The sequence below is a fragment of the Triticum aestivum genome, chromosome 7B (assembly GCF_018294505.1).
Source record: "Triticum aestivum cultivar Chinese Spring chromosome 7B, IWGSC CS RefSeq v2.1, whole genome shotgun sequence".
NCBI classification, from domain to species: Eukaryota; Viridiplantae; Streptophyta; class Magnoliopsida; order Poales; family Poaceae; genus Triticum; species Triticum aestivum.
This window is the reverse complement of record NC_057813.1, coordinates 576,506,194-576,578,282: the sequence shown is the minus strand read 5'-3', so window position 1 is coordinate 576,578,282 and position 72,089 is coordinate 576,506,194. Positions and strand designations below refer to the sequence as shown.

General features: G+C 44.4%; 1 protein-coding gene across 1 annotated transcript; it reads left to right on the top strand.

The window, feature by feature from the left end:
• Positions 1-20,505: 20,505 nt before the first annotated feature.
• On the top strand, positions 20,506-23,732 carry LOC123160051 (basic leucine zipper 19). The gene is made up of 3 exons (XM_044577874.1): positions 20,506-20,730; positions 21,000-21,783; positions 23,301-23,732. Exons 1-2 carry the CDS (start codon positions 20,534-20,536, stop codon positions 21,775-21,777), a joined length of 975 nt encoding a protein of 324 aa, XP_044433809.1. The 5' UTR covers positions 20,506-20,533; the 3' UTR covers positions 21,778-21,783; positions 23,301-23,732.
• The last annotated feature ends 48,357 nt before the right edge of the window (positions 23,733-72,089 follow it).

Genomic DNA, 72,089 nt, shown 5'->3' with positions numbered 1-72,089 from the left:
ACTGCTGTCTCAATTGTACGTCTGGTTGGAGCGGCTGCGTATTTAAACTCGAGGACACATAGTCCCGGACACCCAGTTGCTGAGTACGCAGCTCAGGACAGCAAGTCCTCACCGTATTCTCCTTGAACTAAGGTCACACAAACCTTGTCCAATCACTCGTGGTAAGTCTTCAGGCGACTTCCAAACCTTCACAGACTTGGTCACTCGGCGATCCACAATTCCTCTTGGATGCTCTAGACCATAACGCCTAACCATCTGGAAGAAGCACAGTCTTCAAAGGTGACAAGCGTCAGATCCATGCAGGATCAATCTCTTCAGTGATGCTCAATCACTTTGGGGTTTGTAGGTGTTTGGGTTTGGGATTTTCCTCACTTGATGATTTTCGCTCAAAGTCCTCGGAGGATGGGTTGCTCTCAAATGACAAGTGTCAGTTTCTCTCGGAGTAGCCAACCAACTAGTGGTTGTAGGGGGCGGCTATTTATAGCCTAGGGAGCAGCCCGACATGATAAGACATAAATGCCCTTGTCTGATATGACCGTTAGGTGGATAAGATATTTTGGGACAGCTGGCGCGTAGCACAGCAACGGTCAGAAATTTGACTATCAAATTCCTCAGGGCTATCATGATCCTCACTGTGTAGGCAATCCGCACTGGCGAATTCCTAAATCCTCAGTCAGAACAAATTCCTTAGCGACGAGAAGAACTTCGTCTCTGTCACTGAAGAAATTGACTGAACTGTATGAGATTTCCAAAAGCTTCACTCGAAGGGTTTGGTAGGTGTAGGATTTTGAGTTGAGCATCACTTGGAAATTTTTCCTTAGTATTTCCTCGACCCCTTTAACAGTACGGTGTTTCCTATGAGTCAAGAAAGAGAAAAACAAAACTATGAAAATGAAAGTCTTCAAGCTTCATATTCCTCGCATGAATATCAAGTCTTCATGGTAACACCAATTTCTTCACATTCAAAGTCTTCATGAAAGTCTTTAGAAATACCAAAATCTTTAGTCGAAGATATTCATTTTTAGGGGTCGACTTTCCCTATAAATATCAAACTCCTCATAGACTTATAGACCTGTCTACACTCACAAACGCATTAGTCCCTTAACCTATAAGTATTCAATACACCAAAATCACTAAGGGGCACTAGATGCACTTACATGGATGTACAAATCACATGATTGGTGACAAGAACCTACTAATGGATGCTCCCTTATCACCGTCACATCTGAAGCATATCATCTTCGCTGACAAAGGCAAAAGTCAGGTATTGGGTCTAGGTAAGGTTGCGATCTCAAAGGATCAACACATGGACAAAGTCATGCTTGTCGAGTCCTTAGGATACAACCTCATGTCTGTCTCAATGCTTTGTGATCTCGATATGGTTGTTGTCTTTGGAAGATATCATTGTGTTGTGATCATGGAAGCTGACCATTCCAAAGTGTTCGAAGGCTTTAGGAGAGGAGATCTGTATATTGTCGATTTCTCTACAGGAGCACAACCAGCCGTGTGCTTACTGGCAAAAGCTTCAGAAGGCTGGCTATGGCATCGACGACTTGGTCATGCTGGCATGAGGAATTTGCACACGCTCTGCAAAGAAGAAGCATGTCATTGGCATTGAGAATGTCAAATTCCTCAAGGATCACTTATGCGGAGCTTGTGACGCTGGAAAGATGACAAAGGCCAAGCATCCCGCGAAGACTATCATGACCACTACACGTCCATTCGAATTGCTTCACGTGGATCTCTTTGGTCCTAATCATTATTCTGCTGTTTCAAATGATGCATCTCTACATGGCTTTGTTATTATTGATGACTATTCTCGTTACACATGGGTACACATTGTTACTTTCAAACATGAAGTGCAGGAAATTTTCAAACGATTTTCCTCGAGGGCTTCAACCAACTTTGATGTGAAGATCAAGCACATCAGAACTGACAATGGGACTGAGTTCAAGAATACCGGTCTTGATGACTATCTTGATGAACTTGGTATTACTCATGAGTTATCTGCTCCTTATACTCCTCAGCAGAATGGCGTTGTGGAGCACAAGAACAGAACCCTCGCTGAAATGGCTTGCACTATGCTTGATGAATACAAGACGCCTCGTCGTTTCTGGATTGAGGCAATTGATACTGCGTGCCACGTCATCAATCGGGTATATCTTCACAAATTCTTCAAGAAGACTGCCTATGAACTCCTCACTGACAAGAAACCCAATGTGAGTTATCTCAAAGTCTTCGGTGCTAAATGTTGGAATAGAGATCCTCATCACAATTCTAAATTTGCACCGAAAGCACATGAAGGTTTTATGCTTGGTTACGAAAAGGACTCGCACACCTACAGAGTCTTCAACAACGTTCTTCACAAGGTTGTTGAAACTGTAGGTGTGCGGTTTGATGAAACTAATGGCTCGCAAAGAGAGCACCTACCTTCTGTGATAGATGAACCAGCACCTGAGGATTCTATCAAGTTCAAGGCTACTGAGGATGTTATTCCTACCGAAGAATCTACTGAAAAATTCATTCCAGAACGTGAAGAAAATCGAGCTGGTGCACCTGATGAAAATGCTGAAGAAAATGGTGTTGGAGAAAATGCTGATCAAATTCCTCAACGGCAACCAGTTCATCCTCGCGTTGCAAAAGAAGTGCAAGTTGAAAAGATCATCGATGACATTCGAGCGCCAGGTCCTCTCACACGCTCAAAAGCTTCACATTTATCTAACTTTTGTGGGCACTATGCTTTTGTCTCTATCACAGAGCCTACTAAGGTAGATGAAGCATTTCTGGAGCCTGAGTGGATTCAGGCCATGCAAGAAGAATTACATCAGTTCGAGCTCAACAATGTCTGGGAACTGGTCAAACGTCCAGATCCTCACAAGCAAAATATCATTGGCACAAAGTGGATCTACCGCAACAAGCAAGATGAAAATGGCCTTGTGGTGAGGAATAAGGCACAACTTGTAGCTCAAGGCTACACACAGGTTGAAGGAATTGATTTCGATGAAACTTTTGCACCTGTTGCCAGACTTGAGGCTATTCGCATATTACTTGCTTATGCTAACCATCATAATATCACTTTATATCAAATGGATGTGAAAAGTGCATTCCTCAATGGTAAGCTTGAGGAAGAAGTATATGTTGCTCAACCCCCAGGTTTTGAAGATCCAAAGAATCCTGACAAAGTCTTCAGACTCAACAAGTCCCTCTATGGCTTCAAGCAGGCCCCTCGGGCGTGGTATGATACTTTGAAGGAATTCTTCGTGAAGAATGGCTTCACACCCGGTTAACTCGACCCTACTCTCTTTACTAAATCTTATGATGGTGAACTGTTTGTGTGCCAAATATACGTTGATGATATTATCTTTGGCTGTACTGACCAACGCTATAGTGATGAATTTGCCTATATGATGAGTGAAGAATATCAAATGTCTATGATGGCAGAGTTGAAATTGTTCTTAGGTCTTCAAATTCTTCAACAACACAATGGCATATTCATATCTCAGGAGAAATACCTCAAGGATGTTCTGAGGAAATTCGGCATGCAAGATTGCAAAGGCGTCAAAATTCCTATGCCCACAAATGGCCATCTATGCACTGATGAAAATGGTATTGACTTCGATCACAAGGTATACCGCTCCATGATTGGTTCTTTATTGTACTTATGTGCATCTAGGCCAGATATAATGCTTAGTGTTTGCATGTGTGCCCAATTTCAAGTTGCACTGAAGGAATCACACCATGAGGCTGTGAAGCATATTCTTCGATATCTAGCTCACACACCAACACTAGGATTATGGTACCCCTAGGCTCCACTTTTGATCTCATTGGATATTCTGACTCTGACTATGCTGGTGATCATGTGGACCGCAAGTCAACATCTAGTACTTGTCATTTTCTCGGACTATCTTTGGTCTGTTGGTCCTCGAAGAAACAGAACTGCGTATCACTGTCTACTGCAGAGGCTGAGTACATTGCTGCTGGTTCTTGCTGTGCTCAACTGCTACGGATGAAGCAAACCCTCAAGGACTATGGTGTCAACGTGAAGAATGTGCCTCTCCTTTGTGACAATGAGAGTGCAATCAAGATTGCTCACAACCCAGTTCAGCACTCGAAGACAAAGCACATTCAGATTCTTCATCATTTTCTTTGTGATCATGTGTTGAAGGGCGACATCTCCATCAAGCACGTGAAAACTAAAGAACAGCTAGCCGATATCTTCACAAAGCCCTTGGATGAGAAGAGATTTAGCAAGTTGCGGTGTGAGCTAAATATCCTAGAATCTTCGAATGTTCTTTGAAAATGACACACATCTTGACACTTATGCAAAATTGATGACTTAGATGTGCAACACATGAAGAAACATTTTTCTTCAATCAATGAAGAATAACACTCTAAGTGTGAAGAAATTAATGAAGAATTTGATTCTCAGAACCCTACGACAATTGTACGCGGTGTCTGAAATCATCATTCTTATACGGTGGGTCACACCACCACCAAAGTTGAACATCTTCATTTTTAAATTCCTCAGTTTTTGAAATTCTTCAGTTTTTCAAATTCTTCAACTTTGCAAAATCTTCACTTTTTCTGTCGTTTTTCTTCATTGGCTATATATATATGGGTTTATGTCCTGTACAACATTCACTTATGGCTATTTCTTCAAGTTGCATTTTCAGCTAACTGAATGTGATCGGACCCTTCCCCTCTATGCTATACTCAACCCAATCTATTCACAAATTCTTCATGTGAGTTCTATTTGAAACTCGTTCAAAATCTTCACTGTATCCTTGTCAGCTGAAGAAATTGCGAACGGAACTTAAAAACTTATCTTATCCAAATTTTCGATTTTACCGCTCAAACCGTCCCGTATCCCACGATAAACTTATCTATTCACCCACGATCTAACACGACCTCCACTTCTCAGTACGTGGGTGACACATGTCAAGCGAATGAGAAGGGTCAGGGGCACGTTTGTCCTAAATCTTCGGGCGAACAGTTTTTCACTACTACTATAAATAACCCCTCACCCCTTCCTCACTTCCTTTACTCTGCTCGACCGCTCTCTCTCTCGCTCGAGCTTCTCAAACCCTAGCGCCGCCGCTACTCCATCATCGCCGGTGAGGAAGAGCTTCACTGCCTCAACCTCGTCGCCGTCGTACTCGCGCCGGCCGCGGAAATCTTCACTCCGCCGCCACCGTAGCCGTCTTCCTCCGCCGAGTTAGGGCATGGAAGATCTACACCGACGAACTTCACTGTTCTACTTCACGGTTCGTCGTGTTCTTCATCCAGGGTAATTAAAAGTTACTTTTACTACCCTCTTCTGATTCGAACTTTCACAACAAAATCTTCAAAGGTGTTTTATTCTTCAAGTCCTCACACACAAAACACCTCACTAGTCATCTGTTCTTGATTCGTTTCTCTAAGCATCATTTTTCTTCAAGATTCCTCAATTGTGTGGATCCTCGATCTATACAACTCTGGAACCTAAGACAAAGAACGCTTAGTGAAATTCTTCAAGGCTCATCTGGTCAAATTCCTCAAACTTGTTCTTTTTGAAAAAACCTTCTGAGAACGCATATGACCTCTCCAAATTCCTCGTAACTATACTCTGTTCACAGGTACTCATGTCCGCTGCTGAATCACTAGGTTCTCATCAACTTAACTCATTTGCAGCATTCCTCGAAGAAAAGTTGCACACTTCTTCAGAGAATTTGATTGTTCAAATTCCTCATCTGAAGAATATGGCTGACGGTAAGAAGCCGCAGAAAGGAGGAAAGAAGCCTGAGGTCATGACTACTTTTGAAATCCCTGAGGACCTCTATGCTGACTATTGCACACCTGATGAGGCCGAGTTCGGAAAAGCAAGCAAAACTCAGCGCAAGGTGAGCATACAAAGGATTGAAAGGAGATGGGCAAGATAATGGAGGGAGTACAGATATGTCACTCCAAAGTATATGAAGAAATTCGCACTAAATCCTCCATGCCCAAGAGCTCCATTGGCACCTGGCCAAGAAGCTGACCCCACGAGCATCAAGCATGGTGAGGATTTTCCTGAAGAATGGGCCAAACGCCAAGCTAAATTGGCGAGACAAGCCAAAGAAGCAGTGAGGAAATTCAATGAAGACTCTGCTGCTGCTACTGCCACTGAGGCCTCTGTCAAGCCTCGAAAATCAATGGCAAAGAAGCCCGCTCACAAGCCAAGTGCTTCACCAACTATAACCTCACGGCCAAGTTCCTCAGCAATGCCCTCACGGCCAGAATCTTCAAAGCCCTCACGACCAGATTCTTCAAAGCCCTCACGACCAGTCCCTCATGCTGCTCCTGCTCCTCCAAAATCCTCAGCTCCTCCCCCAAAGTCCTCAGCTGCTCCGGCAAAGTCCTCAACACCTGTACATCTGGCCATGTGCCAAAGGACAACAAGCATCTCTATTGCCTCTGGTGCCTCAACAAGTTCCTCAGCTGCACCAAAATCTTCATCAGGCCCCACTCTGTTGAAGACTAAGGCAACGACTGGTCGAGGTCCTCGGCCAAGTCCGAAGAAGAAACAGGTTGCCTTCCAAGTGCCATCTGACGATGAAGCTGATGATGATGAACTTGCAAAAATCATCAGAGACCGACAAGAAAGGGCCGCTAGAGCCAAAGGCACAAATGTGCCACTGCTTTTGGATCCAAGGGAGATCCTTGATTACATTGATCTCTGGCACAAGGATCCAAATACTCCTATGCCTGATTTCTATTCGACTCCTGGTCAAAGTCACATGCTGACCCATTTCATCACTGAAGAGAAATGGAAATTTGAGAAGGCCAGGAAGATCAAGAAGGCTCAATTCAGAAAGGAGAAGTTCCTGAAGAAAAACCTTGTCAATATGACAACTGATAAACTCCTCAAGATCCAAGCTGAAATCAAAGCCCTCAGCAATGATTTCCATGCTTATTATGCTGATTGGCAAGGAGCCAAAGTCAGGTTTGTGAAACTGACTAAGAAGTTCACCAATGTTGCAGCCCCATCGCAACAAGAAATTCCTCAAGCTGAAGCATCTGCTCAGCCAACTGAAGAACATGCCAGCACCGCTGATGACATTCAGGCTGCTAATGAAAATGCTAGTTCCAGGGCTGATGACTCCATTCCAGCTGCTGAAGAAATTGCCAGGGCATCCACTAGTGGTGCACCTGAAGAAACTGAAGAAGTCAGGGCTACTGCATCAGTTGTGCCTGAAGAAAATCAACCAGATTCCTCAGCTCCTCCTGCGCCTACACCAACTCCTACCCTTCCATCTACATCAGATGTGAGGAAGACCAAGGCTACAGAGCAAGCTGCAGTGAAGAAAAGGAGAGCATCAACTGCTTCAGAATCTTCAGCTCCGAAGAAGATGAATCCTATGACCAGCTCACTTGAAAATCCAATTGATGCTGTTCCGATTCCACCATGCCATCAAAGGACCTTGTTTCTTTTGGTGAAGAATATGTGATCCCCAGTGGATCTGATGAAGAAAATCATTCTGCTGCTTCATCAGAGCAGATTGATGAAGAAATTGAAGTGGATGCAATCCCTTCAACGACTGTTTCTTCCTCACCAATGCCTCAGTTCATAGCTGAAGAGGCTGGCGTTGAAGAAAATGAAGATGAAGACATGGACATTGGTTGCGCAACGCCCGTGATGAATGATGACTTTTGGGAAAGTCAGCACCCCAATTCTCCACTCTTCACTCCAATTCAACAAATACATCATTCCCCTGCACCAACCGTTCAAATGGGCTCTGAAGAAACTCATCCCACCTCGTCTGTGCATGAAGACATTCCAGCCGCTAGTGCTGAAGAAACTGTTGTTGCTGATCCTTTGAACACGCAGATTGTCACTGAAGAGGAACCAGAAATTCCTTAGCCTGAAGAACCTGAGATTGCGATTCCTGAGATTGTGATGCAACTCACTGACACTCCGGTGCCAAAGCCAACGAATCCATTCTCAAAGAAGCAAAAGTTCAAGGCTGAAGATTTCTTCAGCGAGCATGTATTCTTCACAGATTACAACCCCTATGATTCTGCTCGCATAAGGAAGAGGCGTTTCTGGACTACTAGTCAAGCCAATTTCTATTCCTCAGTACTGTTCAACAAAGACAAAGTCTTCGATCATGAACATATTCCTCATGTGGACATGGAGTCTTTGCCGTGCTTCGAGCCAGTCCTCAGTGTTCTTCACGATGCTGGATTGCTAAATTTCTGCACTGACATCTGTGATTGGAATGAAGAACTCATTCTTCAATTCTATGCGATTCTGCACATCACAGGAAATTCTGAAGATGTGAATTCATGGGTACTGGACTGAATGTCTGAAAATACTCACTACAAGGCACCGGCTACTGAATTGCTTCGTGTCTTACCAATCAGTCCTCCCCTTGCTGGTGCACGTTGCGTCTACAGTGAACCTGAGCTTTCAAATCATTACATGCAAGTGCTGATGAAGCCTTTGAAGCCAGGGCAGGTCCCTCGAACCAAATTCCTCGTCAAGGAATTACTGTATGTGCCTCGAACTGCCTATCGCATTCTAACGAAGACAATGAGTCCTATCAAAGGCCATGACTCAAATGATGAAGAAGTCGTTGGCATCATGAAGAATATGCTTTTCAATATCATTCATGGCGTTCCCGTCAACTTCCATGATTTCTTCATGAGGACTCTGGCGAATATTGCTATGTCACCATTTGAGCTGAAGCCTTATGCACCATGGATTATGAGATTCATCAGGACAAGGTCTTCACTCAATTACAAGGCTGATACTCTGAACCATGGCAGCTTCTTTCCTCCAATTGAAGTCCTCAAGCGGACATTTTCCTCAGCTGATGACAAAGGCAAGGCAACTGTTGTGATAGATGAAGGCATTCGTCCATTGGATGGTCAATTCCGCAAGGTTGCATCCTACTCCACCAATGATGACTCTGCCACACATGATTCTGCCGCTAAGCAAAATCATCAAGCCACAGCACCCAGGGTGATGACTAATCGTGAGTTACTCCTCAGTCTTCATCAGAAGGTTGATCGCAATCATAAATGGGTCAAGCGTCAGTTTGGTTCAATTCTTCACAACATGACATCAACACACAATGCAGTGAAGAAAAACCACTACTACCTCCATGAAACCTTCAACCGTACCTGGGCTATTCTATCTCATGTCTACAGCGCAACAGATCTGAAGAAAATGGGTCTCAAGGAAGAATTTGACTGGTCTGCACCTCCACCGAAGAAATTCAAGAAGGTCAAGGTTCCTTCCTTGGTGGCCAGCTCCTATTCTTCATCACGCGACACTGATGAAAATGAAGACTTGGACGACACTGCGGCAGGCCCTACTACAACAACCCACCCCGACAACGTTGACGCTTATCCATCAACTTGATATTCTTCAGGGGCGTTAGTCCTTAGTTTTGATCCTTTTGGTCATTCGATGACAAAGGGGGAGAAATTTGAGTTAGTCTTCAAGCGGGTCTATTATATGGGCGTTTTTTCTAAGTTACAACTCTCGCTCTTCTGAAACTTTTATTGGATCGAGTTGTAATCTTAAACCCGATGGTGCTCTGAACTTTTGATGCACTGTGCTTTGATACTCTTGATACGTTATTCTGCATGCTTGTTCCTCATTAATATTATTGCACGCATGCTGAATATCATCAGGCACCATATTTCATCATGCATTTCAAATTCTTCATATTATATGTCAAATGCGTGTATGAACTACAAGATATAGGGGGATATCTCCATGATTCAACTCTTCAAGTGTGCATTGCTTCAAAAGCAAATTCCTCACTATGCACATCTTCAGGGGGAGTTCTTCTATATCTTGCAATCAAATTCCTCAATATCAGTACTTACACTTCATATGTTTATCCCCGTTGAAAACTTAACCTATATTGTCATCAATCACCAAAAAGGGGAGATTGTAAGTGCATCTAGTGCCCCTTAGTGATTTTGGTGTATTGAAGACTTATAGGTTAAGGGACTAATGTGTTTATGAGTGTACACAGGTCTATAAGTCTATGAGGAGTTTGATATTTACAGAGAAAGTCGACCCCTAAAAATGAATATCTTCGACTGAAGATTTTGGTATTTCTGAAGACTTTCATGAAGACTTTGAAAGTGAAGAAATTGGTGTGTCTGTGAAGACTTTATATTCATGCGAAGAATATGAAGCTTGAAGACTTTCGTTTTCATAGTATTTGTTTTTCTCTTTCTTGAGTCATAGGAAACACCGCACTATTAAAGGGGGTCGAGGAAATACTAAGGAAAAATTTCCAAGTGATGCTCAACTCAAAATCCTAAACCTACAAAACCCTTCGAGTGAAGCCTTTGGAAATCTCATACAGTTCAGTCACTTTCTTCAGTGACAGAGATGAAGTTCTTCTGGTCGCTGAGGAATTTGTTCTAACTGAGGAGTTAGGAATTCGCCAGTGCGGATTGCCTACACAGTGAGGAACATGATAGCCCTGAGGAATTTGAGAGTCAAATTTCCGACCGTTGCTGTGCTGCGCGCTAGCTGTCCCAAAATATCTTATCCACCTAACGGTCATATCAGACAAGGGCATTTATGTCTTATCATGTCGGGCTGCTCCCTAGGCTATAAATAGCCGCCCCCTACAACCACTAGCTGGTTGGCTGCTCCGAGAGAAACTGACACTTGTCATTTGAGAGCAACCCATCCTCCGAGGACTTTGAGCAAAAATCATCGAGTGAGGAAAAAACCAAACCCAAACACCTACAAACCCAAAGTGATTGAGCATCACTGAAGAGATTGATCCTGCGTGGATCCGACGCTTGTTACCTTTGAAGACTGTGCTTCTTCCAGACGGTTAGGCGTCATGGTCTAGAGCATCCAAGAGGAATTGTGGATCGCCGAGTGACTGATGTCTGTGAAGGTTTGGAAGTCGCCTGAAGACTTACCACAAGTGATTGGACGAGGTCTGTGTGACCTTAGTTCAAGGAGAATACGGTGAGGACTTGGTGTCCTGAGCTGCGTGCTCAACGACTAGGTGTCCGGGACTGTGTGTCCTCGAGTTTAAATACTCAGCCGCTCCAACCATACGTACAACTGAGACATCAGTTGGAACTAGTGTACCAAATCATTGTCTTCACCAACCTTACTGGTTCTATTTCCTCAACTCTTTCATTTCCTCATTACTGTGTTGAGTGATTGTTCATATCTGTGTTTGAAGACTTTGACTGAAGACTTTCTCAATTTCCTCAGTTCAATTTCTTCAGTCAGTTTGTCTTCATCTTGTGTTATCCCATGTTTACGCTTTCTTTACTCTGTGTTTGTTTTCATTTCATCATGACGACTATGTCTGTATCCTATTATGCTTACTTTTGAGTACTTATTCCGCTGCAAGTAGTTCTTCACTTAGGAATTTCCTCACCGGCAAATTCCTCAGTGAAGAATTCATAAAAATCGCCTATTCACCCCCCCCTCTAGTCGATATAACGCACTTTCAGAGAGGTTGAGGAAGAAAGCTCCAGCAGCAGCACGACGGCGTGGTGGTGATGGAGAGGCAGTACTCCGGCAGGGCTTCGCCAAGCTTCTACGGAGGAGGAGAGGTGTTGGGGAGGGGAGAGGCTGCGCCTTGGAGGTGTGTGTGCATCCCTCCCCTCGCCCCTCTATTTATAAGGGGAGTAGGAAGGGGGCTGGCCCCCTCTAGATGAGAACTAGAGGGGGGCGGCCAAGGGGGGGGGACTTGCCCCCCAAGCAAGGGGGCGCCCCCCTTAGGGTTTCCCCCCAACCCTAGGCATATGGGCCCAAGGGGGGGATGCGCCCAGCCCACTAGGGGCTGGTTCCCTTCCCACTACGGCCCATGAGGCCCTTTGGGAGAGGTGGCCCCTCCCGGTGGACCCCCGGAACCCTTCCGATGGCCCCGGTACAATACCGGTATGACCCCGAAACTTTCCGGTGACCATATTACAACTTCCCATATATAAATCTTCACCTCCGGACCATTCCGGAACTCCTCATGATGTCCGGGATCTCATCCGGGACTCTGAACAACATTCAGTAATCACATACAAGTCTTCCTAATAACCTTAGCGTCACCGAACCTTAAGTGTGTAGACCCTACGGGTTCGGGAATCATGCAGACATGACCGAGACAGCTCTCCGGCCAATAACCAACAGCGGGATCTGGATACCCATGTTGGCTCCCACATGTTCCACGATGATCTCATTGGATGAACCACGATGTCGAGGATTCAAGTAATCCCGTATACAATTCCCTTTGTCAATCGGTACGTTACTTGCCCGAGATTCGATCGTCGGTATCCTAATACCTCGTTCAATCTCGTTTCCAGCAAGTCACTTTACTCGTTACGTAATGCATGATCCCGTGACCAACCACTTGGTCACATTGAGCTCATTATGATGATGCATTACCGAGTGGGCCCAAAGATACCTCTCTGTCATACGGAGTGACAAATCCCAGTCTCGATTCGTGTCAACCCAACAGACACTTTCAAAGATACCTGTAGTGTACCTTTATAGTCACCCAGTTACGTTGTGATGTTTGGTACACCCAAAGCACTCCTACGGTATTCGGGAGTTACACAATCTCATGGTCTAAGAAACTGATACTTGACATTAGAAAAGCTTTAGCAAACGAACTACACGATCTTGTGCTATGCTTAGGATTGGGTCTTGTCCATCACATCATTCTCCTAATCATGTGATCCCGTTATCAATAACATCCAATGTCCATAGTGAGGAAACCATGACTATCTGTTGATCAACGAGCTAGTCAACTAGAGGCTCACTAGGGACATGTTGTGGTCTATGTATTCACACATGTATCACTGTTTCCGGTTAATACAATTATAGCATGAACAATAGACAATTATTATGAACAAGGAAATATAATAATAATCATTTCATTATTGCCTCTAGGGCATATTTCCAACATAAAGCACATGAAGAAACTCCATGCTGCTGGGCTTTTGGAATCACTTGATTATGAATCATTTGATACTTGCGAACCGTGACTTATGGGCAAGATGACTAAAACTCCGTTCTCCGGAACAATGGAATGAGCTAATGACTTATTGGAAATAATACATACCAATGTATGCGGTCTGATGAGTATTGAGGCTTGTGGCGGGTATCGTTATTTTCTGACCTTCACAGATGATTTGAGCAGATATGAGTATATCTACTTAATAAACACAAGTATGAAACATTTGAAAAGTTCAAAGAATTTTAGAGTGAAGTGGAGAATCATCGTAACAAGAAAATAAAGTTCCTACGATCTAATCGTGGAGGTGAATATTTGAGTTACGTGTTTGGCCTTCATATAAAACAATGTGGAATAGTTTCACAACTCACGCCACCTGGAACACCACAGCGTAATGGTGTGCCGAACGTCGTAACCGCACTTTATTAGATATGGTGTGATCTATGACGTCCCTTACCAATTTACCATTATCATTTTGGGGATATGCATTAGAGACACCTGCATTCACGTTAAATAGGGCACCGTCAAAATCCGTTGAGACGACACCGTATGAACTATGGTTTGGCAACAAATCTAAGTTGTCGTTTCTTAAAGTTTGGGGATGCGATGCTTATGTCAAAAGGCTTCAGCCTGATAAGCTCGAACCCAAATTGGAGAAGTGCGTCTTCATACCCTAAGGAAACAATTGGGTACACCTTCTACCATAGATTTGAAGGCAAGATCTTTATTGCCATGAATGGAACCTTTCTAGAGAAGGAGTTTCTCTCGAAAGAAGTGAGTGGGAGGAAAGTAGAACTTGATGAGGTAATTGTACCTTCTCTCAATTTGGAATGTAGCTCATCCGAGAAATCCGTTCCCATGATGTCTACACCAACTGGAGAGGAAGCTCATGATAATGATCATGAAACTTCAGATCAAGTTGCTACAGAACCTTGTAGGTCTTCTAGAGTAAGATCCGCACCAGAGTGGTACTTTAATCCTGTTCTGGAAGTCATGTTACTTGACCCTGACGAACCTACGAACCATGAAGAAGAAATGATGAGCCCAGATTCCGACAGATGGCTTGAGACCATGAAATCTGAGATAGGATCCATGTATGAGAACAAAGTATGGACTTTGGTGGACTTTCCCGGTGATCATCAAACAATTGAGAACAAATGGATCTTCAAGAGGAAGACAAACGCTGATGGTAGTGTTACTATCTACAAAGCTCGAGTAGTCACAAAAAGTGTTTTCGACAAGTTCAAGGTGTTGACTACAATGAATTTTCTCAATCGTAGTGATGCTTAAGTCCATCTGAAACATGTTAGCAATTGCCATATTTTATAAAATCTGGCAAATGGATGTCAAAACTGCATTCCTTAAATGGATATCTCTAAGGAGAGTCGTATATGATGCAACCAGAAAGTTTTGTCAATCCTAAAGGTGCTAAACAAGTGTGCAAACTCCAGCGGTCCATTTATGGACTGGTGCAAGCATCTCGGAGTTGGAATATACGCTTTGATGAGGTGATCAAAGCATATGGTTTTATACAGAGTTTTGAAGAAGCCTGTATTTGGGAGCACTACAACTTTTTTAATAAGTATATGTGAATGACATATTGTTGATTGGAAATGATGTAGAATTTTCTAGAAAGCATAAAGGAGAGTTTGAAAGGAGTTTTTCAAAGAAAGACCTCGGTGAAGCTACTTACATATTGGGCATCAAGATCTATAGATATAAATCAAGACGCTTGATAAGATTTTTCAATGAGTACATACCTTGACAAGATTTTGATGTAGTTCAAAATGGAACAATCAAAGAAGGAGTTCCTTCCTGTGTTGTAAGGTGTAAAGTTGAGTAAGACTCAAAACTCGACCAGAGCAGAAAATAGAAAGAGAATGAAAGTCATTCCCTATGCCTCAGCCATAGGTTCTATAAAGTATGCTATGCTGTGTACCAGACCTATTATGTACCTTATCATGAGTTTGGCAAGGGGGTATGACAGTGACCCAGGAGTGGATCACTGGACAGCGGTCAAAGTTATCCTTAGTTACCTAAGAGGACTAAGGAAATATTTCTCGGTTATGGAGGTGACAAAGAGTTCATCGTAAAGAGTTACGTCGATGCAAGCTTATACACCAATCCGGATGACTCTAAGTCTCGTTCTGGATACATATTGAAAGTGGGAGCAAATAGCTAGAGTAGCTCCATGCAGAGCATTGTAGACATAGAAATTTGCAAAATACATACAGATCTAAATGTGGCAGACCCGTTGACTAAACTTCTCTCACAAGCAAAACATGATCACACCTTAGTACTCTTTGGGTGTTAATCACATAGCGATGTGAACTAGATTATTAACTCTAGTAAACCCTTTAGGTATTGGTCACATGGCGATGTGAACTATGGATGTTAATCACATAAAGATGTGAACTAGTGGTGTTAAATCACATGGCGATGTGAGCTAGATTATTGACTCTAGTGCAAGTGGGAGACTGAAGGAAATATGACCTAGAGGCAATAATAAAGTTGTTATTTTATATTTCCAAATATCATGATAAATGTTTATTATTCATGCTAGAACTGTATTAACCGGAAATTTGATACATGTGTGAATACATAGACAAAACAACATGTCCCTAGTATGCCTCTACTAGACTAGCTCGTCGATCAAAGATGGTTAAGTTTCCTAGCCATGGACATGAGTTGTCATTTAGTAAACGGGCTCACATCATTAGTGGAATGATGTGATGGACAAGACCCATCCGTTAGCTTAGCATAATGATCATTCAGTTTTATTGCTACTACTTTCTTCGTGTAAAATATATATTCCTCCGACTATGAGATTATGCAACTCCCGGACACCAGAAGAATACCTTGTGTGCTATCAAACATCACATCATAACTGGATGATTATAAAGATGCTCTATAGGTATCTCCGAAGGTGTTTGCTGGGTTGGCATAGATCGCGATTAGGATTTGTCACTCCGAGTGTCGGAGAGGTATCTCTGGGCCCTCTCGGTAATGCACATCATATAAAGCCTTGCAAGCAATGTGACTAATGAGTTAGTTCCGGGATGATGCACTACAGAACGAGTAAAGAGACTTGCCGGTAACGAGATTGAACTAGGTATGAGGATACCGACGATCGAATCTCGGGCAAGTAACATACCGATGACAAAGGGAATAACGTGTGTTGACATTGCGAATCGACCGATAAAGATATTCTTAGAATATGTGGGAACCAATATGAGCAACCAGGTTCCGCTATTGGTTATTGGCCGGAGAGGTGTCTCGGTCATGTCTACATAGTTCTCGAACCCGTAGGGTTCGCAAGCTTAACGTTCGATGACGATATGTATTATATGAGTTATGTATTTTGGTGACCGAAGGTTGTTTGGAGTCACGGATGAGATCACGGACATGAAGAGGAGCCTCGAAATGGTCGAGAGGTAAAGATTGATATATTGCAAGGTAGTATTCGGACATTGGAAGGGTTTCGGAGTGTATCGGGTACATACCGGAGTACCGGAGGGGCTACTGGAACCCCCTGCCAAAGGTATGGGCCATATGGGCCATAAGAGGGAGGCTAACTAGCCCACAAGGGGCTGGTGTGCCCTCCCCCACAAGGGAGGAGGCCAAATTGGAGTGGGGAAGGGGGTGGCGCCCCTCTTTCCTTCTCCTTCTCCCTCTCCTTCCCCCTTTCCCTCTCCGGTAAAAGGAAGGGGGTCCGAATTGGACTTGGAGTCCTAGTAGGACTCGTCCCCACTTGGGGACATGCCTTGGCCGGCCTCCTTCCCTCCCCCTCCTTTATATACGGGGGCAGGGGGCACCCCAAAGACACATCAATTGTCTTAGCCATGTGCGGCGCCCCCTTCCACCGTTTACTCCTCCGGTCTCATATTGTCGTAGTGCTTATGCGAAGCTCTGCATGGATCACATCATCAACACCGTCATCATGCCGTCATGCTGACGGAACTCATCGACTCTTTCGTGCCTCTACTGGATTAAGAGTTCGAGGGACGTCATCGAGCTGAACGTGTGCAGAACTCGCAGGTGCCGCATGTTCGGTACTTGATCGATTGATTCGATAAGACGTCCGACTACATCAACCGCGTTGATTTAACGCTTTCGCTTTCGGTCTACGAGGGTACGTGGACACACCCTCCCCCTCTCGTTGTTATGCATCTCCTAGATAGATCTTACGTGAGCGTAGGAAATTTTGTGAAATTGCATGCTACGTTTCCTAACACCAACCACACCGCCAATCAGGGCCGCCAACGGCACATCTGGCTTAGAGTCGGACGGTCGCCACCCAGAACCCAGAAGTGGTTGGACCCCACCAAGAGAGCCTGCCCCGAGCCGCCGGACCGGGAAGGGTAGGGAGGAGGAGCAGAGGCAGCATCAGCGGCAATGGGCAGGGGGAAGAGGGCGGAGCAAGGGCCGGAGGAGAGGGAGACGAGGAGGGGGGCCGGGGGGGGGGGGGGGTGAGGAAGGGAGGGGAAGGGGAGAGAGCCATCAATGTGATCATTCGGCGATGCTCATGTCTTTGGGTTTAGTTGTTTTGTTTCTTGAACTTTGCGTAAATCTTGGCGCACTCCTACGCTGAGCACACCCTCTCGTATCGGGTTGGCTCATGCAATGGTTTTACTGGTTTTGTGAATCTTTGTTTTCTAGTTGGTTTTTCTATGTGTTTGATTTTACGTTTTTTTCTATTTTTTCTGCTAGTTTTTTCTCCTTTATTTGTTTTCAATTTTTTGAAAACCAATCATGTCCCTCTTTAAATTGTATGAATATTTATAAAATTTGTGATTTTTCAATTTCTTAAATTTTTTTACTCATGAATATTTTTTAAAAAATTTGAGACTTTTTTAAATTTCATGAATCATTTTTAAAATCCACATATCTTTTTTGGATTCACAAGTGTTTTAAAATCGAAAAAATGGTTTTCCCTGTGACAGCAGCAGCAAAATGGAGCGGAAAAGGGCGATTGAACTAGGCGGGTGAGCCTGCGGGATTGAATTTATTGGCTGGCCCATATTGCTCGAACCATTATAGGGCCAACTTAACCAAATTCCCTATTCGCTCCTATCAACGCAACGAACAGTCGAACCACCCGAGTGCATGATATGGGTTGACACATTTTGTGCGTAACCACATTCGCCACTGTCGACACAAGTTCACAGTGTGACTTAACTGACTTTGGGAACCTAGAAGGTTCCTACAGTTGTTGTTTTTTCTGTTTTTTTTTCTTCTACTAGCTTTTATGATTTTTCCTTTTTAAATATTTTTTTCATTTTTCACTTCTTTTTTCCGATATTTTTTCAAAATAAATAAATAAATGATGTTCACGACTTCAAAACAAGTTCGCAAATTTGAAAAACAAATAGGAGTTTAAAAAAAGACCCTTCTTTAAAAATTTGTTCACAGATCCAAATAATGTTCGCTTTTCATCAAAGAAATTTTGGAGTTTCAAAAAATATTCCCATTTTCAAGAAGTAAATCTTGTTCAACAAATGTTCGAGTTTTTAAAAATTGATTGTGCTTTTCAAGAATGTTCGGAATTTTCTAAAAAAATGTGTTTTTAATTTTTTTTCAAAAATAGTTTACTTTTTCCAAAAAATTGTTGGTGTTTTTCAAAAAAGTTGGATTTTTTTAAAATTATAAATTCAAAAAATCCTTCAGATTTTTCAAGAAATGTTTTGGAATTTAAAAAATTGTTTGTTTTTCCGAAAATATTTAACAATTTGAAATTGTCAACAATTTGCAAGAAATATTTCAAAAATTTCAAAAAAGTTTGAAATTCCAATGCTTCGGTGTGTTCTTAAATTTGCGCTTGCCTTCAATAATGAACAGCCTTTGGTTCTACTCCCTAACACTTATTTTGGGACGGAGGGACTATTTGCTAGCAGCATGAGTGCAGGAGTGGGAGGTCGCTAGTTTGATTTCCTGCAAGCGCGTTGCCTTTGGTTCTTCAATATGTCACGCGCTACAAAACCCAACTTGCTTCACCCGAGTTGACCGACCAGTCATGTGGTCTCCTAGGCGCCGTGCTCCTATATGACGCAAAATGTGGCATATAGGAGGTCCCCAACTTGACGTCTTAAGGCGTCGTGTAGGAGGAGCTCCAAATTTGGGGGTCGAACACGTTTGAGTCATGGGTTGGTCCAGTCCACAATAATCTGGTTAACAACATATATGTACTATTAAATGGAAGTTGGCCGTTTGCTTCCTCGCCTTCAGGGTTTTCTACAATCTCTCACCCTTACAGTTATTTTCCAAACCATCCAATAACCCTCATTATATTTTTTACAAATCAATAAACACATCAATATAGGGCGACCACATAAAAGTGTCGTCATTTTAATAAATTTGGGACTTTTTGTGAAAAGGCCCACAAACTCACCCTTACAAAAAATAGAAAACATTTAAATTTTTGGAGGTGTCGAAATCTTCTTCCTCCTGCATCTATCGGTAGCATGCCGTGAGCATGGTACGCGCCACCTCTGGACCTCCTTCTCAGCGGAGAAAATTTCTAAAATTAGGAGCTTATGCAAGTAGCGTCCGGGAAGTCATCAATGCGGGCTAGGAGGCACCGACGGAGGCGCTCTATGAGGCAAACACCACCCCGAAAAAAAAATACACCGATAAGGACATGTAGAAACTAAGAAAACCACAAAAGCCCATTGAATCCAGACAGATCCACCGAAAACCTAAACTGGCGGATCCTAAAAGACCCGCCGGAGACACAACTCCACATGCCCTCCTGTTGAAAAACGCACCAACGAAACAAGGCAGGGCGTAGAGAACATTATTCCTATTGTGAGGCAACACTGCCGCTTCTCCTTCCCAAGCCATGCAACACGAAGTCTAAACAAAAAAAAGCCTAAAAAAATTAGGCATCTTGTTGTACGACAAGTCAGGGTTTAACATCGATCTTACCACCGTATGGAACCGTGCATCGACGCCCTCTAAAAATGGTCGTTAACTAAACTTTCGTTCAACTTGGACAGACTTCGTGAATCAACCTGTGGTTGGATGGTTAGGAGCACAACGGTATCCCCATCCCACTATGGTTCAAGTCCTAAACTTGACATTGCTGCTCACATTTTTGTGGATTTATTCCAGGCCTGTCAGCGATGTGCGTTTAGTGGGAGGGGGATGTCACCTCGATGATGAAAAGCATCTACAGTGACTTTATCAATCTCAAGATGATGTGGCGTCTCGGTCTTTCGAAGGTGCTCATAGGGTATGGTGTGCCTGTGCGCATTCATAAGTAAAAGTGTATGTGTGTACGTATCTGCGTCTGTACCGTGATAAAAATAAACTTGGACTGACTTCGTACGTGCTCCCCGCCAAGAATCAGCATTTTGCACCATGTCTATCGATCTTGTACCTGAGTTTGTCGAAAAGAAAATGTTTATTCCCCTGGATTATTATTCAAGATGATGTCGTTTTCAAGAGTAGAGCCGCACACCCCTCCATCGGTCCGTCGTGAAAATATCTCCGCCGCGGCGAACATGAACATCAACCTACCGGGCAAAGTGGTTTGGGTTTGCTTGTCTTCACACCCCCTATCCATGGATGACGACATCGGACGAAAAGCATCCACCCCAAGAAAGGAAACCAAGTCAATGCGAACAAGAGAAGGAATAACACACGAAAACGTTGCTGGTTATTCCCCACCGCGGCTCCGCCCACCAATCGTCATCGTCGTCCTCCTCATCCAACAGAACGTCGGCGACCACAGCACGCGACTCCTCCTGTCTGAGCGCCGGTAAGCTCAATCTAGCCATCTCATTCTGAGCTTCGTTTTCCTCGTTCTTCCCGGTTGACCTCCGTCCAATCATCATCGGTAAGCCTTTCCCAATGCCGTCCATTGCACTCGATTGCTGAATGAATGATTGGTGGAGGACCTCCCTTCTCAGTTTTTCTACGCCCAGAGTCCCAGACATCTGCCGTGAATATAAGCACCTCGATTGCTCTAATCTGCACCGAATTTTCAGTGGCAAGAGCATCTCATATATGCTGTCTTCATGTTATCAGGTTTAATTTGTTCTTGCGGACCATGGACGACGGGGACATAGATTTCACCAATCCGGAGACGTATCTTTGCCCGGCCATGGGCACCGATCCCCACGACAGCTGCTCCATCTCCATGGACAGCTACTTCGACGACTTTCTGAAAGACACGGAGACGGAGCATCTCGCATGTACTCACACCCACGCCTGCTGCAACTCGCATGTACGCCATGACCTTGCCCACCACACCCAGACCTGCATCCATGTCCACACCAAGATCCTCCGGGAGGAGTCGGATGATGTCGCTGAGACCTCGGAGTCGCCGCAAGAGACCGACGGCCCAAAGAAGAAGCGCCCGCCGGGTAACCGGGCAGCTGTGAGGAAGTACCGTGAGAAGAAGAAGGCCCACACGACGCTGCTGGAGGAAGAGGTTGCTCGCCTCAAGGCTCTAAACAAGCAGCTCCTGAGGAGGCTTCAGAGTCACTCGGCGCTCGAGGCTGAGGCGTCCAGGCTCCGCTGCCTGCTTGTCGACATTAGAGGGAGGATCGAAGGAGAGCTTGGTGCTTTCCCTTACCAGCGGCCTGTGAAGAACAACGATTCGGCTGACCAGGGAAGTTTCCTTGGTGGTGGTACCCAGCAGGTTAGGCTCACATGCAACGAGCCGCTCTACCGCAGTCCAGAGATGCAGGCCACGACAATAGATGACGATTGTGGTACGAGTGGCGAGCTGTTGGGTCAAGCTGCCCGTGACATTGCAAATAACCAGTGGCTCCCAGGTTTGCCAGATGATGTAAAGAGGTGAAGGCAGGTTAGTTCTACTTATCTTGTGTGTTCTGTAGACAAAAATTTCTTGTACAAATGGCAAAAAGCGCCTGCCTTGTCCTAAAAAATAAAGAGCCTTTTTTTTCTTGATATGAAAAGAGCTTTTCTTATAGCAACATCAATTTGGGGCAACTGCTAGTTACTTTTGCCTTTCAATAAGCTGCTCATAGCATTACTGAACCTTTTCCAGAGACTTATCATCACTGTGGTAGTATTAATTCAGTTTGTCACTAGACACAACTGAAAAATAAAGCGCACTACAGCGCCGCTAATAGCGTACTATAACATGTAGATAATTGTCTCGATAGGAAAGAACCAGTTTACAATGTACCGCTATTAGCATGCTATAACGCAATAGCACGCTATACTGCGCTATAGCATGCTAATAGGGTAATTTAAGGGGCGGTGCTATTTTGTATAGCGCGCTATTCTTTTCCTTAATAGGCACTCTATTCATTCATTTCCTGCCCATGAACTTCATAATGCACCGGCCTTGCCATATTTTTCATTGTACTTTAGGCTGTTTTATAATGGGCCGTTATGAACGGCTTTCATTAGCATGTGCATCTGATTCTCAACTTGGGAATAGTATGCCATTGGTAATAACTAATGACGGCATATAGTAGACAAGTGTCTCCTTGATTCTTTCTTGTACAAATGACCTTTGTCCATCTCTAGTCTTCAAGCCGAAAAAATAAGATAACATCTCAGGTATGGGTAGATGATTTCTAGCACCTGGATGCTCCACCACCTAAATGAACATGAAATTCAAAAACAATACCAAGAAATTTGAAAAGAAAAACTGAAAATTAGGGATATCAAACTTGGGTGTCTGATCTATCTCCGTGTAAAATTTCATCAAAAAATATCAGGAAACGTATCTGTGGCGAAAAAGATAAAAAAATTCCTACGAATAGAAAAAACTGTTTGGACGGATTTTAGTTCGGACAATATTTTTTACGAAACTTCACACAAAAGTAGATTGGAAATCCATGTTTGATATACCAGAATTTCAGTTTTTTTGGTATTTTTTACATTTAATAATTGTATAGGGGTGTGAAGCACCCATGAGCTCCTGTATATTTTCCCTCGGGTATAATACTATATATGCCATGTTGGTAGTCATAAGCTATATCCGGTACTTGCGAGTTGCATTGTACTCCCTCTGTAAACAAATGAAGAACATTTTAGGTCACTCAAGTAGGGACATAAAACATCTCATATTTGTTTACAGAGGAAGTACCTAGAGCTAGTTTCGTTCATCTTACCACGCACAAACCTTTTCTTATGCAGCGATTATTTTGATCATTATCATTTCTGTATCTAAAATGTTCGTGCGGATAATTGCTTCAGGACTTGAGAAATACTCATGCTACTTTTCCTCTAAAAATTACTCATGCTACTGCTTTCATTTTTCATCATATTTTCTGTCTCTACAAGTGTTGGTGCGGATGCATTGTTGGGGACTCGAGTAACACACTTGGTACTGATTTTCTCTCTCAGGACATGCCGAACAGCTTATCTTCGCTTTGCTGGGGACTATTGGTTTCTGTGTACAAGGAAGACTACATTTGTTGCTTATATCGGCCGGGTTGTGTTTGGTTCAAACTGCGGTATTGCCGATGATGCCTGAGGCGCTGCAAGTTGGATAGCTCTGACGCTACCAGGAGTGGGCATGTCCGGTCACGTTGCATTGTTCTGTTTTCGGTTAGGCTCATGGAGTTTTGACAGCCTTGCGTCTGGTCCTAGATGCCTCCTTCAATGAGTAGATACATACCGCGTTCCAAGTTATTGTGGATAACAGAGATTTCTGCATCCATGGATTGTGCTAGTTTACTTTTTTTTAACTCCTCTATTTTTGAGATGTTACTGGTAATAGCTAAAAATCACAATGTCTGACCCCTCAATGTTTGTGAATAATAAAGATCACAATACAGAAATAGAAGAGCTTATTTTTTAACCCTCTATGTTTGCGAATAGCAAAGACGTTGCTGGTTTATACAATTGTTCTACTCCCTACGTTCATTACTATAAGACATTCTAAGGTTTTTCGGATTCAGATGTATATAGCGCATTTTAGTGTGTTTGTTCACTCATTTCAGTCCGTATGTAATCCAAATATCCAAACCACCTTATATTTGCGAGTGGAGAAATATTAAATATGAACAGTATGTACAAAGAGCAGCAGAATATTACATTAACCAATGCCTTTTCTAGGCCACATAGAAAAAGATGGAAATCAGACTTTCAGGTTCACAGATTAACCGTGCACCGCTTGTTGAGCCGCTCTGCTTTCAAAGGTTTGACGCACATCATCGTGAATTTGAGTAGTTCTTTTTTTTGGTGGGAAATTTGAGCAGTTCTTTTAGGGTGAATGTCCAGCTATTGGAGTTCTGGATAGCATTTCTGAAACTTTTGTCATTCTAGCTAGGTTACATATTCAGTTTGGGTTGACCTCAAGTTCGATATTATTGCCTGTTAGCCTTCGGAAAGCACGCTCACTATAATTTCGATCAAGCGTTGGTATGCCTGTCCTGTTGTATTGTGTTCGGTGACTCAAGCAGAAGAATTCAACTATTGAGTGCTTCCGTACAACACACACACATACAACCCCCCCCCCCCCCATTTCACATTGGGTATAGGAATATCCCTGATGCCGTACGTCCGCGCGCGACATCGTACGCCCGCCCGTAAATGCCGCGCCCGTCACCGTACGCCCGCCCACGTATGCCGCACGAGTCGTCGTACGTCGCCGCCGTATGCCCGCGACGTCTCCATGTTGGCGTCGACAGTTATTGAAAAAAATGCCACGGGATCCGCCGACGCCCGCCGTCGTAACCCTAAACCCTAAATGCATCCACGCCATCTCCACGTTGCCCCCGTCTCGTAGTCGCCGTCGCCCTCCACGTCGCTCGGGTCGCCGCCCAAACAGGCAGCCGCGCGTGCCCCGGCGCCGTTGCTGCTGCCGCCGCGTTTGTTTGCCGTCGCCGAGATGGCCGCCCACCCGTGCTCTTCGTCGCCGCCTTCCTCCCCGGACTCTGCTTGCTACCACCGGCCGTCATCGTGACACCGTCGACACCTGCCTCGTCCAGCCAGCAACGTCACGCCGTCAGCGCGTTCGTCATCGGACAAAATGGATCCAGCTGACATCGTCGCCGCCGTGCAAGAGGTTGGTTCGACTGTAACCTATGTGCGACGTTGTTGTGCTTGATGAACTACTTATTTTAGGGATGATGTTACACGGTGTTCGATTGATCTTAGAATTTTCTTGAACATGAATAGATAGAGAAGGAGGGCGATTATGATGGCGATGATTACGGCGACGACAACGGAACCTCGTCACTGAATATGGATGAACCTGCTGAGGAGAACTACATGAGTTTGGTTGAATCTTATAGTGGCAATGTAAGTGTGATCTTGATAGTAACAAAAAATACGATAAACTGCACGGACAATTACCTGTTATTTTTACATTATGCAGCGACATGGCGATAATGATGATGATATGGATATAGATGATTCATTTGCTGAAAGTGCACTCCGAGTATGTTTTTTAAACAAATAGGAGAAGAAATGACATAATAACTGTATGCGCGATTACATGTATTTTTGAAAAATGTGCAGATGGACGAGGACGGGGACTTTGTGAAGAATTTTGTGGACGATGAAAGTGACAAATCGCACATTGATGCATGTCACGTTGACAGCTCCCGCAAAGTAAGTTTTGAAACTTACATACATTACATATTAAAATAATAACTGACTGACATACATGGTTTGATGCCTTAATTTACACGGAGATGTAGATGGTCCAAGCGGGAAGGATGAGCATGTTGTTGATGATCTGTTTAATTTTGACATCGGATTTGATGAATATCAGCAAGATTCATTGGACATGCATTGGAAGGTCATGAGCAAGATGTTCAGGTCACTAGGAGAGGCTTACATTTTCTATAACCAGTATGCTAAGCAGCGTGGTTTCAGTGTAAGAAAGGACTCGCTGAAATATTCGAAAGGTCGTGAGGGAGCTATGCGCTTGAGAAAGTATCTGTGTGCGAGATCTGGGAAACGACAGGCAAAATTTTATACAATGGAAGGCAGGACCCGCAGGCTCAGAGCGGAGACTTGTTGCTTCTGCGATGCACATATAACTTTGAAGCTTGATAAAGAGCGTGACGTTTGGTATGTTAGCAGTTTCAGTGATGATCAAAGTCACGTTCTAGCTAGACCAGATGAAGTCACATTTCTTCGGTCTCATAATCAGATAAAAGAATTTCAGAAAGCTAAGATCTAAACTATGGCAGGTGCTGGAATCAGGACATATGATTTCTGATAATCTCCTCAGTAGGTACGGATCATATGCAAAGGCTATTTCGGGAGGAAGAAGCTTTATAACATGTGTTATAGAGAAAAAATGAAGTTGCTTGCACAAGGTGATGCAGACACTGCCATTGGGATCATGATGACCAGAAGAGACAGGGATCCAGATTTATTCTTTGAGCACACCATCGATGATGAAGGAAGGATGAAAAACCTATTCTGGTGTGATTCTCAATCACGTCGAGACTATATTAACTACGGTGATGTGAACCTTCGACAGCACATACAGGATGAATAGGTATGGCATTGCCATTTATACCTTTTGTCGGTCTAAACAACCACCGTTGCACCACGGTATTCGGTTGTGCTCTTGTGTCTGACGAGACGAAAGATACATATGTCTGGCTGCTTCAGACGTTTTTGAGGGCTCACTGTCAGAAGAGGCCCAGGTCAGTAATTACTGATGGAGATGCAGCTATGATTAAGGCCATCAGAAAGGTACTTTCGGACGTTTGGCATCGTCTTTGCTCGTGGCATATTGAGAAGAACATGCAGAATTCATCATAAGTCTCTAAAGGAGTTCAGGTCTCTACTTTATTATGCCACTTCAAAAAAGGTATTTGAGGAGAGATGGGCAGCGTTTACCACCAAATGGCAGTGGGAGAAAACAAAGACATGGTTACGTAGGATTTACAAGAAGAGAAGGCTTTGGGCTGCATCATATCTGTCTGGTGGGTTTTTCCTAGGTATGCGAAGTAACCAGCGAAGTGAGAGTCTGAATTCATGCCTTCACTTGCATCTAGACTCCGGTATGACTATTGTTGATATGATTGTGCATTATGAGAACTGCATAGTTCGTCTCTGTGAGAACGAGGCGCATGATGATTACACAAACACACAGACAGACCCAGTACCAGTATTTGACGAGTGTAAAGATATTGAGAAATCAACTGCCCGTGAGTTCACTGCGGTGAACTTTTATATCTTACAGGAAGATATGAAGAAGAAACATGAGCTTGAGGTCCTTGAAAGACTAAGAGGAGCAGACACTCACAGATTCATACTGACATGGAAGGAAAATAGGGATATCAGATTCACTGTGGACTACACCCCAGGTAACTCCAAAGAAACCGTGAAGTGCAGTTGCAGAAGTATGGATCGCAAAGGACTTCCTTGCAAACATATTCTTCACGTTCTGATTCAGCTACGCTTACGTGAGATACCTAAGTGTTTAATACTGCGGAGATTGAGCAAAATTGCTAGGGCTGGACTTCCCGTGAAGCGCACTAGCGATCTGTTTGCATGGGGATGGGCAGGTACAGGGGAGATAGCTAGGTACAGCGAGTTGACTATCTTATCTGCCGAAGCATCTCATAAAGCATGCCATAAACCATTTTTATTCGACAAGTTGAAGGCGGCTCTGAGGGACATAATAGATAATGATTACACTGAGGAGGATGAGCCTGGTGCGGAGAAAAAGTTTGTGAACGACGATGCATTTGAGCCTAATCAAGATCATGTTCTTGTTCGTGATCCTGCAAAAATTAACACCAAAGGCGCACCAAAACAGAATGTTAAAGGCCGCGGTAAGGATGGTCCTGATGTCACTAAAAATGGGCGACCTGAAGCTTTCGATGAGAAGAGCAAACGTCAATGTGGCCAGTGCGGTCTTACGGGTCATTATAAGTCCACGTGCCCTCAAAATCCTAAGTACGATTTGCGTATGTTCATGTAAATCATGTTGTTCTCTAAATTTATTTGTTTTTTGTGAATTAACACACATCTTACTGTTTTTGTATGTAGGAACTTTGCTTGAATTTCGGAGTATGGAAGATTACTTTGCCCTTTGATTGAAGACAGTTTCTTGATGGATTGCTTCTATCTACGATATCATTTTCAATTGTTAGATTATGTTATATGAGACTTATTTTACTTTATTGATTTCATACTATGTGCTAAGATACCCACTTAACTATTGTTGATGCCAGTCTATGTTATGCAAGAAGTATTTTTACTCTATTTATATGGATGTGTTCATGATGCACTGTAGTGTCGTTGTTGTTTACTGTTGCTATTCTACACTGTCGCTGTCGCTTATTATGCCGTCGTTTTTAGTTTTTTTTAATAAAAAAGACCGATAGTGCGCCGGCCGGTCTGACATTACGCAGACCGCACCGACGGCACTGTCCCACAGGTCAGCGTCGGACGGCGGCAGCAAAGCGAGTAAACCAGAGGGGTACGACTGCCTCTGTGGTGACGGGTATATAAGCCGGTCGACGCGCCCTCCGTCGGGCGAGGTGGGACTAAACATATGCGCTCAGGTTGCCGTCGCCCCGCGGGGTACTTGGGTCGTCGTGTGTCAGGCTGGAAAGCCTTATTGGGCCGGCCCATGCAGTCACGCGCATCGCTCCCGACACGATGGCGCCGATGGAATGTTTAGTCCCACCTCACGTGCCGAACGATGCGTCGACCGGCTTATATACCCGTCGCCACAGAGGCAGTCGTACCCCTATGGTTTACTCGCTTTGCTGCCACCATCCGACGCTGCCTTGTGGGACAGTGCCATCGGTGCTGTCTGTGTAATGTCAGACCGGCCGGCGCGCTGTCAGGCTTTTAAAAAAAAACTAAAACGACGGCATAATAAGCGACGGCGACACTATAGTGCATAATGAACACAACCATATAAAAATATTCACCGGGCGGGCATTTTTTTAGACATTTATAACCATAGATAAACATGGGTTGTTTTATTCAAACAAGTGGAAGACAGCAGAAGTATGAATATAAATAATTCAAATTTATAGACGACGGCATAAAGACAAAATAATAATCCAAATGTCATTCTCAACTTAGATATTCAAAAAAGTAGAGCCTTCTTCATCACAAAATATCAGAGTCCAAATACATGAAAACATCATTTGAGCCTACAAAATTTTCTGTTACATAAATTTTGCCGCATTTATTTCTTCTTTGCAATCCATGTAACTTTGTTTTTCACATGGTTAAGCGGATTTCTCTCCGAAAAAATAAGTTGCGCAATCATTAAGTCCCTCGATTTATCAATTGACCCCGTTACAACTTCATATTAGTACAATGCGAATAGTATTACATAATAAATTCAATTAAATATAAGCATTCGAAATAAAACCGGACCTGCAAAAATGGCTTGTCCATTTTTCACCGTTCCAATATTGAAAGCATCGAAGAACAAATATTCCACATGAATTGTGGGTCCATAGAAACAACGGTTCATAACTTCGCATTTCAGGTAAGATATTAAAACAATATGAAAGTATATACTCACTCATCTTCCTGTTGTGGCATCTTATACGTTTTAATAGGCCAGGTAGATACATCCGGATAACTCACAACACCACTCGCATTTGCATCATCTATGTCATATCCAAGTTGTTTTCTTTGTTCATATGAATGATAGCACGCAAAGGATTTAAGATAGTTCAATTACGAAATGATAGTTTCGATATGCTCATGTAAATTTATGCCGTACCAGCTCCTCAACTTTGTCTTTAATTTCACTGTCAAATTCGGGTCCCATCAAAGAATCAAGAACCTGGAACTCTTCCTTCGGGCGATGCATGACGACCGAAACCCAGTGGGTATTTCTCTTATTAAGAGGAATATAAGTCTGCATCACAACGAAAATATGATGTAATCAACACATACTGTCTTATTATTTATATTCCATATATGCATACATTAAGCCAGTCGAACTTACCTTGTCTTTTTTTTAAATACTCATCGGTGCATCTATTCACGAGTCCATTCTTCTTCGCCACAACTTCGTTCTCATTTTTTCCTGGCTCGGTGTCTGGTCTAAATTCAAGTAACCAATCGACCAGTCAAGTCGGCATTATATGACGATCGTCACCAACAACTCCCAACAGATACGACGAATAAGCATTGATAACCTGAAAATAATTTAAATGGTGTATAACAATTCCAATTTGCGGTGAACGCCAATATAAAACACAACAATAACTTACATCACCGGTTAGCCATTGATGGTCAAGAATCTTACAAGCCCTCTCTGCACTAAGACCTTCGCGCATGCCATCATTAAATATTTCCTTCTTTCTATGTTTTCATGACTGCTCATAAGCGCGGAAAAACTTAACACCAGCTTTAATCACATCGTATTCATCTTGAAAGACTTCTTTCTCGAATAGTTCTGCAGCACATAACTCTAATATGTTACTAAATCAATGATAAGTAGTAAGTTCAGTGCAGAGACAATTTGAACAGCCTGAAAATTTATAAAACTCGCTTTTGCAGAACGTTTTGCACGCTTAGTCGGTATAGTAAGCACATAAGGATACTTCACAAGGTTTGATACCTTACGCTTCCGTTTCCCAACAACCTCCTCCGGTACCTCATCTTCTCCACTAGAACCTACTGATCCACGTGATGCGATTTCATCTGTTCCTAAAGATGTAATGGATTTCTCATCAGATACCTCGGGAACTTTGATAGGATTATCTTTATCACCCTTGAAACTATCCCAATATTCATGTGTGCAATAATAAGGTCTCTTTTCTTCAGAATTGTTAAGATCATCTTCATCATCCTATTGCACATTCCTTTTGCTGGTGTTTTTAAATTGTCCATATTAGGATGATATACCAATTCTTTACGAGATTCTCCACCATAGTTTCTAGTTTCACTATTATCACCATACTCATTTTCTCCTTCTTTTTCAATATCACTAGCTTTGTAGGAGACGGCTCTTTTGTTCAATTTCTCTATGACCCTCTGTGATTACAAATAAGTTGTATTTACTTATGTGACACATCAAAAAACAAAGTGAACGGCAAAAAAACAAAACTTGTACCTGTGCGCATAGCTCCAGCATACGAAGCAAGTCCTTACGAATGTGCTTCAGCTCAGTCAAAAACCGATCCATAATAGGGTTCTGGGTAGCGGAAGCCTCAGATGTACTCACACATGTTCTCCTTCCTGTAATGTTAGAGTTTTTCATACTGGATTTCTTGTTTTTTTTTCAGCTTGTTCCACTCTAATTTTGTTTAGTCGGTACTCTTCAGTAATGGTGTCATCGATCTACAACATAAAGAATCATACATTCAAATTTAATTAATAATTAATTGTAGACTTTAAAAGAAAAAAAATGAACGTATTACCATCCCAACACCACGACCATATTCAAAGTCGTACTTGTCTCTTTTCTCCACTGCCTCTTCTTTCCAGTTCCTCATCAAGGGGCTCAACAGCGCTAACGGATCATACTGCGGACCAGTGCTTGGCAGCACCTTCTCCCTGCAAAACAAAAAAAACAACCACTTAGCATGTGTTACACTATTATTACATAATAAAAATATTCAATTTAATAAATAAATCATACCTGCAGAAGTGCTAGGTTGCCACGTGGCCATTCCCTAACATGGCCGGGTTGCAAGACCATACCAATCTCCGACAAACAAAACCGCAAAGTGAATGCGTTCTAGTTGAACTTTTTTATCGACATGACATCTTTCAATAGTGCATAATAATTCTTCGGAATGTACTCATCAGACCCTAGTGCAATTATAGTCCCTAACACGACCAGAAATGCCATCCGAACAAATTCATCGTCCGCGTTTTTATTTCTCACAATCTTCTCAATAAGATCATAAATCAATATTTTACCATTCTTTTTGTTAACAAAACTAGTAGGAATTTTTTTATTGCTTTCCCTTGGTCCATAGTCAAAAAACTAGAAACATCCACTCCTTCATAATTCAAACCAAATATAGCGAACACATCATCAGGCCTTAGTGAAATCAACCCTTTTTTCTGGCTACCTCTTGGACCATGAATTTTTTACTACTTGGATTGAAACCTTGAATCATAAGCACAAGAAAATTATCACACATCTTCACCGAAGGTATTCGTAACATGCCCTCCATCTCCGTTTCATAAAATGTAAATCACTGACTTGGTGTTAACTTGTTAACAAGACAAACCCACTTTTCTAGGGAACATCCAATCACACCATTGATGTCCATACTGCATATAATAATGTCTATGTGACATTGCATGCAGTCGAGATGTTATATTATGATGAAACATATTAAAAGAAATTCCTATCCGAGGGCGACTTGTGTGGGCGGCGACGGGAACTGATGGCGACCACTGCAGGAGACGGCGGGCGCTGACGGCGACCAGTGCGGGTGATGGCGGGCGCTGACGGCGGACGATGCTGTCGGGCGGGGAACGACCAGTGTGAGCGGCGGCGGCGGATGCGGCTTCAGGATCAGATCGGGCATGCCGTTGACACGTAGGAGGCAAAAGTGCACGCACGACGTGATTGGGCACCGACGTCCGCGATTGTCGGGAATATTCCCTCAGATAGCGACGACTCGTGGAGATATTTCAGGCGTCGGGCCCGCGGTGATTAGTTTCCAATCAATACACTCGACGTGATATAACCGTCGGTCGTGCTTTAGTCCCACACTGGCCGACGTCCACCTCGTTGACTTATTTATATATTTTTGTAGTCCAATTTTAATAAGCGTTTGTCTCCAATGAACCTTTTTTCTTTTTGTCAACTTCATGATTTTTGTATCCCCCCTTGTGTAAGTGTATGATCATTTTTTTTCCATGTGCTACAGTAACCATGCAGGGCACGCACGCCAAATTTTGTCGCGTTTCGAGGCTCTACGGATTTTCTATGATTTTCCGGGAAGAAAACCCCTAAAATACTGCACGAACATGATGCAACGTGCGTTTGTTGTCGGATTTTGTTCATTTTTGGCGTGGCGTACCCAGGTGGGGCCCCACACACGCTGCCAAAAGTTGGGTGCAGTCCGTGAAGCCACCCAGGTACTTGGTGTGGAAGGCGATGGTTTTGGTATGGCCGGAGAGGACCCTCGTTCGTACTTCTCTCCATCGCATCCGCCAAACTGGCTCATTGTTTTCCACATTCTACAGTGACCATGCACGGCACGCACGCCAAATTTTGTCGCGTTTCGAGGCTCTACGGATTTTCTATGATTTTCCGGGCCAAAAACCCCTAAATTACTGCCCAGACGTGACGCAACGTGCGTTCGTTGTTGTATTTTGGTCATTTTTGGCGTGGGATGCCCGGGTGGGGCCCCACACGCGCTGCCAAAAGTTGGGTGCATTCTGTGAAACCACCCAGGTATTTGGTGTGGAAGGCGGTGGTTTCAGTATGGGCGGAGGGGACCCTCGGTCATACGTCTCTCCTTCGCATCCGCCAAATGGGCTCATTTTTTCCACGTGCTACAGTGACCATGCAAGGCACGAACGCCAAATTTTGTCACGTTTCGAGGCTCTACGAATATTCTATGATTTTTCATGCCGAAAACCCCTAAAATACTACCCGGACGTGATGCAATGTGCGTTGTTGTCCGATTTCGTTCATTTTTGGTGTGGGGTACGTGTGTGGGGCCCCACACGCGCTGCCAAAAGTTGGGTGCTTTCCGTGAAACCACCCAGGTACTTGGTGTGGAAGACGGTTGTTTCGGTATGGGCGGAGGGGACCCTCGGTCGTACGCCTCTCCTTTGCATCCGCCAAACGGGATCATTTGTTTTCCACGTGTTACAGTGACCATGCAGGGCACACACGCCAAATTTTGTCGTGTTTCGAGGCTCTACGAATTTTCTATGATTTTCCGGCCCGAAAACCCCTAAAATACTCCCCGGACGTGACGCAACGTGCGTTCGTTGTCGGATTTTGTTCATTTTTGGCATGGGGTACCCGGGTGGGGCCCCACACGTGCTGCCAAAAGTTGAGTGCAGTCTGTTAAACCACCCACGTACTTGGTGTGGAAGATGGTGGTTTGGGTATGGGCGGAGGGGACCCTCGGTCGTACGTCTCTCCTTCGCATCCGCCAAACGCGCTCATTTTTTCCACGTGCTACAGTGACCATGCAGGGCATGCACGCCAAATTTTATCGGTTTTCGTGGCTCTACGGATTTTCTATGATTTTCCGGGCCGAAAACCCCTAAAATACTGCCCGAACATGACGCAACGTTTGTTCGTTGTCGGATTTCGCTCATTTTTGGCGTGGTGTACCCAGGTGATGCCAAGGAGACCTTCTCTTGCTACTTACACTCCCGGTGCCAAGGGGGGCACTCGTTAGATCTTTTTTCGCTTTTATGCCTAGCTAGGGGCGTTAAACGATAGCGCTTGTTGGGAGGCAACCCAATTTTATTTTGTTGTCTTTGTTTTTGTTCCTGTTTAGTGTTAAATTTTGTTTCTACTTTCTGTTTAGATGTGGTTTTATGTTTTAATTAGTGTTTGTGCCAAGTAGAACCTATAGGATAAGCTATGATGATAGTTGATTTGATTCTGCTGAAAAACATAAACTTTGCGCTCACGAGAAAAAATTCAATAAATCACAGGAACGAGCTTTTGCATTGATTCTTTTTTCTGCTGTTCAATAAACAAATTGTCTAGTGCGTACTATTTTGTTTGGAATTTTTAGAGTTACAGAAGTTTGCGTTAGTTACATATTGCTACAGACTGTTCTGTTTTTGACAGATTCTGTTTTTCGTGTGTTGTTTGCTTATTTCAATGCATCTATGGCTAATAAATTAGTTTATAAACCATAAGGAAGTTGGAATACAGTAGGTTTAACGCCAATATAAATAAAGAATGTGTTCATTACAGTATCTTGAATTAGTCTTTTGTTTTCTTTCACTAACGGAGCTCACGAGATTTCTATTGAGTTTTGTGTTGTGAAGTTTTCAAGTTTTGGGTGAATTCTTTTGATGGATTATAGAACAAAGAGTGGCAAGAGCCTAAGCTTGGGGATGCCCATGGAACCCACAAGATAATCCAAGGACACCAAAAAGTCAAAGCTTGGGGATGCCCCGGAAGGCATCCCCTCTTTCGTCTACTTCCATCGGTAATTTACTTGGAGCTATATTTTTATTCACCAACATGATATGTGTTTTGCTTGGAGCGTCTTGTATTATTTGTGTCTTTGCTTGTTAGTTTTACACAATCATCCTTGTTGTACACACCTTTTGAGAGAGCCATACCTGAATTAGAATTTGCTAGAATACTCTTTGTGCTTCACTTATATCTTTTGAGCTTGATAGTTTTGCTCTATGTGCTTCACTTATATCTTTTGAGCGTAATAATTTTTGCTCTAGTACTTCAGTTAGATCTTTTAGAGCACGGTGATGGATTTGTTTTAAAGAAACTATTTGATCTCTCATGCTTCACTTAGATTATTTTGAGAGTCGTTAATAGCATGGTAATTTGCTTAATGTTAATATACTTGGTATTCAAGATATGTGAAACTTTCTTTTGAGTGAATTGAATACTAAGATAAGTTTGATGCTTGATAATTGTTTTGAGATATGGAGGTGATAATATCAAAGTCGTGCTAGTTGGGTGATTATGAATTTGAGAAAAACGTGTGTCAAAGTTTGCAAGTCTCGTAGCATGCACATATGGTTAAAGTTGTGTAACAAATTTGAAAAATGAAGTGTACTTGGCTTGTGCATCCTTATGAGTGGCGGTCGGGGACGAGCGATGGTCTTTTCCTACCAATCTATCCCCCTAGGAGCATGCGCGTAGTACTTGAATTTTTTATGCCTTATAAATTTTTGTAATAAGTATATGAGTTCTTTTGACTAATGTTGAGTCCATGGATTATACGCACTCTCACCTTTCCACCTTTGCTAGCCTCTTCGGTACCATGCATTGCCCTTTCTCACCTTGAGAGTTGGCGCAAACTTTGTCGGTGCATCCAAACCCCGTGATACGATACGCTCTATCACATATGAACCTCCTTATATCTTCCTCAAAACAGCCACCATACCTACCTATTATGGCATTTCCATAGCCATTCCGAGATATATTGCCATGCAACTTCCATCATCATCATGACATACATTACTTTTATCATATTGCCATTGCATGATCATGTAGTTGACATCGTATTTGTGGCAAAGCCACCATGCATTATTTTTCATACATGTCACTCTTGATTCATTGCACCATCTCGGTACACCGCCGGAGGCATTCATATAGAGTCATATCTTGTTCTAAGCTTCGAGTTGTAATCCTTCTGTTGTAATCAATAGAAGTGTGATGATCATCATTATTAGAGCATTGCCCAAAAAAAGAGAAAGGCCAAAAAGAAAAAAAGAAAGGCCCAAAAAAAGGGGCAATGCTACTATCTCTTTTTCCACACTTGTGCTTCAAAGTAGCACCTTGTTCTTCATGTAGTGAGTCTCATATTTTGTGCTTCAAAGTAGCACCTTGTTCTTCATGTAGTGAGTCTCATAAGTTGTCCTTTTTATACTAGTGGGAATTTTTCATTATAGAACTTGGCTTGTATATTCCTACGATGGGCTTCCTCAAATGCCCTAGGTCTTCGTGAGCAAGCAAGTTGGATGCACACCCACTAGTTTTCTTTTGTTGAGCATTCATAGCTCTAGTGCATCCGTTACATGACAATCCCTACTCCTCATGTTGACATCAATTGATGGGCATCTCCATAGCCCGTTGATTAGCCTCGTCAACGTGAGACTTTCTCCTTTTTTGTCTTCTCCACACAATCCCCATCATCATATTCTATTCCACCCATAATGCTATATCCATGGCTCAAGCTCATGTATTGCGTGAAAGTTCAAAAAGTTTGAGATTATTTAAAGTATGAGACAATTGCTTGGCTTGTCATCGGGGGTATAGAAGTTGGGAACATCTTTGTGTGACGAAAATGAAGCATAGACTAACTATATGATTTTGTAGGGATGAACTTTCTTTTGCCATGTTATTTTGAGAAGACATGATTGCTTTGATTAGTATGCTTGAAGTATTATTATTTTTGTGTCAATATGAACTTTTGTCTTGAATCTTTCGGATCTGAATATTCATATCACAATTAAGAAGATTTACATTGAAATTATGCCAAAGTGTCACTCCGCATCAAAAATTCTTTTTTATCATTTACCTACTCGAGGACGAGCAGGAATTAAGCTTGGGGATGCTTGATACGTCTCCAACATATCTATAATTTTTGATTACTCCATGCTACTTTGTCTACTGTTTTGGACTATACTGGGCTTTATTTTCCACTTTTATATTATTTTTGGGACTAACCTATTAACCGGAGGCCCAGCCCAGAATTGTTGTTTTTTGCCTTTTTCAGTATTTCGAAGAAACAAAATATCAAACGGAGTCCAAACGGAATGAAACCTCCGGGAACGTGATTTTCTCACCGAACGTGATCTAGGAGACTTGGACCCTACTCCAAGAAGTGCCAGAGGCGGTCACGAGGGTGGAGGGCGCGCCCCCCTGCCTCGTGGCCCCACTGTTGCTCCACCGACGTACTCCTTCCTCCTATATATACCTACGTACCCCCGTCAGATCATATACAGATCCAAAAACCTAATTCCACCGCCACAACCTTCTGTATCCGTGAGATCCCATCTTGGGGCCTGTTCCGGAGCTCCGCTGGAGAGGGCATCCACCACGGAGGGCTTCTACATCAACTCCATAGCCTCTCCGATGAAGTGTGAGTAGTTTACTTCAGACCTTCGGGTCCATAGTTATTAGCTAGATGGCTTCTTCTCTCTTTTTGGATCTCAATACAATGTTCTCCCCCTCTCTTGTGGAGATCTATTCGATGTAATCTTCTTTTTGCGGTGTGTTTGTTGAGACCGATGAATTGTGGGTTTACGATCCAACTTATGTATGAACAATATTTGATTCTTCTCTGAAATCTTTTATGTATGATTGAGTTATCTTTACAAGTCTCTTCGAATTATCGTTTTGGTTTGGCCAACTAGATTGGTAGTTCTTGCAATGGGAGAAGTGTTTAGATTTGGGTTCAATCTTGCGGTGTCCTTACTCAGTGACAGAAAGAGTTGCAAGGCACGTATTGTATTGTTGCCATCGAGGATAACAAGATGGGGTTTTTATCATATTGCATGAATTTATCCCTCTACATCATGTCATCTTGCTTATGGCATTACTCTGTTTTTACTTAATACTCTAGATGCATGTTGGATAGCGGTCGATGAGTGGAGTAATAGTAGTAGATGCAGAATCGTTTCGATCTACTTGTTTTGGACTAGATGCCTATATACATGATCATACCTAGATAATCTCATAATTATTCTCTTTTCTATCAATTGCTCAACAATAATTTGTTCACCCACCGTAGAATACTTATGCTCTTGAGAGAAGCCACTAGTGAAACCTATGGCCCCTGGGTCTATTCTCATCATATCAATCTCCATTACTTTATTTACTTGCTTTTTTTTACTTTGCTTTTTAATTTTTACTTTGCATCTATCTATCAAAAATACCAAGAATATTATCTCTATCAGATCTCACTCTCGTAAGTGACCGTGAAGGGATTGACAACCCCTAAGCGTTGGTTGCGAGTTGCTATCGTTTTGTGTAGGTACGAGGGACTTGTGTGTGATCTCCTACTGGATTGATACCTTGGTTCTCAAAAACTGAGGGAAATACTTACGCTACTTTACTGCATCATCCTCTCCTCTTCGGGGAAATCCAACACAGTGCTCAAGAGGTAGCAGCGAGGTCCACGATATCGCCCGCACCACCATCTCCGCCGTCACCATCGTCGTCGTTGCTGATCTTGCCGGTGTCTTCCCAGTCGCCAGTGTCGTCCTCCATCGAAGCCGCCTGCGCCTGCACCTAACGGATACCCGGCATCGTATCTAGTCCGGCCCACAGCTCGGCGGCCTCTGCTACCGCCGCCATAGCCGCCGCAGCGTCTAGTGTGGCCTGCAGCTCGGCGACCTCTCTCGCCTCGGCCGCTGCCGCCGCTTCTGCCTGCAGTGCCCATAGGGCGATGAGGTAGCCGGGATAGTTGTCGGGGTCACCGTCCTCACGCAGCGCGAACTACTCCGACGGGATCTCGACAACGGGAGGGGAGGCGGGCCCAGCGAGGGTGGGTACCGGACGACTGGAAGAGCTTGGATACGGCATTGCTGTCGGAGGGGGACAGCGGGGTCGACGCGGGGCAGACAACGAGCCGCCCGGGGCAGACGACGAGCCTCCTAGGGCAGACGACAAGCTGCCCGTCCGCGACTCCCGACAAGCCTGCGCGACGACCTTCCAATAGTCCCTTCCATTCTAGAACCTAGCGCGGCCGACGATATTCCAGCGGCCGTCCTCACGCCGGCGGAGCTCATCTGGTGTCGCGCCGGGCCGCCTCGTCAGGTATCCGTCGGCGGTGATGCGGAAGGTGAAAGCACAATGCTCCTTGGGTGATTTTGGTAATTAATGTCAACATATCTCTTGTTGGACTACTTTCATCCAGTATATTTCAGATAAGTTCAACAGTGGAGTGGCATGGACAAGAGGAGGCGGAACCCCCTTCAAGATGCTAAGGAAAAAGGATTGGCTCAAGCTCAAAGTCCAAGACTCTTCATTCTCTATTTTAGTGATCCAAGATGACATTGAGTCTAAAGGAAAGCCAATAGTATTAGAAGGGGATGAGGTGTTGCTTAATGGCTTGCTTGCTCAAAATGCTTACTGATATGCTGCAAAGCCCTCAACCACTTTCTCATATCCACATATGTCCAAAACCAAAAGTCAAACTTGGCCCCACCAATTTGATCCATCTGGCGCCACCGAGTTCATTTGACATAGCCTCTACCAGAAACCCTAGTCTTTTCGGTCTCACCGATAGGGATCTCGGTCTCACCGAGATGGGGTTGCAAACTCTCTGTTTCCCTTCTTAACATTTCGGTCCAACTGAAATGAGCGATCGGTCCCATTGAGTCCGCAATGCAAACTCTCTATTCCCTTTTCGTAACGCTTCGGTCCCACCGAGACAAGCGAATCGGTCCCACCGAGTTTGCCTGACCAACTCTCTGGTTAGCTTATTACCAAAGTCGGTCCAACCGAGTTTGTGTAATTGGTCCAACCGAGATTACGTTATGCCCTAACCCTAATGATATTGGTCCCACCAAGATGACATGTCGTTCCCACCAAAATTATCTAACGGTCACATATGTACTAAATCGATCCGACCGAGATTTCTGATCCGGTCCAGCCGATTTTGGTGTAATGTGTGTAACAGTTAGATTTTGTGTGGAGGTTATATATACCCCTCCACCCTCTCCTCATTCGAGAAGGAAGCCATTAGATCGTGCCTACACTTCCACTATCCATTTTGTGAGAGAGAGCCACCTACTCATGTGTTGAGACCAAGATATTCCATTCCTACCATATGAATCTTGATCTCTAGCCTTCCCCAAGTTGCTTTCCAGTCAAATTAGATTTCCACCAAATCCAATCCTATGAGAGTGAGTTGAGTGTTGGGGAGACTATCATTTGAAGCACAAGATCAAGGAGTTCATCATCAACACACCATCTTTTACCTTTTGGAGAGTGGTGTCTCCTAGATTGGTTAGGTGTCACTTGGGAGCCTCCGACAAGATTGTGGAGTTGAACCAAGGAGTTTGTAAGGCCAAGGAGATCGCCTACTTCATGAAGATCTACCCTAGTGAGGCAAGTCCTTCGTGGGCGATGGCCATGGTGGGATAGACAAAGTTGCTTCTTCATGGACCCCTTCGTGGGTGGAGCCCTCCATGGACTCGCGCAGCCGTTACCCTTCGTGGGTTGACGTCTCCATCAACGTGGATATACGATAGCACCACCTATCGGAACCATGACAAAACATCCATGTCTCCAATTGCGTTTGCACACTCCTATCCCATCCCCTTACTTTCTTGCAAGTTGCATGCTTTACTTTCCGCTGCTCATATACTCTTTGCATGCTTGCTTGATATGTATTGTGAATGTTTAAACTTGTGCTTAAACTCCACCCAAACTTGAGAAACTTAAAAACTGTCAACTTTGTGTTTTGAGTGTCTATTCACCCCCCCTCTAGACCCCTCTTCTCGATCCTTTCAATTGGTATCAGAGCTTTGGTCTCCATTGCTTTGGTTTAAACACCATTTGAGGAAGATGGATGAGTCTACTTTGGGGAGTCTTAGACATAGAGTGCCTATACTTGACGGAGATTATTTTCATGAGTGAAAAAATGAGATGCTTGTGATATTCAATGAATATCATTTAAACAAATACATTACTGGCCCTTGTGCACCTCATGTTGATCCTATGCATCCTACCCTTGATGAGTCAATTGATATGATTCACAATCTTTGAACTGTTATTCTTATCACTATAGGTTTGCCCAGAAACTTGATAGGTTGCTTGCCTACTCTTAAGTGTGCCTATACTATATGGAAATTTCTTGAGGAACGATTTCCAAATTATTCCTTGCAAAATCTAGATGAAATGCTCCATAAGTCTATTGCCTTGAGTAAGATAAATTCCAGTGATCCTATGTTTGGTGACTTTCTATTTGAGCTTACAAATCTTATGCGTGCCAAAGCAAATGTTGGAATCACTAGCTATATTATTTCCGAAGCTATTAGAATTCATAGAGATGATTATTGTCAAAATCAGTTATCTAATGAATCACCCTCTCTAGGAATTGATCCACCACATGATGATGTTGAAGATGGATACTATGATGAGGATGATGATAGTGACTATGGTCTTGATGATAAAATGAGACACTTTGGTCTTATGGAAAATCTTCGTGGATACATGGCAGGAGGAAAGGAATGGGTTCTTAATAGTGCATGTACCGATCACATGACCAGAGATAAAGATATGTTTGGTGAGCTTGCGGAAAACAACGGCCCTCGAAAGTCACTTTTGGTGATAACTCAAAAGGTAAGGTGGTTGGCCTCGGTAAGGTGGCCATCTTACATGATAGCTCCATACAAAATGTCATGCTCGTTGAATCCCTTGGCTATAATCTGCTTTCTGTTTCTAGACTAGCTGACTTTGGCTTCAATGTCCTATTTACCAAAGTAGATTGCCAAGTGTTTCATAGAGATAATCATAAAATGGTCTTTACCGGTATACGCAAAGGTGATCTATACATTGTTGATTTCACTAACAAGGCTCAACCTAGAACTTGCTTAATTGCTAAATCTTCTAAAGGTTGGTTGTGGCATAGACGGTTAGGTCGTGTGGGCATGCAAAAACTTGACAAGCTTATTAAAGGTGATCATATCCTTGGTGTTAAAGATGTCATATTTGATAAGGATAGACTTTGCAGTGCTTGTCAAGAAGGTAAACAGGTTGGAGGAAGCCACCCCGTGAAGAACATCATGACCACAAGGAGACCGCTTGAGCTACTTCACATGGATCTTTTCGGTCCCAACGCTTACAAAAGTCTTGGTGGAAACTCATTTGGTCTAGTTATAGTTGATGATTTTTCAAGATTTACGTGGGTGTCCTTTCTCGATGATAAATCGCAGGTCCAGAAGATCTTCAAAAACTTTGCTAGGAAGGCTCAAAATCAATTTGAAGTGAAGATCAAGAAGGTTCGTAGCGACAACGGAACAGAGTTCACGAACGCAAATGTGGACACCTTTCTTGACGAAGAAGGGATTTCACATGAGTTCTTGGCTACGTACACACCTCAACAAAATGGAGTTGTCGAGAGGAAGAACCGGACGCTCATTGAAATGGCGAGAATGATGCTTGATGAGTACAAGACGCCAAAGCACTTTTGGGCGGAAGCGGTTGAGACAGCTTGTCATGCAACAAATCACTTGTATCTTCACAACCTACTCGGCAAGACGAGATACAAGCTCCTCATCGGTAACAAACCCCAAGTTAGATACTTTCGAGTATTCGGCTCGAAGTGCTACATTCATGATAAGGATCGTCGTTCTAAATTTGCTCCCAAATCTCATGAGGGATTCCTACTTGGTTATGGCTCAAACTCTCACACTTACCGTGTCTACAACAATTTCACCCGAAAGGTTGAAGAGACGGTATATGTGAAGTTTGATGAATCTAACGGCTCGCAAGTAGAGCAATTGCCAATTTATGTAGGAGATAAAGATCCTTCGGAAGCAATCCAAGACTTGTCTATTGCCAGGGTTCATCCAACGGAGGTGAAGGAGAGTACCTTGTCCATCCAAGTGGAAGCTTCTACATCACGACAAGGTGAACCAAGAGTTGATATGGAAGCATCCACAAGTGGAACACATCAAGATGAAGAAAACGAGGAAGTGCACCAAGATGAACCACATCAACCCCCTTCTCCACCACGACGAGAGAACGACAACGTCAACAACGATGAAGGCCAAGAAGAAGAACAAGATGATGAAGAAGATGTTCCACCCCGATCAAAGCAAAGGCTCTCACGAGTTTGAGCAAGAGTTGCTAGAGACCATCCCGTCGAGCAAATCTACAATGATATCCAACCGGGAGAATCACTCGCTCTAAATCTCGTTTGGCTAACTTTTGTGAACACTATTCATTCATCTCTAGCATTGAACCTATGAAGGTTGAAGAAGCATTGGAAGATCCGGATTGGATAAACTCCATGCACGAAAAACTACACAACTTTGAGGGAAACCAAGTGTGGACATTGGTCGAGAAGCCCGATAACAACCACAACATCATCGGTACCAAATGGGTGTTTTGCAACAAGCAAGATGAAGATGGACAAGCGGTTCGCAACAAAGCACGTCTCGTCGCCCAAGGCTACACTCAAGTCTAAGGTATGGACTATGGTGAGATATATGCCCCCATTGCTAGACTTGAGTCCATTCGCATATTACTTGCCTATGCTAATCACCATGATATCACTTTTTACCAAATGGACATTAAAAGTGCCTTTTTAAATGGTGAAATTGAGGAGGAAGTTTATGTTAAACAACCTCCCGTCTTTGTTAATCCTAAGAAACCAAATCATGTTTACAAGCTTCACAAATCTCTTTATGGTCTTAAACAAGCTCCTAGAGCGTGGTATAAATGCTTGACCAAGTTCCTTATTGAAAAAGGGTTTGCGATTGGAAAAATTGATTCTACTCTTTTCACTAAAAGGGTTAATGGAGAATTATTTGTATGCCAAATTTATGTTGATGATATTATATTTGGATCAACTAACCCTCATTTTAGTGAGAAGTTTGGGAATCTAATGTTGGAGAAGTTTGAGATGTCTATGATGAGTGAACTCAAGTTCTTTCTTGGTTTGCAAATCAAGCAAACTAAGGAAGGCACCTTTGTCTCTCAAATGAAATACACCAAAGAATTGTTCAAGAAGTTCAATATGCAAGAATGCAAAGGTATGAGTACACGCTTGCCTACTAGTGGACATCTTGACTTGACAAAGGATGGTGAACCCGTTGATCAAAACGTTTATCGCTCTATGATTGGTTCATTATTGTACCTATGTGCCTCTCGTCCCGATATTATGCTAAGTGTGTGCATGCATGCACGATATCAAGCGGCCCCTAAAGAGTGTCATCTTAAGGCCGTGAAAAGGATAGTGATATACTTAATTCATACACCAAATTTTGGCATTTGGTATCCAAAGAGGGCCTCCTTTTATCTTGTTGGCTACTCCGACTCGGACTATGTCGGTGACAAGGTTGATAGAAAGTCCACTCCGGGTACTTGTCAATTTCTTGGTAGATCTCTTGTATCTTGGTCCTCCAAGAAACAAACTCAGTATCCTTATCCACCGCCGAAGCGGAAATACATTGCCGCTGGATTATGTTGTGCTCAATTACTTTGGATGACCCAAACTCTTAAAGATTATGGGATATATGTGAAACATGTTCCCTTGCTTTGTGACAATGGAAGTGCCATTAAGATTGCTCATAGTCTCGTGCAACATTCTCGAACTAAGCACATTGAAGTTTGTCATCATTTCATTTGACATCATGTTGCTAAGGGTGACATTAACCTTAAGCATGTTCGCACCGAAAAGCAATTGGCCGATATTTTCACTAAACCACTTGATGAGAAAGTGTTTTGTAGGTTAAGAGGTGAATTTAACATCATTGATGCTTCAAACCTGGAGTAGGAACTCCATTTGGATACATGCAAGACATGAGCCTTTGACTAATCCTTGACATTTCTCTTATGATGATAACCATATATCTTGGATACATTTGGACCCTTGCATGTTATCTAACCCTTGTAGGTACTTGGATGGATATAAGTCTATGAGATTGCAACTCACTCACATCTTGAGTAATCTCTACATCACCAAGTCTCTACTTTACGGTGGTTGAAGACAAGGAAGCATGAAACCCTTGAAAACATATCCTTTGACGAATTTCAATATCAAATTTCATGATTGTCATTTTGGATACACAAGTGCTCTTCCTTGCAATACTAACTCATGTAGGTAGATGAACTTTAATTACAAGCGGTGCTCCAAGTGAACTACAACAACATTGAGCATCCCACACAAGTTCAACTACATGATCAAGTTCAATACCACCACCCAAGGTATGTTATTCCATCTTAGAGAAGCTTTACCCCAAGACATGGGTCAAAGCAACTCCACAAGATGAGAATACATCAAGATGCTTAAACGAAAAATGGCAACCACATTTTTGAGCTTAAACGATGAGTATGACCTATGATCAAGTGTCCTCACTTGACTCCTAAGTCAATATACTCTAACATAGGTGACTTTATCGCCGACCTATTCTAGTTGAAGTTCTCTAGTGTTTCCTCTTGTTATTGCATTTTGTCTCATGCATTTTCTTTTGTTGTTCCTTTGTTTTTCCAAAAGAAAACTTCATCTAGATTTCTTGTCTTTTATTTGTTCTGCACTTCTCAACATTTAATTCCTTGCAAATTCTTTAGTCCAATTCATTGCAAATCCTTGTGAGATCTTACTTGCTTAGTGAGCTAAGGTGGCTAGTGTTTTTCTCTGTGATGAACTCGGACAAACCGGTTTGCTTCTTTCGGTCAAACCGAAATTTTTCGGTGCCACCGAAGAAATACACTCAGTATAGCCGATTTCAATATTGTGAAATCACTTCGTCACTTGCATTCTGCACCTTTGGTTTAAGCTCCAGTCGATGATTCTTATCCTCTATCAGCATCATACTTTATGTGCTTCTTTGCTCTGTGACTCAAGGACTAAAACCTATTTTGACTCACACTCCAGAAGACCCTTCTTGGAAATTGATGTCAAAGGGGGAGAGAGTGTTCACGTCAAAGCTAATTACTCCAACAGGGAGAGAGATCAATAGGGAGAGAGAGACATTTCTTTCTAAAGAATGACCCTAGTTGCTTGATATTCAAAGAGGACAGAAGTTACATGTCTTTAGAGGGGAAATACATGTTCATATTGTGTTTTATGTTTGCTTTGCTCTGATTTTCTATTCCCTATCTTCTACCAATATCCATTATAAGATTCAGGGGGAGCAAGACATCTAAGGGAAGAAAATCTTCAAATTTTTTGCATATCTTTACCTTTGGGGACATGTCTACACTCAAATAGAGTACCTAGTACTCACTCTATACATGTCATCCCAAATCTTGGTATTCTTGTAGTTCACTGCTCCTACTCTGCTTAGTAGACGTCTCTGTGTTGTCTAACCTTGTTTACTCAGGTTCATCTCTTCCAAAGCTAGTTCAAAGACCACAAGGTAAGTATATGCATCACACTCATGTGCATGAAGATCTCCTGCTGATATACATATTGTTTGCAAGAAGGACTCATGTGCATGAAGGTACATTTTCCATGTTCAGATCATTTGCTCTGATGCATATAGCCAAGACACATGTAACTCATTGCTTGCTCTGTCATGTTTATGCACTCACATGATCTTATGTTCCATATTTACATGATTGCATACATGTAGGGGGAGCTTATGCATGTTACATGTCCTTCCAAAGCTTTACTTGCTTTTCTCTATATCTTTATCTAAAGCTTTGATGTATGTTGTCGTCAATTACCAAAAAGGGGGAGATTGAAAGAACAAGTGCTCCCTGGGTGATTTTGGTAATTAATGTCAACTTATCTCTTGTTGGACTAATACTTTCATCTAGTATATTTCAGATAAGTTCAACACTGGAGTGGCATGGACAAGAGGAGGTGGAACCCCCTTCAAGATGCTAAGGACAAAGGATTGGCTCAAGCTCAACATCCAAGACTCTACATTCTCTATTTTAGTGATCCAAGATCACATTGAGTCTATAGGAAAGCCAATACTATTAGAAGGGGATGAGGTCTTCCTTAATGGCTAGCTTGCTCAAAATGCTTAGTGATATGCTCCAAATCCCTCAACCACTTTCTCATATCCACATATGTCCAAAACCAAAAGTAAAACTAGGCCCCACCAATTTGATCCATCTGGCGCCACCGAGTTCATTTGACATAACCACTGCCAGAAACCCTAGTCTTTTCGGTCTCACTGATAGGGATCTCGGTCTCACCGAGATGGGGTTGCAAACTCTCTGTTTCCTTCTTAACATTTTGGTCCAACCAAATGAGTGATCGGTCCCACCGAGTCTGCAATGCAAACTCTTTGTTCCCTTTTCGTAATGCTTCGGTCCCACCGAGACGAGAGAATCGTTCCAACCGAGTTTGCCTGACCAACTCTCTGGTTAGCTTATTACCAAAGCCGGTCCAGCCGAGATTATGTAATCGGTCCAACCGAGATTACGTTATGCCCTATCCCTAATGATATCGGTCCCACCGATATGACATGTCGGTCCCACCGAAATTATCTAACGGTCACATATGTACTGAATCGGTCCGACCGAGATTTCTGATCCGGTCCAAACGAGTTTGGTGTAATGTGTGTAATGATAAGATTTTGTGTGGATGCTATATATACCCCTCCACCCTCTCCTCATTCGAGAAGGAAGGCATCAGATCATGCCTACACTTCCACTATCCATTTTGTGAGAGAGAGCCACCTACTCATGTGTTGAGACCAAGATATTCCATTCCTACCATATGAATCTTGATCTCTACCCTTCCCCAAGTTGCTTTCCACGCAAATCAGCTTTCCACCAAATCCAATCCTATGAGAGTGAGTTGAGTGTTGGGGAGACTATCATTTGAAGCACAAGAGAAAGGAGTTCATCATCAACACACCATCTATTACCTTCTGGAGAGTGGTGTCTCCTAGATTGGTTAGGTGTCACTTAGGAGCCTCCGACAATATTGTGGAGTTGAACCAAGGAGTTTGTAAGGGCAAGGAGATCACCTACTTTGTGAAGATCTACCCTAGTGAGACAAGTCCTGCGTGGGCAATGGCCATGGTGGGATAGACAAGGTTTCTTCTTCGTGGACCCCTTCGTGGGTGAAGCCCTCCATGGACTCGCGCAGCCATTACCCTTCGTGGGTTGAAGTCTCCATCAACATGGATGTACGATAGCACCACCTATCGGAACCACGACAAAAACATCCGTGTCTCCAATTGCGTTTGCACACTCCTATCCCATCCCCTTATTTTCTTGCAAGGTGCATGCTTTACTTTCTACTGCTCGTATACTCTTTGCATGCTTGCTTGATATGTATTGTGAATGTTTAAACTTGTGCTTAAACTCCACCCAAACTTGAGAAACTTAAAAATTGTCAACTTTGGGTGTTGAGTGTCTATTCACCCCCCTCTAGACCCCTCTTCTTGATCCTTTCATAAGGTGTGCGGCAGACGGCAGACCGGCGGCACCATCAGTAAGGCCCGGATGAACTCGTCGGTTTCCGGCGTGCTCAGGCTCGTTGGCCACGAGCCGTCGCTGCCGCCGCTGTCGTCACTACCGCCACTGCTGCTGTCGTCACTACCCCCACTGCCGCCGGACGCCATGGATGCCGCCGGGAAGGGATCACGTCGTCCGTGTAGGGCGTCGGTGGAGGGCGTCGGTGGGTGAGGTGAGTGGAGTGGGGGAGGCAGACGGGAGGGGGAGTGGGGTTGTTTTAAGACGAGCGGGGACGGTGGTAGGTGACCAACGCACCGGATTAACGCCGGCCTTAATGACGCATTGGGGGTGGCAGCCGCCTCGGGAACCGTCCCTTGACCGACGCCACGATGGCACACAACCGTCCGTCCACACGTCGCGTCGTCTTTTTTTCTCTGACCGACACGACGATGCCACGCAACAGTCCCTCCACAGGTCGCGTTGTCTTTTTTTCTTTGACCACAACTGGACGTCATTGTACGTAGGCGGACGACCACGTGTACAGGCAGTCGACGTACATGATGCGACGCAGGTACAGCCCCGTCGCGCGGGCGGTGGCTAATTTGTGATGAGATGATCCTACCCTTTTTAACGAAGGGGTACCGAGCGATCTCAGCCGTTGTTGTATTTAGGGGGGTTGTACCTAAGAAGAAGTGAACTATTAAATATTAGTTAGCCATCTAAGTCACTCCGCGGAAAAAAAATCTTTTACATAAAATTCTATGGTAAACCACTTCAATTTGTTCACACCAGATTCGTTGAGAGACATGCTTTGTGGCCATTGATCATGGATTGGGATTCTAGTAGCCAAATGATTTGAGAGAACATTAATTACATGTTGAAAAGTATGCAAATGCATATGTGAAAAATGCATATATTGAATCTACAAGTTGAATTGGGGTGCTATGTCTGCCATAATACCCTAAATAAATGTGAGCATGATTTTAGTTAGGAATTTACTGTCTTTTTATTCTTATTTTCTCCTTTTGTTTTTTCTAGCTGTCTTTAGTTGATTCGTGGAATATGGTTGACAATGGCGCCACCTCTGGTTCTGCATCACAAAAGTATTATTTTGAACCCCTATCAACATCTATTATGACTTTTTTCTTGAACACTGTCACATCCCTAGCTTCTGGTAATGCACTAGGCTAGACCTCTTGCTGCATCATGTTTAAATTCAAATGAAATTTGAATTGAGGAATTTTCAAAGCCTCAGAAACCTCTAAAAATAACCAACAATTAAATCTTCTCAAATGTGTCCAAGAAAATGTTCCTGATATCCTCTGGAAATATTGGCAAGAGGTAAAATCCAAACCAATAATTTTGGTGTCTCAGAAACATTTAATTTGGGCATTTGAATTAAATCAATAATTATTTGAATTGGATTTATATCTACTATTAAATAAATATAGGTCCAATAATTCTGAAATATTTTGTGGAGCATTGTTTAAATTCTTTTAGCTCCTAAAAATATTTTCAAAAGCAAAATAAATTGAATTGGTTTCAAAATCAAATTCAAAACAAACCTGCAAAATAGAAAACAGTAAATAAAAAAACAAAATAGAAGAGAGAAGCCCAGCTTACCTGGCGCCACGAACCGGCCCAGCTTTGCCCCCCCCCCCATCGCTGGCCCAGCCCACCACCGCAAACCCCCTCGCCGCTCGTCGTCTTCCTCTGCCAGTAGGCAGAGGCGAGGCGTGGCGCGCGCCCGAGAGCCCCGACGCCACCTCCTGCTTCGCCGTGGCAGCCTCCCCGACTCCCTCGCGACGCCACGGAGCCGCCCTCGCCCCCTGCACCTCCCCTCTCTTCCCCTGGACCCCATTCCCTCCTCTGTTTCCCTCTCGCGCACACCACCGAGCGGAGCTCGCCGCCATCGTCGCCGTACCCATGGCCACCGGCCACCCCTAGCCTCACCGACGCCCCAGGAAGCTCCGCCGGTCCTCCCTCGACCTCCTCGTCGTGTCACGCGACCAGAAGAGGCCCCAGCCGACCGGAGCATCGTCGTCTTCACCTCCGGTGCCCGGAGATCGACTCCACCGGTTCGGCGCGTCCAGAGCTTCCCCGACTCCGTCGTCTCCTCCGCTAGCCCCTCCGTGAGCTCTCCTACGTTTCCCCCCTCTCCCCGTTGGTTTCCCGTGCAGTATCCATGCTAGCCACCGTACCGAGCGCCGCCGTCCGCCATGGACGCCGGGCATGGCACTGACGTGCTGCTGCGGCCAGTCCGACGAGCCTAGCGTGCTCCTAGCCGCCCCAGGAGTCCGCATAGCCCCTCAGCCAGCCCCCTAGCGCTCCCTAACCTCGCTCCGCCCAAACCCGAGCTCCGGCAGCCGCCGCTGCCTCCACTCCGGCGAGCTCCGGCCACCCCGCGCCTCCCGCATGCCTCCTTTGGATGCGCTTAAGCAAGGGCAACCCTCTGGTGCCCTTGGCTTGGCCCAAAACCGCTCGCAGCGCCACTCCGGCGAGCTCCCACCGCAGTTTTGGTCGTCGCCGGCCGAACTCCGGCGACGTCGACGTGTCACTTAATTAGCGCTAATGACCCCACTAACTAACCCCCCCTCTCACTGACTACTGGGCCCATGCCCCTAACTAACACTAGTTTAAATTCTGTTTAATATTATCTAATCACTGTGGACCCACACGTCAGAGTTGACCATGATGACGTGGATGTTGACCTGACCCCACCTGTCAGCGAGCTAAACAGCCCTGGGTCACTGACCAGTGGACCCCACTGGTCAGGTTTGACCTGGAGGCGCCCTGTTGACCTGCTGACGTCATGATGATGTCAGGCTGACGCAATAAGTATTTTCTGGAATTTAAATAATCTTAAATGATTTAATAATTTCAGAAAATAGCTAAAACTTCAATAAATCATAGAAAATTAACCGTAACTCCAAATTAAATAAATTATATATGAAAAATTATCAGAAAAATTCAAGGAATCCATCTGTACCATTTTCAAGCATGTTAGAACAACTTATAGCTGCTGTTTAGCACAAATCAATTAAAGGGCATTTAAATAATCACATATGGAGTTTGAATTTGAATCTTGTATTCAAACCAACTTCATTTAATCTGTTGCTAGTTGCATTAGCTCAAAACACATTCATTTTGCCATGTCATGATCATGCATCATATTGTGCATTGCATTGATTGTGTTCCCTTCTGTGTTGCCGGTATTTGTCCCCTCTCGATAGACGTGATACCGATGATGTGATCGTTGACACTGATGAAGACTCAATGTTATCTTCAGAAGTGCCAGGCAAGCAAAACCCCCTTGTTCATTCCGATACAATCCTACTCTCTCGCTCCTGCTCTCTTTTACTGCATTAGGACAACAACGATCATATTGTTACTTGCTGCGGTAGCTGAACCCCTTTATCCTTTGCATGACCTGTCATTGCCACAGTAAATAGATGAAACCCACTAGCATGAGTAGGAGTTGTTTGAGCCCTGTTGTGCCTACTCATTCATGCTTGTTTGTCATGCCTGCTACTGCTTAGAGTTGAGTCAGGTCTGATTCATCGGGGATGAATCAGAGGCGTGTGAACATGTCCTACTGTGTGTGAGCTAAGTGTGTGAACACGATTTGGTAAAGGTAGCGGTGAGAGGCCATGTAGGAGTACATGGTGGGTTGTCTCATTGAAGCCGTCCTCAGGAACTGAGTTCTGTGTTTGTGATCCATGATTCAGCTACTACCACGCATTGGGCCCGAAACCAATGGACCCTCTCGGCTTCTTAATCACCCTTGTCCTCTGTCCAGGAGTTGCAAGTAGTTTCTGGTGTTTGTAGTATGCTGGAGGCCGTGGGCAGCGCTGACCGTAGGGGTGGGCTGTGATGCGGTAGGCACGTGGCCGGGTATACCGGGCGCCCGTTTGGTGTCACGGAACCCTGTTCACATCGTTTGGGGCTGTGAGCGAAACTCCGGCCGGATCTCCTCATGGATGGAACCCGAATAGGCGATAAACCTGGACTAGAGACTTGAGTGTTTAGGCAGGCCGTGGCCGACACCCACGTTGGGCTTCCGCTTGAAGGTTGCCGAGTACATGTCGTGTAAACGGCGGTAAGTGGTGAGAGCGTGTGTGAAGAAGTACACCCCTGCAGGGTTAATATGATCTATTCGAATAGCCGTGTCCGCGGAAAAGGACTTCTGGGTTGCTTATATCAGTTCATAGACAATTGAAAGTGGATACTCTAAAATACGCAAGATAAGCGTGAGTTCTATGGATGGCGTTCTCGTAGGGAGACGGAAGCGGATCCATAGTGGCGTATTGATATGGTGAATATGTGGACTCGTGTGCGCCACCTCAAAAGAGTTACTTGCAGTCGTAGTTCAGGATAGCCACCGAGTCAAAGCTGGCTTGCTGCAGTTAAACCCCACCATCCCCTTTGTTGATAATGAAGCATATGTAGTTAGTTCTGATGTAAGTCTTGCTGGGTACATTTGTACTCACGTTTGCCTATTTTATGTTTTTGCAGAGAGACTTCAGTCTCGCTAGTAGTTTCACGTGGACTTCGACGTTTAGCTTGATACCTCAGCTACGATCTTGTGCCCTCGGCAGGATCTGATAGATAGTCAGGCTTCTCAGCCTTTTTCATTTATAGATGTCTGTACTCAGACATGATAGCTTCCGCTTGTGCTTTGACTTGTATGCTCTGAATGTTGGGTCATGAGACCCCTGTTTGTAATATCTCGCTCCTCGGAGCCTATTGAATAAATACTTGAGTCGTAGAGTCATGTTGTGATGCCATGTTGTATTTGCACATATCGAGCATATTGTGTGTATGTTATTGAAATGCTTGGTATGTGTGGGATCTGACAACCTAGTTGTTTATCCTTAGTAGCCTCTCTTACCGGGAAATGTCTCCTAGTGTTTCCACCGAGCCATGGTAGCTTGCTACTGCTCCGGAACACTTAGGCTGGCCGGCATGTGTCCTTCTTCGTTCCTGTGTCTGTCCCTTCGGGGAAATGTCACGCGATGAATACCGGAGTCCTGTTAGCCCGCTACAGCCCGGTTCACCGGAGTCCTGCTAGCCCAGTGCTACAGCCTGGATTCACTCGCTGATGACCGACACGTTCGATGCTGGGTCATGGATGCCTGTCCCTGTAAGTCTGTGCCACTTTGGGTTTACGACTAGCCATGTCAGCCCGGGCTCCTTATCATATGGATGCTAGCGACACTATCATATACGTGTGCCAAAAGGCGCAAACGGTCCCGGGCAAAGGTAAGACGACACCCGTGGGAATACCGTGCGTGAGGCCGCAATGTGATATGAGGTGTTACATGCTAGATCGATGTGGCATTGAGTCGGGGTCCTGACAACGTTGGTATCAGAGCTTGACTGCCTGTAGGATTACCAAGCCAAACTGGTCGATGTTGAGTCTAGAAATTCTTTAGTTATATGTAGGGGAATTGATTGTGGGATGGAACGTAAGGCTCTTTTTACTCCTTATACCTTATGGCCTTCTGATCTGAGTCATCATCTTCTCTTCTACGGGGATTAAGAACTAGGCTATCTCTTCTTTCTATTAGGATCACGTGTTACTAATCAGTGGATTTATAAGATTGTTGGATTTAAGTCTCAGTTCAGTTCCTACTACTTCCGTATGTTAATTGTTGATCTCGAAACCTTGATATTGTGCTTCTGAGTGGTTATGCCACCATTTTTGTGAATGTCTCAAATCTTTTCTGAGCATTTACAGCCGTTATGCTGTCCGAGTCATCCCAGGTTTCTAAATAGTCTGAATGCAATTTGCAAATCCTTTCCTCCCGTTTCGATGTTCCTTTGGGCCAGATTAATCACACAAATTAGTGAGTTGAGGTACTTCTTTGTCCCGACATATATGTTGGAATAATTATTATGACCCTAGGTGTTTTAGGGAGTCACCTAGTAACCTAGCAATGTTTTGTGATCCCAGTGTGATGATTCTGGCTTTTATTCTCGAAAGCATCCCGTGATGCCATTTAGTTAGTAGGTATTCTATTCCTGGGTTTCTGAGCCCAAGATTCATCCTACTTACTTCATGTTGATAGTAATTGCTAGTGCCTTTAGGATATTAGTAACCTTTGCGATAGTCCTTGAAGTCCGTGGTATCTTCTTCTTCCAAATACCATGAACTACTTATGGCAGATGTTTATTGGATAAAAAAAATCACAATTAGAGTACTCTTGAGGAGTTCTCCATTCATAAATCGTGACTTTGCCAGTTCTACCTTTCTCCATGGGTTATCCGGAAGAAATATGTTGAACTTGGTTCGACATACTAATCTATGCATCCACAACTCAGAAAACCGTATGTTCCTTGAGTTGTCCCTCTTTAGTTGTCTTCTGACCCTCGTCTATCAATTGATAGTCAAGAGTATGCGTGCGTTCGTTTATCGATGCCTATTACTCTTGTGGTCCGTCAAGCCATTCTGTCCTGAATGACTTGGAGAAACAAACTCCAGTACCTCATCCATATCTAGGATTGGGTCAAAGTAGTTGTATTCCGTAGATCAAATGTCAATCCAGCTTTTGGTTCTGTTCTACCTTGGAGTATTACCCCCTTTATGTCAGAATTGTCATGAGAACTGCACCAACTCTCATGAATTTTGACGTAGTGATACTTCTCACCATCATTAGTCATTCCTCGGCCCTCGTGTTGATGCAACCGGAATACCGACAAATGAATTGTGCTGTGTGAAATCAATACTCTCAGCAACTTCGTTGCTTGGTAGTTAAAGGATAATAGTTTCATTCTTAGCGTGTTGGTTTTTGAATCATCCTTCTAAGACTGATCGTGCTACCTAGTCCTTATTTCGGTGCACCCTTCGATTGATGAGTTAGGATCTTGTCAAGTCCTCACTCATTTGATCATATCGTCTTGCCCTCAAAAGCGAGATTGTTCTCGAGCTTAGTAACATACCGGTGGTTCGTGACTTTCCAAATATCTTCTTGGAGGTGTTACTGGGTTGTCACCTGACCGCTATGTTGAGCTCGTGATCAATTTGGTTTCTTGTGAACCACCCTTTCTCCAAGAATCGGTGTTAGATATCCCTGAGCTAGTTGGTTAAGCTAGACAACAACTTGGAGAGTTGGAAGATAAAAGCTTGTCTGACTTAGTTCGTTCCAAAGGGATATTCTTGTGTAGTGTGTGTTGAAGAAAGATGATATCTTCATCGATTGGTCCTTGTGATCAGTTGCTGGACCTATTGTCTTATCAATCCTTTGATTTGAGTGTGGGCTATTGTCAAAAGAAATCAGTACCAACGATGTTCGTAATGTTGTCTTATTCGTGGTTGATCCCTCGAGCATACACCATTATATCTTTAGGTCTGACCAATGCTATCACCTTGTTCACTTAACTATGGAATTCCTTTTGAAAGGAAACCCAGATGAGTTGTTGTTGAGCCCATTGACAACATCCTTGCCTTCTCCATAATTTTGCTGAGCATTAAGCTAGTGTTGGAAACTTTTGAAAGCATTTTCTTCATGCTAGCTCATGAAGTATTTGTTTGATGAAAGGAGTGACTTCCTCTTATACACGTGCATTTGGTGAAAGTTGCCGCCGTGAATTTGAGAAAGTTAGTTTTGCTTCCTCTGGAATCATCCCAAGTCAGTCATGCATACGTGCGAAGTATTCTGTGGTCTGGAGATTTGCAACCTCCATGCTATATGTATATCCTAGCACACCAGGCCACTGATTGAGTTGTTCAAAGATAAAGGAGTCTGTCCAAGGTGAACTCTTTGGACTTCCACGCGTGGAGACTTCGATGTCATTAATGAGGGTTCCCCTTCCTGAACTCGGTAGTGTTTTATTATAAGACTACTTTGTGGTCATGCTTGTCTTGGACAACGTCTTCACATGTTTGTAGCAGAACCAGCTCATGTTTTGGAGCTTGCTATCGTAGTTCATCTCCCGAGTATCCCGCAACGTCATCTCGTCGATTTGTGTTGCAAACTTTCATTTTTCTTTCTAGACTCGATGAGTCTGGAATATCCTGACACCAACCAGATCTGAATCTCAGGCAGATATGATGGTTTGGAACATTTCCCAGGAACTATAATATCGGTCCCTCGAAAACCGGTAAAGTGGATGTCGTGGCCAACACATCCAGCCGGAAGACCTGTTATTATAATATCTTGATTGAGGAAGTTGGCCACCTCCCCATAGGGATTTCGTAGGATTTACTCCCTAGTTGCCCCTATGGATTTTGAGATCCCGAAGTCCGACCTTTTACTTGATGTTCTAGATATCAAACCATATCTATGAATGGTTACGCTAGCACATCAAGGAGAACATTAGAAGCGGAGTGCTAAATGTCTCTCGGTCGATCGTCCAGATTTTGTTCCTTGGCTCGCTAAGGTGAAATCTGAGAAAGTGTTATCCTCCTTTGCATCTGCATCGTCCATCGCTATTCATCATGGTAGTATGTTGTGTTGTCAGCATCCTTGACACGGATGTTGGTAAAACCTTGATGATTGTGGAAATGCTCAAGTTCTTGAAAGCACGTACAAGCGCTACGTGTTACCATCGGCTCTAACTAGGATTCCTCTCAGTTTCCCCGGCAATGCTATGACCTTTTCAACCAGTGAATTCACTCTCTATTGTTGGGTTCTTCCCCAGTTACCAGAATCATTCCCAGCATTTGCATTTTGTTCCTAGCTTGCACCGCCAATGTGCCATTCTAACATGGGTCTCTTCCACCTCCGGTGATAAGCAAATTCATCCATTACGTTGTCTTCAACAAGGTAATCCACATCATCCAAGTCCGAGTATGCCATTCTACTGACCCCCTCCAAAAGATCGCTCGAGAATTGTCTTAGGCTGGTTTAAAGAGTTTCAATGATCTCTGAATCAAAGGTAATTCTTTTTGCCACTTAAGGGGAGATATCTACGAGTCACGGTTCCGAAGGTGTCTCGTTGTGGTTTCATGGCAACTCAACTCCTCGCTACGTTGACAATCGATTACCACCTTCTTAAGCATGAAATTGTTGTCTACCTAGTGAACCTTCGTCATCCGTTTCTTTCCACCCCTCTTGATGTGTATCTCGTGTCTCAACCCGAGAGATGGTCCTATGTCTCATTCCGTGAGTTGTTCGATCTTCGAGAAGATCGACCCTTCTAGAGTCTCCTTCTTCCCTCCATGTCATGTTGGCAGGATTTCTCAGAGCAAGACATCAAGAAAATGATGGTGAACAAATCAACGTTCAGTTGAAGTGCAACCTAGATCGTGAAGATTATACTAGTTGCGTTTACCTTTCACCTTACCCTACGCTTGAATCTCGAGACGAGATTCTTGTTTAGTGGGGGTGAGTTGTCACATCCCTAGCTTCTGGTAATGCACTAGGCTAGACCTCTTGCTGCATCATGTTTAAATTCAAATGAAATTTGAATTGAGGAATTTTCAAAGCCTCAGAAACCTCTAAAAATAACCAACAATTAAATCTTCTCAAATGTGTCCAAGAAAATGTTCCTGATATCCTCTGGAAATATTGGCAAGAGGTAAAATCCAAACCAATAATTTTGGTGTCTCAGAAACATTTAATTTGGGCATTTGAATTAAATCAATAATTATTTGAATTGGATTTATATCTACTATTAAATAAATATAGGTCCAATAATTCTGAAATATTTTGTGGAGCATTGTTTAAATTCTTTTAGCTCCTAAAAATATTTTCAGAAGCAAAATAAATTGAATTGGTTTCAAAATCAAATTCAAAACAAACCTGCAAAATAGAAAACAGTAAATAAAAAAACAAAACAGAAGAGAGAAGCCCAGCTTACCTGGCGCCACGAACCTGCCCAGCTTCCCCCCCCCATCGCTGGCCCGGCTGGTAGCCCAGCCCACCACCGCAAACCCCCTCGCCGCTCGTCGTCTTCCTCTGCCAGTAGGCAGAGGCGAGGCGTGGCGCGCGCCCGAGAGCCCCGACGCCACCTCCTGCTTCGCCGTGGCAGCCTCCCCGACTCCCTCGCGACGCCACGGAGCCGCCCTCGCCCCCTGCACCTCCCCTCTCTTCCCCTGGACCCCATTCCCTCCTCTGTTTCCCTCTCGCGCACACCACCGAGCGGAGCTCGCCGCCATCGTCGCCGTACCCATGGCCACCGGCCACCCCTAGCCTCACCGACGCCCCAGGAAGCTCCGCCGGTCCTCCCTCGACCTCCTCGTCGTGTCACGCGACCAGAAGAGGCCCCAGCCGACCGGAGCATCGTCGTCTTCACCTCCGGTGCCCGGAGATCGACTCCACCGATTCGGTGCGTCCAGAGCTTCCCCGACTCCGTCGTCTCCTCCGCTAGCCCCTCCGTGAGCTCTCCTATGTTTCCCCTCTCTCCCCGTTGGTTTCCCGTGCAGTAGCCATGCTAGCCACCGTACCGAGCGAAGCCGTCCGCCATGGACGCCGGGCATGGCACTGACGTGCTGCTGCGGCCAGTCCGACGAGCCTAGCGTGCTCCTAGCCGCCCCAGGAGTCCGCATAGCCCCTCAGCCAGCCCCCTAGCGCTCCCTAACCTCGCTCCGCCCAAACCCGAGCTCCGGCAGCCGCCGCGGCCTCCACTCCGGCGAGCTCCGGCCACCCCGCGCCTCCCGCATGCCTCCTTTGGATACGCGCAAGCAAGGGCAACCCTCTGGTGCCCTTGGCTTGGCCCAAAACCGCTCGCAGCGCCACTCCGGCGAGCTCCTGCCGCAGTTTTGGTCGTCGCCGGCCGAACTCCGGCGAAGTCGACGTGTCACTTAATTAGCGCTAATGACCCCACTAACTAACCCCCCCCTCTCACTGACTACTGGGCCCACGCCCCTAACTAACACTAGTTTAAATTCTGTTTAATATTATCTAATCACCGTGGACCCACACGTCAGAGTTGACCATGATGACGTGGATGTTGACCTGACCCCACCTGTTAGCGAGCTAAACAGCCCTGGGTCACTGACCAGTGGACCCCACTGGTCAGGTTTGACCTGGAGGCGCCCTGTTGACCTGCTGATGTCATGATGATGTCAGGCTGATGCAATAAGTATTTTCTGGAATTTAAATAATCTTAAATGATTTAATAATTTCAGAAAATAGCTAAAACTTCAATAAATCATAGAAAATTAACCGTAACTCCAAATTAAATAAATTATATATGAAAAATTATCAGAAAAATTCAAGGAATCCATCTGTACCATTTTCATGCATGTTAGAACAACTTATAGCTGCTGTTTAGCACAAATCAATTAAAGGGCATTTAAATAATCACATATGGAGTTTGAATTTGAATCTTGTATTCAAACCAACTTCATTTAATCTGTTGCTAGTTGCATTAGCTCAAAACACATTCATTTTGCCATGTCATGATCATGCATCATATTGTGCATTGCATTGATTGTGTTCCCTTCTGTGTTGCCGGTATTTGTCCCCTCTCGATAGACGTGATACCGATGATGTGATCGTTGACACTGATGAAGACTCAATGTTATCTTCAGAAGTGCCAGGCAAGCAAAACCCCCTTGTTCATTCCGATACAATCCTACTCTCTCGCTCCTGCTCTCTTTTACTGCATTAGGACAACAACGACATATTTGATACTTGCTGCGGTAGCTGAACCCCTTTATCCTTTGCATGACCTGTCATTGCCACAGTAAATAGATGAAACCCACTAGCATGAGTAGGAGTTGTTTGAGCCCTGTTGTGCCTACTCATTCATGCTTGTTTGTCATGCCTGCTACTGCTTAGAGTTGAGTCAGGTCTGATTCATCGGGGATGAATCAGAGGCGTGTGAACATGTCCTACTGTGTGTGAGCTAACTGTGTGAACACAATTTGGTAAAGGTAGCGGTGAGAGGCCATGTAGGAGTACATGGTGGGTTGTCTCATTGAAGCCGTCCTCAGGAACTGAGTTCTGTGTTTGTGATCCATGATTCAGCTACTACCACGCATTGGGCCCGAAACCAATGGACCCTCTCGGCTTCTTAATCACCCTTGTCCTCTGTCTAGGAGTTGCAGGTAGTTTCTGGTGTTTGTAGTATGCTGGAGGCCGTGGGCAGCGCTGACCGTAGGGGTTGGCTGTGATGCGGTAGGCACGTGGCCGGGTATACCGGGCGCCCGTTTGGTGTCACGGAACCCTGTTCACATCGTTTGGGGCTGTGAGCGAAACTCCGGCCGGATCTCCTCATGGATGGAACCCGAATAGGCGATAAACCTGGACTAGAGACTTGAGTGTTTAGGCAGGCCGTGGCCGACACCCACGTTGGGCTTCCGCTTGAAGGTTGCCGAGTACATGTCGTGTAAACGGCGGTAAGTGGTGAGAGCGTGTGTGAAGAAGTACACCCCTGCAGGGTTAATATGATCTATTCGAATAGCCGTGTCCGCGGAAAAGGACTTCTGGGTTGCTTATATCAGTTCATAGACAATTGATAGTGGATACTCTAAAATACGCAAGATAAGCGTGAGTGCTATGGATGGCGTTCTCGTAGGGAGACGGAAGCGGATCCATAGTGGCGTATTGATATGGTGATTATGTGGACTCGTGTGCGCCACCTCAAAAGAGTTACTTGCAGTCGTAGTTCAGGTTAGCCACCGAGTCAAAGCTGGCTTGCTGCAGTTAAACCCCACCATCCCCTTTGTTGATAATGAAGCATATGTAGTTAGTTCTGATGTAAGTCTTGCTGGGTACATTTGTACTCACGTTTGCCTATTTTATGTTTTTGCAGAGAGACTTCAGTCTCGCTAGTAGTTTCACGTGGACTTCGACGTTTAGCTTGATACCTCAGCTACGATCTTGTGCCCTCGGCAGGATCTGGTAGATAGTCAGGCTTCTCAGTCTTTTTCATTTATAGATGTCTGTACTCAGACATGATAGCTTCTGCTTGTGCTTTGACTTGTATGCTCTGAATGTTGGGTCGTGAGACCCCTGTTTGTAATATCTCGCTCCTCGGAGCCTATTGAATAAATACTTGAGTTGTAGAGTCATGTTGTGATGCCATGTTGTATTTGCACATATCGAGCATATTGTGTGTATGTTATTGAAATGCTTGGTATGTGTGGGATCTGACAACCTAGTTGTTTATCCTTAGTAGCCTCTCTTACCGGGAAATGTCTCCTAGTGTTTCCACCGAGCCATGGTAGCTTGCTACTGCTCCGGAACACTTAGGCTGGCCGGCATGTGTCCTTCTTCGTTCCTGTGTCTGTCCCTTCGGGGAAATGTCACGCGATGAATACCGGAGTCCTGTTAGCCGCTACAGCCCGGTTCACCGGAGTCCTGCTAGCCCAGTGCTACAGCTTGGATTCACTCGCTGATGACTGACACGTGCGATGCTGGGTCATGGATGCCTGTCCCTGTTAGTCTGTGCCACTTTGGGTTTACGACTAGCCATGTCAGCCCGGGCTCCTTATCATATGGATGCTAGCGACACTATCATATACGTGTGCCAAAAGGCGCAAACGGTCCCGGGCAAAGGTAAGACGACACCCGTGGGAATACCGTGCGTGAGGCCGCAAAGTGATATGAGGTGTTACATGCTAGATCGATGTGGCATTGAGTCGGGGTCCTGACAAACACCCCTCCAAAGCCTAATTCTCTATTCAGAAATCCAACCCTGTACTCTCACCCCCTAAACAAACCTATATCTAAACCAGGTGCTTTTTCTAGTACTTCATGGGGCCTACTCAAAATATATGTAACCTATAGCTTCAAAACATTTTGCTCTCCACCAGCTCAAAATATTTAGATGGGTTTGATGATAATTTTTGTTTTTTTTGACCTAAATTCACAAACCAACATCTCCCACTTCCATTTTTTTGAAAGTTTGACACAAAACTCACATGGAGCACCACTCCATTCCACAAGAAGCTTGCCATGTTTGCACCGTGGCGATTCTAGTCCCAATAACCATTACTGCCATTTATTACCACTTTTACAAGTATTTTTCCAAAGCTTGTTATTTCTGCGATCCAACTCCCATACCCCGTTTACTCAATAAAGGATAGTTCGATCGGAAATGTCAGATTTTCCAAATTCACTAAGAGCACACGATACATGGAAAAGAAAGTGCATGATACATTTGGCGCTTTCATGTTGTGTTGCCTGGCTTCAACGGGGTCTTCTACACAACACCAAGTATAGTTGTTGTGCCACCATGTGGCAGAGGTTATTCATGTATCGCTACCAGTTGAATACCATCAATATTGTCATTGACATGTTTGTGCCCCCGCCGCGCATGCTTTCCATGTGTGAGTTAAAAGTGAGTCTTAGGCCCCCACAGGGTTTTCATGATTAATGAGAAGGCAATTAAGAGGAAACATATTTTATGAAGTTTATTTTAGTTATTTTCTCCATATTGTTGAGTGCAGGTGACTCCTATCTTCCATACACTAGTTCGGAAACCCCTAATTAGCGGCATCTAACATTGCCCTCAAGCAGCGTTCGGACAAGACACCGCTAGTGTGACGCCGCTGGTAGCAAACCGGTACCAGCGTGCGCACCACCCGCGGCTAGAAACTAGCAAACTAGCAGCGTTCTCCATGCGGATGCTACTAAGCGCTTCACTATAGTAGCGTGCATTCTTATACGCTCTACTAAATGTCTACAACTCTAGTTGTATTTGTTGTCTGTCTTGCACGCTGCTAAGTGGTGAAGACATTGGCCGCATTCCCTTCTTCCTACACGCTGCTAAGCATTTTTCTGGGCCAAAAAATATTTGCCACAGCAACTGTCGAGGTAATGGGAGTGACAGTGAGTACTAGAGGTACGAACAGGGGCGGAATCTAGCTACGACAGAGGTGTGACACTCGGATTTACGAGTCCAGGTCCCTCTCAGAGAGGTAAAAGCCCTATGTCTTGGTGCTCGGAGGCTGTGTTTTTCTCTAGGGATGTCTGATTACAATGGGTTGCCAACCCTTGTTATGGAGCCGGAGGGGGGCTTATATAGAGTGCACCTGCCCTCATTAATGCTACATTACCAGGGGAGATAAGAGGGGGAGTGACTACGGGCGTTATTAGTAACTTCCACCATTACTACGCTTGAACTCTAGCGTTAAGCCTCTCGAATGTTGTAGCTCCCTCGTCGCCTCTCCGCTTCCTATGTCAGAGTGCTGTTGGCGAGGCCGGCTGGTGGTGGAATGTGTGAGTGAGCTAGCACCATCCGAGTTGATGGATAATATCCGAGTGGATATCTAGTAGTGTGCATCTGAATGCACCAGTGGTCCAGGAACCCCTTCATTGTTCGTGTGGGGCTCTAGGGGAGCCTTTGATGTCAGGTCCATGGCCCTACCCTTAGTAGGTGACCCTATTATTAGCGCCCAAATTGGTCGAGGTTTCGTAGGATGAATCATATGAACTCTTGATTCAATCCGAGTGCTTCAGGAGCACTTGGAATTTGTGGCCAAGTGATAACATGATACGAGCAAAACCATAGCGGATTCTAGACTAGGAGTTTCCCAACTGATCGGGTCGTGTTGATTATTGGGCAAAATTTGGTGGCATTCGTATGTCTCTAGGGAGAAAATGACTAGTGGTCTGAATGTCGACATGCCACGAAACCTGGGTGTCGGTGCCGACGTGTGTGCTGATGCTACCTTTTGAGCATGCGTTGGTTTTTCCATTGAAGAGGAAAGGGTGATGCAGCAAAGTAGCGTAAGTATTTCCCTCAGTTTTGAGAACCAAGGTATCAATCCAGTAGGAGGCTCCTCCCAAGTCCCACGCACCTACACAAACAAACAAGAACCTCACAACCAACGCAATAAAGGGGTTGTCAATCCCTTCATGGAAACTTGCGAAAGTGAGATCTGATAGAGATAATATGATAAGATAAATATTTTTGGTACTATTATGATATAGATTGGAAAATAAAAAGATGCAAATAAAAGTAGATGGAAAACTTATATTATAAAAGATAAACCCGGGGGGCGTATGTTTCACTAGTGGCTTCTCTCAAGATAGCATAAGTATTACGGTGGGTGAACAAATTACTATCGAGCAATTGATAGAAAAGTGCATAGTTATGAGAATATCTAGGCATGATCATGTATATAGGCATCATGTCCGCAACAAGTAGATCGAAACAATTCTGCATCTACTACTATTACTCCACACATCGACCGACTCCTACCTGCATCTAGAGTATTAAGTTCATAAGAACAGAGTAACACATTTAGCAGTATGACATGATGTAGAGGGATAAACTCATGCAATATGATATAAACCCCATCTTTTTATCCTCGACGACAACAATACAATACGTGCCCTTCTGCCCCTGCTGTCACTAGGAAAGGACACCGCAAGATTGAACCCAAAGCTAAGCACTTCTCCCATGGCAAGAAAGATCAATCTAGTAGGCCAAACCAAACTGATAATTTGAAGAGACTTGCAAAGATAACCAATCATACATAAAAGAATTCAGAGGAGATTCAAATATTTCTCATAGATAAACTTGATCATAAACCCACAATTCATCGGATCTCGACAAACACACTGCAAAAAGAGTTACATCAAATAGATCTCCAAGAAGAGGAAGGAGAACTTTGAGATTCAAAGAGAGAGAAGAAGCCATCTAGCTAATAACTATGGACCCAAAGGTCTATGGTAAACTAGTCACAACTCATCGGAGATGCCTTGGTGATGATGGAGAGGCCCTCCATGGTCGATTCCCCCTTTGGTGGAGCACCGGCGAAGGCTCCAAGATGGGATCTCGCGGATACAGAAGGTTGCGGCAGTGGAAATAGTTTTTCGTGGTGCTCTTGGATGTTTTCGGGGTATGTAGATATATATAGGCGAAGGAAGTTGGTCAGGGGAGACACGAGGGGCCCACGAGGCAGGGGGCGCGCCCACCCTTACTGGGCACACCGGCCACCCTCGTGGCCTCCTCGACTACTTCTTGACGTCCACTCCAAGTCTCCTGGATTGCGTTTGTTCCAAAAATATTGCTCCTGAAGTTTTCATTCCGTTTGGACACGTTTGATATTCCTTTCCTTCGATATACTGAAATAGGGGAAAAACAGCAATTTGGGTTGGGCCTCCGGTTAGTAGGTTAGTCCCAAAAATGATATAAAAGTGTAGAGTAAAGCCCATAAACATCCAAAATAGGTAATATAATAGCATGGAACAATAAAAGATTATAGATACATTGGAGACGTATCAAGCATCCCCAAGCTTAATTCCTGCTCGTCCTCGAGTAGGTAAATGATAAAAACAAAATTTTTGACGTTGAATGCTACCTAGCATAATTCTCAATGTAATTTTTTCTATTGTGGCATGATTGTTCAGATCCAAATGATTCAAGATAAAAGCTTATAAAACATAAAAAATAGTAATACTTTGAAGCATACTAACAAATAATCATGTCCTATCGATATAGCATAGCCAAAGAAAGCTTATCCCTACAAAATCATATTGTTAGGCCATGCTTCATCTTCATCACACAAAATACTCCCATCATGCACAACCCCGGTTTCAGCCAAGCAATTGGTTCATACTTTTTAACGCACTTCAGCTTTTTCAACTATTACGCAATACATGAGCGCAAGCCATGGACATAACACTATATGTGGTATATGGTGGTGGTTGTGAGGACAAAAAGGGAGAAGATAGTCTCACATCAACTAGGCGTATCAACGGGCTATGGAGATGCCCATTAATAGATATCAATGTGAGTGAGTAGGGATTGCCATGCAATGGATGCACTAGAGCTATAAATATATGAAAGCTCAACAAGAGAAACTAAGTGGCACTACAAAAAAAGACACATCCGTGACATTTTGGGCCGAACGAAAAAAAATTCTGTCATACTTATGACACTTCTATGCCGATAACTATGACAAAACCCGGTATCATCATAGATGTGGTGGGCTCCTACTTCCATGACAAAAAATCATGACAGAAAATCGGTTTTTCGTCCTTGGCGGGCCGGAGACGCAGCTGCATGACATTATTTGGGCCGTCCATGACGGAAAAAACCATGGTAGAAGCGAGGGCGAGGAAAATTTCGGGGATTTCCCGGTTATGGTGGGTGGTCGAGGGCCGAGCGATGCGCGTTTCTCTCACACACATAAGCGCGTGTGTGCGAGTTGTTGGGCTCTAACTAAACCCGAGCGAGGCGTCGCCTAACTGAACCCGAGCGATTGCATTGCAGGCTACGCGTTACTGAACCCGAGCGATCGAGCAATTCCTTCGCTACTGCTGCTAACTAAAGCCGATCAATGCTGCCTCTCGATGAACAGTGAGCGTTGCAGGGGGGTTTGGATGAATAGTGAGCATTGCAGGAGGGTGGATGAACAGTGAGCGGTGGGAGTGGATGAACAGGACCCGTGGCGTTGCCTTTGGATGAAAAGGACCCCGATCGATCGAGCCGGTTGGGGCTGGATGAACAGGAACCCCGTGGAGGGCTGGATGAACAGTAGATGGTGGAGGGGTGGATGAACAGTAGCCCGTGGAGGGGTGGTTGAACAGGAGCCCGTGGAGAGGGGTGGTTCAACAGTAGCCGGTGGAGTAGTAGCGCGCGGTGGAGGCTGGATGAACAGGAGCCCGTGGATGAACAGTCGCAGGTGGAGGCTGGAGGAGGTCGAAGGTGGATTAACAATAGCCCGTGGAGGCTTGAGGAGGTTGACAGTGGAGTCCCGTTTTGCGGTACGCCACACCCCTCCCAATGAACAGGATCCTCGTTTCAACCGTAGCACTCCAACACAAGTCCGTTTTGTCCGTTTTGCGGTACGCCACACCCCTTCTAATCAACAAGACCCCCGTTTCGACCATAGGAGGTCCGTTTCCTCTGTTTTGCGGTATGCTAGACCCCTCCCGATGAACAGGATCTCGTTTCGAACGTGGCCGGTCGAACACAAGGATGTTTCCTCCGTACTAAGGTACGTCAGGCCTCGTTTCCATCGCCTATTCCGTCCAAGCCCTCCTGATGAACACGATGACACATTCCGTTCCGACCCAGCTAGTTGGCTCCCCATGAACACGACGACGACATTGTTTCTCCGTTCTGACCCAGCCATGTACACGAGCCCTGGACGTACGTATGCGCGAGTAGGCGTTCGAGACCCCACCCGTATGTACACATACGTGGCCATATTTTCTTTCTTGCACACTGGCCGTTGTACGTACGTGTACATGCTACATGTGCGCCTCTACATCGACCAGTATATATGTACGTACATGTTCGCGACCAGAATGACAACGTTACGTACGCTTCGACCAGGTGGATCCCGACTGTCAGGCACTTCCTTGCGTGCGAAGATGTAGCTGGTGGGTCCCAAAAGTCAGGGGGGAAACGTTTTTTTTTTCACGAAATACGGTGGCCCGTCAGGTGGAGGAATAATTATTTTGCGCGTAATAAGGAGGCACTTCCTTGCGGCTGCCGTGGACCCAGCTGTCAGCCTCTCCACGTACAGTCCATGTCCGATGGAAGTCGTTCCATGACCACGTTGACCATGTCGCGGCGAGAGCACCAGGGTGGTGGACGACGGCGAGGCCTAGGAAGGGGACGACACGGAGTCAGGGAAGACGCAGCAGGGGAAGCCCGCATAGAGAGGAGTACGAGGGTTCACTGGTTCGGCTGCGGTGTGAGGCTGCCGTCGTCGCAGAATAACAGGGGGTGTGGGTGAGTAGAGGGATGGCCTGGCCAGTGGTGGATGTAGTATGGGGGTGGTGAGGCCTCCGCGGCAGCACAGCCGGCCATAGGAGGCAGGAGTAGGCGGCACGACCGGCACTACTTTGGGCGGCTGGAGCAAGAAGACCAGAGGTTGAAGAAGCACTATGGCCGTTGGATGGACATCATACGGTCACTAGAGTATTGACTAAGTTGACAAAGCCCTCTGTCCCCATCAACTTAGTAGGCCCACAACTCAGCCACCCACTATGGTGGGTCCCAGCTAGCAGGGGTTTTCATTTTTTTTGTGCGTAATAAGGAGACACTTCCTTGCGTGCGAAGATATAGCTAATGGGTCTGACCTGTCAGCGGGGGGGACTTTTTTTCGCGAAATACAGAGGCCCTTCCAGTGGGTCCCAGATGTCAGTTAGAGGAATCTTTATTTTGTGCGTAATAAGGAGGCATTTCCTTGTGTGCGGCTGTGGACCCAACTGTCAGCCTCTCCACGTACAGTCCACGTCTGATGGAAGTCGTTCCATGACCACGTTTACCACACCACGACGTGAGCACCAGGGCGGTGGACGACGGCGAGGCCTAGGAAGGGGACGATGCGGAGCCAGGGAAGACGCGGCAATGGATGCCCACGCAGAGAGGAGTACGAGGGTTCACTGGTTCGACTGCGGTGTGAGGCTGCCGTCGCTGCAGGTCCTGGCTAGCGGTGGGAGTAGTAGGGGGCGGTGAGGCCTCAACGGCAGCACAGCCGGCCACTGGAGGCAGGAGCAAGCGGTCTCGTCGGCGCTGTTTTGGGCGGCTGGTGCAAGAAGAGTAACACTTGAAGAAGCAGCAGGACCGTTCGATTCAAATCCAATGGTAACTACTGCTACAATCGTTTGTTGACTAAGTTGACAAGCCTTGCATACGCGTCAACTTAGTAGGCCCACAGGTCAGCCTCCCAACCGGTGCGCCCCAGATCCCAGTGGGAGGAATCATTTTTCTTCGCGTAATAAGGAGGCAGTTGATTGCGTGCGGCCAGGCCAGCAAAGTGAGTAGGGTGTGCCGGGGAAGCCTGTGCGGCATCACAGCGGGCCACAAGAGGAGGGAGCAGGCAGTCCCGCCACCGGCGCTAGTTTAGGCGGTTGGAGCAGGAAGATCAGATATTGAAGAAGCACGTCGGCCGTTGGATTGACATCCAACAGTCACTGCTGCTAGAATCGTGTGTTGACTGACAAAGCCTTGCGTAGACAAGCCAGCCTCGAAATCTTTGGCGTGCACAACCCATTTGCTATTATTTTTATAATTTTTAATCATTTTCTAATTCATATGGAAATTATTGCAGCCCGTTTTCCATTTTTAGAATTGCTGCCCATTTTCTGGTCAGTACCAGGGTTAAAAAAATAACTAAATATGTGTGAAATTTTAAAAATTTGCAAATTTTGGCTGGGGAACAAAATATTCTTAATCCAAAAATTAGTAGTTATACTAAAACAAATTTAAAAATAAATTAGTACTATGTCATGTTAAATCCAATGAAATATACTATAAAATATCAGTGAAGAACAAAAACAAAAAAAGAAACTAATATCCCATTTGTTATATTTTTTTTGGAATTTTCAACCCCTTTGATATTACTTTTAACAGACACTGGCCATACTCTTTGACCAGGCCGGAATGCATCCCTCCTTGTCTTGAAAGATTTGCAGCCCAGTAAGTTGAAGAAAACAAATAGGCCTAGTTTGGGTATTCTTCAAAAAGAAATACTAGGCTACCTATTTTCCCAAAGAAAAACTTGCTGGGCTGGTCATGTTGTTAGACGGGCCACAGAGACCGCACAAACCAGTTTATAGCCTGCTCCTCCAAATTACTACTCAAAAAAAGTTGTGCAATTCTGTCGTTAATTGACTATACGTTAAAAATGATGTGGGTCCCGGATATCAGCAGGGTGGATTAGAGTAAAAAACGAGGGGTGCATCTGAGTAGTAAAAGAGGCACTTGCTTGTGTTCGGGAGTGGACCTAGTGGGTCCGTACTATCATACTCACAACTACAATTCTCTCCCAATTCACTATGTTGACAGGGACCGATTCGAAAAAAAACTATGTTGACAGGGCCGGACGGTGGCGCCACGGCGAGCGCACCAACGCGGAGGATAAAGTGATGTCGCCAATGTGCTGGGCTGGGTTGGACATTCTTATTGAAAAATAAAAATAGACCGGAACTATTTATGATATTGACTATGATTTGCATGGGTCCGCTGGTTGCAGGAAGAAAATGTTGGGAGAAAGAAGACTGGTCGCTATCTTTGCCTAAGAATAATATCGACTGAATGTAATGACACTATCATAGGAAATAATATCCTCCCGTTAAATCATGAATTTAAAGAACTGATGCATGAGCATTTAGCTTTATTTATTTATTTACTTATGTATGTTTAGGGGACCATGAGCATGTACCTAGGCCGGGTTCATGAGAGAGCCTCCCTTCCAGTAAATTATGGGCTCCTCTATTGGGCCTTCATCAGTGGGCTGCATGTTAACAACAACTGGAAAATGTGTTTCGTACGAAAAATAGTATGCGTTACGTATGGTACGGGGCACTAAGGATCGAACCGTGCAACAACTTCCAGAACATTGTGTTTGTCGTTCTAACAACACATTTATTCAACCAACAGACAAAATATACTACTAATTGTACATTGAAAACAGCAGCAGCAGCAACCAGGGCTGGCGGTGCAACAGAAGCAGTAAGGAGGCCAGAAGAGTGAAGGCGCAGCTCTCTCTTCCAAACCAAACATCAGCCATTATTACAAAAGGGCTACCAAAAAAGAACAAGTGTATGCATCAAACTAAATAAGGATCCTACTACACGAAGTGTACGAATCTAACTAACTCGCTCAGTTAGGTGTTACTATTTATTAAGCTGTGGAGATTGGCTAACGGCTTGAACCAGATGGGTGCCTGATGGGGGAAACTCCAGCCAGCAGGTCGAAGTCTGATACTTGCGACCCTCTCTCCTATTTGGGCTACAGAGAGTGGCGGCACATATCAGGGTATGGTGCATGTAGAGACACATGGTACGCTGTGTACACACAGTTTTGCCTGATTAACGAAACCGTGCTGCCATCATGATCCTTGCCGTCCGTTATCTCCTAGTTAGTCAGATAATTCAGTTCACCAAACAGAGAGCGTGTACCAAGGCTACTTACCAGCCTCCAGTCAAAAATTCCTGAAGGCCTAGAGAAGCTGAGATCCTGCTCAAAGACCTTGCAGTGACTGTGATTGTATTCCGCGAAACAACACGTCTGGTACGTGCGAACGATCATCAATCGTTCACCATCATCTGATCAAGCCAGGAACCACCTACAACTGCCATGCCGCTTTTCTTTGAAAGGTTCTGGGATTAGGAAGGGTAGGGACACCAGGCGGCCTACAATATCATATCAAGTTGGAGTCAAATAAAAAAGGGCTCTTGATGTAGTCAATCTTAAGAACAGCATGTTATGAGCATGAATATTTTTTTAGTAAATGTTGACAGTAATATAAGCAAGCCATCATGATATCATAGGAAAGTAACATACTACTGTAACAGCCGATTGTAGCGATGACTGGAGTAGGCTAGCAATACGTCCAGCCATAGAAGGAGTCGACAGTGTAAATGAAGCCCTTGTGTTCAATGGCATCAGAGAACCATGGAGGATGTATGATCCTGCGATGGACATGCAGATTTATCCACTTACCACAGTGACCTGTCAGATAGGCGAGACCGCGGTTGAAGAAAGCAATTAGCCTGAAGTCCTTATAATTCACAGATCTTGTGGGCACTTGGTAGATTACAACCTTGAGCAAATCAAACTTGGTATCATGTTGGCTACTGTAAGATTTCGAGTATTCTAGGCCGCGGTGCCAAAGCAGTGCAGTGTTAATCGAA

Coding starts and splice junctions, on each gene's coding strand:
- LOC123160051 (XM_044577874.1), top strand. CDS start 20,534: ATGGATGACGACATCGGACGAAAAGCATCCACCCCAAGAAAGGAAACC. Junction 20,731..20,999: donor CTCCTCCTGTCTGAGCGCCG/GTAAGCTCAATC, acceptor TCATGTTATCAG/GTTTAATTTGTTCTTGCGGA.